Source organism: Urocitellus parryii, chromosome 2, assembly GCF_045843805.1.
Source record: "Urocitellus parryii isolate mUroPar1 chromosome 2, mUroPar1.hap1, whole genome shotgun sequence".
Lineage (NCBI taxonomy): Eukaryota > Metazoa > Chordata > Mammalia > Rodentia > Sciuridae > Urocitellus > Urocitellus parryii.
In genome coordinates, this window is record NC_135532.1 from 189,582,950 (window position 1) to 189,655,038 (window position 72,089).

Consider the following 72,089-nt stretch of genomic DNA (forward strand, 5'->3'; position numbering starts at 1 on the left):
GCAGTGTCTATTGAGAATAGAGGCATTAAGGCTAGCCTTCACTGGATCTTCTAAAAAATAGTTCCTTGAAGAGCAAGAAAGAATTAGCAAGTGAAGAAGACAGGAAGTAGGCTGTTGGATCAGATGTTCTGCACACCTATAAAAAGACATAGTGGTAGAAGATTCTATGGATCCTACGTAGAATGGGAGGTCTTGATTCAGATGACTACATGGTAGTCACAAAGGCAGAGTCCATGATTGGAAGATTAAAAAAAAAAAAGTAATGACAGATTTTATGGAGCTACTATGATTTTTTAAAGGGATAAAAGCTGATTGCTCTGTTTGATTTGCTGTGTTTGGATCATAAAAGAATAAATAAAAATTGCTCAGAATGGATCTATGCATGAGGCCTGAAAATCAGCAAGGAGCCTCTTGCAGAATTCTGGGGAAGAGATACTGAGAAACTCAAGATCATAGCAACAAGAGTCAGGAAAGGAGAGGAGATTGTCAGCTTGTCAGCGTCAATGTAAGATTTGGGATCAACTGGACTCCAAGACTGGAGGTAGGGACTCTGAGGAGAAGAAAGGAGTGTGTGAAGATTCTAAGTTGTCTACTGGTATAGTTGATCACTGATGTTTCAATATCTGGGATAGACATGAAAGCAGGATCAATTTGGGGTGTGGGGAGAGCAGTGCTATCATGACCAAAGTCCTTATGGAGCACCTGTGTAGAGTGGTCTAGAAAGAATCCAAATAGATGAGTCTGGGGTATAACCAAGGAGAGTAAATTTGGGAAAATACAGTAATAAACAGTTGAAGTAAATTTGTATTTATTTTATTGATAAAAATGCTACAAAAAGCATAATTTAAAAGTCTAACAGTGTAAGTCTCTGATAAATATATTTTTAATAATCAAGGGATGATAAAATGAATGAATTAATAGGAGATGTTATGGGATAGCAAAAAGTTCCTATTCAATTTTATAGTTTATGTATAATTTATGCCTTTGTGTGTGTGCATTTGTGTGAGAGGATATAAAGATTAACACTATATTAGAACTATACATGTACATTGATATGCTGGGTCTGGCATAACAAAAATACCACACACAGTCTGGGTGATTTAAACAACAAAATTTATTTTCTCTCAGTTCTGGAAGTTACAAATTCAAAATGCTCCTGCAGTGTTGATTTTAAGTTAGGCTTTTCTTCCTGGCTTGTAGAGACAGCTGCCTTGGCACTGACTCTTCATATGGACTTTCTTCTCTGTCAGTGGAGGGGTGGGGGAAGAGAGAGAGCTATCAGTGTGAGGTGTCTTCCTCTTGTAAGCACACCAGTCTGTCCAATAAGTCCCAAAGCCATGACTTCTTAATTGCCTCCTTAAAGGCCTATGTTCAAATACAATCATATTAGGGGCTGGGGTTTCAATTTGTGAATTTTTGGTGAGGGACGCTATTTAGTCCATGACAAAATCAGCTCATTTGACATCCAAATTGACTTTCTTCTGAGAAAGGACAGATCAAAAACAAGAGATCGCTGTGTGTCATAAAAGAGGTGAAGGTCAGAACTAGATTTGCTCATTTATAAAATATGTATAATTCTTTTCTAAAACTGATTATATCGGAAAAACAATTATATTCCTACAAACATTTTTTTTTCCTTCTTTTTGGAGAGGATTTATAAGCCACTTGCAAATCAATACATCTTTAAATAGTAGCTGAATGGGTTTGATCAATTTTTTCCCCCTAGAGCTCTATGGAAACCAGGTGGTAAGAGCCAGAAAAGGTACACATCCCACAGGAATGTCTTACCATGAAGATTAAATTTAAAGCGGAATTGCTTGTAGAAAACCGTGTTACATTCTTGGCATGTGAACACTTGGGATAATGTTAACTTTCACTTCGGGGTATTTTTAATGTTTGGAACTAATCTCAGTTTATTTTGCGCCTGCGAGGTTTTACCTCTTTGTACATTTGACCTCCATTTGGTTCTAGTGTCTGAGTTGATGCGCCCTGTAAAAGCTTCTTGGAATTGCGAAGCTCTGACTCTGGTGTCCAGGTGACAGAGACAGGGTGGGATCCCGTGGAACTCTGAGGGCGCGGAGCCTCTAGCATACCATTCTCCTCCCACCACCATCCCATGCTGGGAGGCGGAGAGGGCTGCAAACTTCGCTCCAATCCGCAGCCAGCCCTCCCCAGGGTCCCCCTGCTGGGCGACCCGCCCTCCGCAGACAGAGTTGAGGGAACTTTGCAAAGCTCGGCGTCAGAGCCTGGGGAGGTGAAGCGTTCCCCCTCCTCCCCAGCCTTCTTCTCTCAGTGCCCCCGCCTCCCGGTCCTCGCCCAGCAGCTAGCGCTGGTGATAGGACGAGCCCCGGGCGTGCATTGTGTATATGCAAACCAGTGTCCCGGCTCCCCAGGGCTACCTAACCCGGGCCAGGTCTGTGGCTGCTGCTGCCTTGGGCATCGCTGCCCTCTCCGGAACCGAGCACTGTCATGCTCCCGTTGCAGGGCGGGCGGCTGCGTCCCGGAGTCGCTATATAAGCGGGGGCAAGGGGGCACCCGGAGGGGTTGAAGATGAAGGTGCCCGCGCATGGGCCGCCGCTGATTGCCAACCCCTCCCGAGCTCGCTCCCGGCGCGGAGCCGGAGGCCGCCGAAGACCCGCCTTCGCCGCAGTAGCAGCTGGAGCAGCCACAGAGGCAGCAGCTGCGGCGGTGGCAGCGGCGCCCCTTGCGCCAGCGCGTAAAGCGGCGGCTGCAACTCGGGGTCCGCCGCTGCCCCTGCTGCCATGAGTTGTGCGGAGGTGATGTATCACCCCCAGCCGTATGGAGCGCCCCAGTATCTGCCCAACCCTGTGGCAGCTGCAACCTGCCCCACAGCCTGCTATCATTCGGCGCCCCAACCTGGCCAGCAGGTGAGTCACCGAGCAGGCAACCTGCCGGGGGCGGGGGCGAGGGGCACCGAGAGTATCGGTCTGGGACTCCTGCGACATCCCGTCCGGCTGGGACGGGTGGCGCAGAGGATGCTCTGGGACCTGCGGAAGCGTCCCTGAGCAGAAAGCTAACAGAAGATAGGAGGAGAGGCTTGGGGAGGGAAGAACAGCCAGGTGGATGGGTGGGATAAGAGGCATTACCTGGCTGGGGGCTTTATTGAGCTGTTGTCACCGGAGCTCAGAGGCTGATCCTCAAAGCCACCCTGACTCTTAGGACTCAGTTCTCTGAAGCTCATCAAGGGCATCTGACTTAGGACTATGTGAGTAAACTTCCTTTAAATCAAATATTTTGTTTCTTTGGAAAGGTAGAGTGTGCCAGCTAGGTTTTTCGGGATTAGGAGAACGAAGTGTGCCACTGAGGTATAAGAGGCTACCTGAACAGTGAGCTCATGACATGAACTTTGTGGGGAATTTTAGGGTGGAACACTGGCCTAATGCAACCTATATTGAATGTTTCTATAACTTAGAGCTTTTCTCTGTGACTGTGACTTAGAGGGCAGGGATGTCAAGATTCTTCATTCATTTTCTAATTCCATCAAAGCACAGAGCCTGTTAACAGTGTTTTGTCTGTTGAAACGTGTGTTCCCCATTCCAGAGGTAATTTTGAGTCCCTGGAAGCTGGGCTTCCACCATGCTAGGCGACTGAATGCGTCCTTAAAGGGGGACTCAGAACCAGGAGATGATCTAGTTTAGAAGGGAGACTAGGGCTGTGTAGAATCAGACACTAGGTGTCCTTGGATATTACTCACTGAACACAACAAGGTTTAATTAGCACTGCATTAAAAAATGCATGTGCGTGTCAAGGGACTGTACCAAAATAGGATCCTCCTCAGATTGTGGGGTTTAGGGTCTTAAATGCAACTAGATATGGTTAGGGGTTAGGGCTTTATCACTGACAGAATTTACTGATTTCCTTGACTTTTGTTTCTTAGGAAACAAATGTTTTATTGTGGCTCTACATACTTGACCCTTCAGTTAATCCGCACCTCGAATTTTTATATTTCTTCTTCTGTCCCTTTCCTGGATTGATAGGTTTCTTTTGAAAGAAACTATGACTTTCTGTTTAAATTTTAGGGGCTGTAAAATTCAACTGATTCTGTAAGGGTACATGCCCCAGATTCATCTGCAACACAGAACCAACTTAACTTGTACCAGATAGGGTGAAAAAGGAAGAAGCCCTACTTTCTTGCTATTATTTATTTATTTGTTTATTTGTACTATACAACAGCTTCAGCATTTCAAGGTGAAATTACTTTTGAAGAAGAGGATGGGGAAACATTTTGTAATTTGTACTGAGGATGAACAGATTAAAACATTTAGTTTAGCTATTTGTTTTTCTTTGGTATAAGCAAAATATCAGTAATAGAGAAACCTATGGGAGTTCAAGTGGGATAAGTGAGGCAAGGAGACCCTGGGTATTTTTAACATCCAGTCTAGAATGAAGCTCTTTTCCTCCATCTCTGAAAACTCTAGAGGACTTCAGTTAACAGTTGGAGTGTAGATAAGCAACAGACTCAAACTTTATTAAATATTCAGAAAGATAGTTCCCCCTCTTAAAAAAATCTGGTGAGCTAGAAGTTGCAAATAAGATCTTTTTCTAGAGTTGTGAAATTAATTCAGTGAACCTCTGTAGAGGGATTAGTATTGTAATACTTTATTTGTGCTAGAAAATGCAATACATTATTAGAAAAATTACAAATTACCAATCATAAAATTAGTTTTCCTTGAGGAATTAATTCATTCTTTTACTAAAAGCTATCAACAAGCTGAAGAATGAACTTAAAAAAAAATCTTTGTAAACCTGAGTTGTCTACATTTATGTTGTACTGTGATCAACTTCTACTGTATTTGAGCTCCTGTAGACATTGCTTAACTAGAAGTTTGGCTGAGTTGATCATAAGAATTGAGTTGAAAGGGGTGCTTGGAATTTTCATGTTGCTTTTACTAAAATGTCTTGTTCAAATCTCTCTCTCTCTCTCTCTCTCTCTCTCTCTCTCTCTCTCTCTCTCTTTTTCTTTTTTTTCCCCCCTATTTGACATTTGACTGGCTAGGGAACTAAAGAGAGACTTGAAAGTATAACTACTGTTCTTTTACTGTCAAGAGTTTATTTTGATGACCTATATTTTCTATTGGAGAAAAGAGTAAATCAGGAAATTCTTATCAGGCTGACAGCATTTTTAGACTATGCGGTGCGTGGGTGAAGTGGGACTAATATTGACTTGGCCCTAATGCAGTCATCCGAGAATACATATTTTGGTTGTTTTTGCATTCCATAAGGTTTTATCATTATTGTCCAAGAAGATTGTTTTCACCGTACATGGGAAGTGACCCCTAATAGCATCTTGCCTGTGAGACAAAAAAATGGGGCTTCAACTCCTAGTGCTCTTGAAAAACTTATTTATTGAGGAAATAAAAAGGAAAGGAATAAAAAGCCTGACAGTGTAATTAAGAAGGTTTAATGGTCATTTATAAAATGCTAGGAGAGAGAACATTAAAGTTTTATATTTTTTTATTCAGTTGTCCTAATGTATCTTTGCACTGATTTCTGCATAGCTCTGAGATGTTTTTGCCTCACACATGCTAGACAAGTAATCTACCACTGAGCTATACCCCTAGTTGTGAAGTCCTTGTAAATTAATATATCAACATGGTTAATTATCATTATAATGAATCTTAAGCATAGGTATGCTTTTTTCTCAATGCATGATCATATACTGAACATTCTTTGTGAACTAACAGAACTTTATTTTCCAAGCAAGTGTATTCTCAGCCTTTCCCCTAACAGCTGATATTTTAAGTTTAGGTTTTTATAGAACATATTATATGTTGTTGGTGAGTGTCTTAAAATATAGAAAGCTGCACACACCTAGGCTGTCCTATAATCTGTTATGGAGGCATATGGTAGGCTACATGAATCAAAGTAATTTGTAAGTGTCTGAAGAGTAAATTAAATCCTATAAATTACATGCTATGCATATATCTTACAGTGAGTTGTACAGTGCCAGGTATTTCTGAGAGATGCTAAGTCACCTATTCCCCATGCCCACCATCTCATCATTGCCTTCACTCATCCATCCTAACATCTCCTCAGGAGAACTCTTGACTCGTGTTTCTTAGCACATGCTCTGGAGGCTGATGACACTGCAGAACGTGTGTGGAAAGGAATGCACTTGTATACCAGCAGTGACAGTAGGAATCAACAGAAAATTTCGAAATATGTGTCAGGAAAAATTGAAGGCAATGATATGAAATCATAGATTCCCTTCATACCCCGTGGACTTCTCATTTAAATGCAGACAGTCTGTTGTCTACCCACCCTACACCATGTTCATAATGTTCACATTAGGAAGATTCTTAAAGGAAAGTTTTCAGAATTAAGTAGTTTATAAGTGAGATGACAAAAGCAGAAAACAATCACCAAATTTCTAATTACGCTCAGAAGTTTTTAACAATCACATTTCCGGCTTTGTGAAAGTCAGAACATATTTACTCTGTGCTTTTCAAGGGTAACAGCTGGGTGAATCTGCATGAGTGCTTTCACTTAAAAGAATTCCCTTGGGAAGCAAAGCTCCAGTTATAAGTTTGTAGAGTTTTTTTTCAAACTCTTTCTCTGGACTCTGCCACCTTGGTTAAGTCATAAAACTGCTCTGAGATTGTTTGTCATGGAAAAACCCTGGAAAAAGTACTTCACCCTCTCCTTTTGCATATGGGAAAATGCATTTTCACAGAGTTGAAATGCCTGGCTAGAGATTTAAAAGCTGATTGGAGAAAAAATCAAGGCCACCAGATCCCCTTGCCTCAGTGTAGCATCTTTCCACCATACCATGTGGTCTCTCAGTCTTTTATATATATATTCTCTCTCTCTCTCTCTCTCTCTCTCTCTCTCTCTCTCTCTCTCTCTCTCTCTTGCACAATAGGCTTATTTTTGTCTTTAGTGCCCCAATCAACTTTTTTTGATAAAGAAGATTAATATGCAGTGGATTTTTGGCCTTGAAGTTTGAGATTCTTTCCAAGTCCTTGGTAGTGTACTTTTTTAAGTTTAGGCATTCCAAAGGCCTTTTGCAAGCATTTGTATTATGCTCATTTTACTATCCATGTTGCATCTTTTATCTATGAGACAGAATATTCATTTAGCAAATGAACATTTATTTATTGAAAAGAAATTACAGGCAGTGGCATTAACAATCAGTTTTAAGTGCCTTGTATTTCATTGCTATTTGAACATAAGTTTATATTCATTAAAAAGAAAGAATACAATTATAACTTAAATAGTTTCAATATACAGTCAACTTATTTAAGGCAGAGGATTTAATTTTCTTGCAACTGTAAGCAAAGACTTAAGTGGATTTATAAGAATTCATACAGGACTCCTTTGAGAAAAAGCAGCCTCTACCATTCCACACTACACAAATTAACTTGACTACAAAGACTTAGATTAATCTGTCCCATGGCTTTGCGTTCCCAGCAACTTCCTAGCCAGAAAAATTCAAAGATAGAGAAAAAGTTAAACTTTCAAATAACTGAATTATTGGCTCTGGCAGTCAACTAGAATGGAGATTACAATAATTATGGAAAGAGGAGGATTGAAATCTATCATGCGGAGTGAGGATATGTTGGCTAACAAGCCAGATACACCCACATGGTGATCCTAGAAATTTAAGTGAAAGATACTTTGACTAAATGCAAGGGAGTCCTACTTCACCTAGCACTTGGTAAAATCTCAAAAAGTTTAAGATGGCAGGGAAGCAAGCCATGGCAAGGGAAATGTGGGTGTTCAGAGCAAGAACCTTGCTCTTCTGCTCAGCATCTCTTCAGGATACTTCAGAAGAGACACTAAGCTGACCCCGCTGAGTAGTGTGTGTATTTCTGTCTTGTATCCATCTATAAAAAGAGAATTTTCAATGAGAGTAAAACAATTATGCATATGATGCCTAGGGCAGATCCTTAAGCAAGTTTATCAATGAGATGAGCATAATTTTAAAGCAGCGTGCTTAACTTGAATCTCATTCTCACAGGTCCTATTTCTAGTTAACCTCTTATTTTTTTTTTATTATCTAAAGGAATACATCAGCTGATAGATAATAATTTAAGGTATCTCCAGAAAAATATTTTAATTCAAGAAACAGAGGCTCTCTAATTGTTGAATTTCAGGCTTGGGCAAAGATAGTGAAGGCAATAATTTTGGGCAAAGCTCTGCCCTGAGCCTTTCAAAATGCACCTCTTTAAACAGCTGTTTTTCTGCTTTAACTACTCATTTAGGAAGACCCTGAGAGTGCTTCGAACCATTAGATCCAAACAGCTGTTGCTAGAACAACTCATAAATGCCATATTTATAGATATTTCAGTGGATACCAGATTTGTGCCAGTAATTTATAAGTGTGGTCTGAACTGGGGTAACTGAACTATTTTTCACTTGTCTCTTAATATTTGTAGAGGAAAAAAAAAATGACCTAAACTCAACAGGTGTCTTTTCTTCTTAAAGAGATACCATTTTAGTATGCCAAATCACTTGTCCTTGGGGACTGGAGTAGGAGGATTCTGAAGACCTCTTCTTTCTTGTTTATATGAAGATAAATATAGGAAGCACCATAACTAATTGCTAGGAGTTGGGCTAGATGACCTTTGTCTAGAAATGAAGTAGTTTTTTTTTCTTTTTTAATGATCTGTAGATTTCTTTTCTTTTTCTTTTTTTCCTTTTTTTTTCCCTAGTGTCCTGCAATATCAGAAGAGGTAGCCAATGTAAAAAACATCTAAGTGTGAATCTGTCTAGAGCTCCAGTGTGTTGCTTATTATGATAGCTTTGGATGAGATCGCTGAGATGAAATCAAGTCAAAATTCCTTAGTTTCTAAAGGGCCAGAAGGCTCAGTGGCTTGCTCAGACTCATGGAACTAGTTTTGGTCAAATCCTCTTTGTCATTTCAGCCTCCTTTGAAACTAGAGAAAAATTCATAGTTTACTTCTCTACTTTTTTTTTTTATTGTTGAATATTAGCTCCTTGGAGAAATAACACAATTCACTATGTAGTTAAACCAGGAGGCCCACTTTATATACTATCATCCTTACTATCTCTTTCAACCACCATGAGCAATTTCAGTTTAGGCAACAGCTACACCTTTCATCTTTGTATCTCCAGACCTCTGCGCAATAACTGACACAAAATAGGAATCAATGGACGATTAGGTGAATTAATGAATAATAGATAATTTGTTTAAAAATCATACACTAAGTCTAGACAAAGGATTATAAAAAGCATACCAGAAATTTATGCATGGAAACTGTTGTTTCATTCAAAGTAGTTGGTTTGAGAAAAAACACATACCCTAATGATGTGATCATTGCTTAAAACATTTTGGGAATGCAAATTTTGAAATTGCTTCTAAGCCTGTGGCACATTTTTTTGAACATCATAAAAATGGAAAAGTTTTCATCTTTGGAGGGGGTAGGTTGGAGTTTTGATAATAACCAGAATCATTTAGAGGCACAGTGCTCAAAAGTAGTTTGTTGTGCTAAGTAATAGCATTTCAGATTAAGAAAAATAAATAAAAAACAGAGGATCTTGAGGTGATTGTTTCTTATAAGTTGACTCTTCTCACATTTCCAAAATAGGATTTCCAGAAAAATTGTAGGCCAGTGGATTATGTGTCTGATTCCCAAGGAGACAGTACATTTTTAGACACTACATTTCATCCAGACATGCATATATTTAAGAGCATTGCATTACTTAATAACTATATCCCTTATATGTTTATAATGTAATTTTTAATGCTATAAATAACATTAGACTATCCTAATTGCCATGCAATGTCATATTGACCGTGGAGTTATGTTTGTTTATTCCATCAAAATAAGTTATGTTATTGAGACTCACCTTCTCCAGTCTGTTTTCCTAGCGCAGGATTTGTATTAATACAGAAATAGGTTCTAATCCCATGTCTGCCTCTTATTACTTGGGTGATCCTGGCTAAATTAGCCAGATTTTGCATATGTAAATTGGGAATTCTGGGAAAGTATTTCTGCATGTGAGAGAGAGAGTAAATGAAATAAAATGTATAAAAGGTCTATGGCATGTTTCTACTAACCTAACCCAACCTTGCATTTCCTGATCCATTCACCTCCATACAGGTGAAGATCTCAAAGCTCAAGTCTCTCTGAGATATTTTTAAAACTCTGTTATTAAAGTAAATTTAAAAAAAAATGATGAAAGAGCAATGAGCTTCACAGTTTTGAAACATTTACTAAAAGCCAATGGTTCTTTCTAAAAGCACTGCTCATGTTTTTGAACCACCCCCCCCCCAAATCCTTGCATTTAAAGAAGATAGCTAGTAGAAGAAATTTTTAAAAAATAAGAAAGGAAGAAAAAGAAAAAGCTATTTCTAAATATCCAATGATTGCAGTGATTCATTAAAATACTTTTGTTTCCTTAGGAAAAAAAGTTTCCACATATGCACAGTAATCATTTGGCATTTTGCAGGCTTAAGCCTTGGGGAGTTAGTGGTATTTGGCTCCTGACATGGAAGTCTTTCTCTTGTCAGACAAATCCTTTCCCCTGCACATTCCTGCTGCAGTTTGTTTCTGTTGCGCTTAATGGCAGGCATTGAGGTGGTGGCTAAGGCTTGCACTGCCTGGGCCAACTCTCCTTCACTCTCCTGCTTTACACCTTTGTGAGTTAGCATTCACTGTGTGTCAGTTAACCCATTCATTGCCTCACCTAACTCCAAAGTAATATTACCTGGGGAAATAAATATTGTCATTACTAGGCAGTGACAGTGAGACATATATGTGCATTAGGTGAAGTGATTGTAGTCTTTAAGGCCACCTTTGACAGCTTCTTGATTTCTTTTAACAATTCTTCAGAGGCTTATAAGGGAATTATGAATACTTATGAGATTGAGTTTTTATTAGGAAGTGATTGTGTATTTGGGGAATAATATAAGTGGATTACATTTCTAATTTGATTTTGGAAGTTTAGGTTCTGTGATTATTAGATTCCATATCAATATTTTAAATTTCATATGATTTTCAAAAAAGAATGTAACTCTAGGGAAATTTCATTCCAAAAAATAAACATTGGTGAATACAGAGTATGGCAAAAGCATACACTAGTAGTATGGTGGATTAAAAAAAAAAAAAAGCAAATAATTGATTTATAATCACCAAAGCACAGATATAAGAAAGTAGTTAAGCTCAAGAGTCTATAAAGAAGAAAATTAGCGTCGTGTGAATGTCAGCATATGAGTTCATTTCTATTTCAATTTTGTTTTTGTGTTCTTTATGCTCACAATTAATGTTGAAAAATTTATACTAATTCAGATTTAGCATTTCAGGTAGTTATCAGGTCATTTGGATACTTTGAAATTTTTCTTTTAAACAGTGATGTTAACTGTGAGGCTATAAGTATGTGAGTTTTGGAGATATAAGTATTTAAATTGGTTCTGTATATTTTATAAAAATTTAATCCACTTTATTGAAAAAAGTGCAGGTGGGAATGATAAATATTCTTAAATACTGCTTATTGATAGGAACATCATAGGCTCCTTTTTTTTAGAACCACAGATAATTGCAATATCAAAATGAAGTATTTTGACATGCATATTTATAAGAATATAAACAGAGATATTACATGTGTGTGAAATATAAAGGATATAGAGAATCAATGCATGAATGGGCAGAAGAATGATTTCTAAAAACTAGACTGACAGCTGTTTTGATACAAGGGCAGATTTTGCTTACTTTTCGCCCATGTGTATTGAAAAGTATATTCGTTCAAGCATTAATTTATTTGTACTCAGTCATTCAATAACTGAGAGAAAAACCCCCACAAAACTAGTGCAGCATTTGGAAAATTATGTAATCTTAAATAGATTGAAAAATCTGTATCTCGAATTCAACAGCCATCAATTACAAATTAAAATATTGTATGATTGCTGTTATTGATCACAATATTTTACATATGTATCAGGATATGCAGTTTTCAAAATTTTTTTCAGTATATATAACTTTAAATTTATTTTACTTAAGAATTAATTGTTGCTAAGTGAGGATAAAATAAACTCTTGCCTTTATTTGGATAATTAACACAGCCAAGGCTATTTTACTTGAAGAATAAATATTAGAATTAAACAAGTGAAACTGTTATATGCATAGCCTGATTCTCACAAATTGTGCTGAGAATCAGTTTCATAGATTAGAATGAACACTATGGACAGTGAGTGAAGCTGCTCTGTAGATTAGTTTTAATATCCCTTCCATAAAAATGCAGTGCTTCTTTCTAGTATGCCAGACTCTTCAAGAAAATGTGTGTGCATATCCTTCAACAAAGCATGCTTTGAATAAGTATATATATATATATACACACAAGGAAACAGCACTGTGGTTTGACTAATTGATCACAATATCTGTTTAATTTTTTAATGGAATTTGAAACTAACTTTAGAGCTGATTTAGTTTAACCCCCTCCTTTTATATATAATCTATGTTATTATGTTGTTTTTATCATTCAAGTAAAATTAAACAGGCTTAAATCTGTGAAAAAATAGATTATAAGAAATATATTAGGCAGTCTTTGCAATTACCTATTCATTATCTATTCATTAATAAATGATACCATAATAACACAAAGTTTAAATAAAAAAGCAACACATATATTGTGTAAATAAGAGCCCCAACCTAATAACCACACCTCACAATGTGTTTAAACATTCAGGGTCCACCTCACCAAAGAACATCATTTATAGTTTGGTGCTATGGATTTTGAATCTAGTAATTACATCAGAAAAATAGAATCTAGGTTTACGTGTTTTGGTAACATTTGCAGAACTAATGAGTAGTATTTTGCAATGATTTAGTTTAGTTTTGTCTATTCACACTCATTTTCTAGCATGTGTGTGTTTTTGTTGTTGTTGTTGTTGTTTGTTTGTTTTTTTTTTCCTGAAATAAGAAAAATGATATGAGAAGGGATGGGGTTTTACAAATAAACAGATGATATAGAAAGCTTATTTGGTCACTGAAATAATGCATTTTATAAGCTTTAACAATACAGTGTATATTTATTTCATATTGAAGTAGTTGATGATACAAATAATACATGCTCAGTGAAAAAATATGTGGAAATATCAAAATGCAAGAATAAAAAAATAAACTACAGCTTACTGTTCAAAGAAACAATACCAAATACAACATCTTGGTGACTTTTCTTCCACCCTAGATATTCCTCTCCTGTTCCCTGTAATGCATATGCATGCACATCTCTCCCCATGGATGTTTTATTATGCATTTTGCCTCCATCACTAACATGCTCTGTGATTTTTGAGAAGTCACTTAACTTCTCTATGCCTTAATATCTTTTCTCTAAGATACAGATACTAATAATAACCATGTAATAGAATTGTCAAGATTAAATGAGGAACTAAACACAAGGTTTTTAGAAGAGTATCTGGCTTAATATGTATTAATTGTTATTGGTGTTATGATCATATATTTCAAAATATTTTTAAATTATAAGGCTTTTCTCATTTTTATTTGGAAAGTTAGTCCTTTCCAGCATTTTGTATTCTTTTCAGTAAGCCACAATAAAATCTTTTTTTTCTCTCTATGTAATGGTGGTAAGTGGAACATCTGAAAAATATGTTCCATGCAAAATGGATCTTCACACAGACTTATTTTGTCATTTTAGTTTGATTTTTGAGAAATGAGTTCAGCACATCTGCCAAATCCTTTTATAAGATGCTACATTCCTGTTTTTATTTTAGTTTATTTCGTTTATGAAAAGCTCTTTTCTTTTCCATCGTGCCCTGAGTAAGTTAGATCTCCTATCCGCTGTTCTTCCCTGTTTTAAACTATAATGCTACTGTAGATTACATCTTTAAAAGTCAATCAAAAGTGGGAAGAAAAAATAGAAGAAATCTGTCACTTTAAAAAAAATTATTATCTTTTGTAGTACAACTAAATTAAAGAAAGACAAACAAAAAATGAAATTCTGACACTGAAAATATACAATTTGAAAAAGGCTTTTTTTTTTTTTCCCCTTTAACTGATTTGGAATAGTAGATTTTTTTTTAGTGTGGGAAGGAGGCAATTGGTTTGAGGAGGGAAAAGATGGAATAAAGCAGATGAAGAAGAATCAATTTGCAAACATATGTTAATATTTAGATTCTTTTTTTTTAAAGTGAAAAGTTAACTGGTTAATGCTTTTTTACAAATGGTCTTTGATACTGTGTTTTGTTTATTCCATCCCAGAAGAAGTTAGCGGTATACAGCAAGATGCAGGACTCTCTGGAAGTCACCCTTCCCAGCAAACAAGAGGAGGAGGAGGAGGAGGAGGATGAGGAGGAGGAGGAGGAGAAAGACCAGCCTGCCGAGATGGAGTACCTTAACTCTCGCTGTGTCCTTTTCACTTATTTCCAGGGAGACATTGGGTCAGTAGTGGATGAACACTTCTCAAGAGCTTTGGGCCAAGCCAGCACCTTCCATCCAGAATCTGCCATTTCAAAAAGCAAGATGGGGCTAACCCCCCTATGGCGAGGTAAGAATTCAAAAGCAGATGCTCTCCAGGGCACTGTCTCTGTTTCGCAACTGCCTGTACCAGGTTCCAGCTGGAGACTTGCCTCTGGAGGACGGATATCACTTGCTTTTTAATTTTTAAGGACAGCAAGGAATTTCTTTCAGACAAACAGCTGGATCAGTTTTGTCACATGTGGAATGCAGGGTTGGAAAGGATGCAGTCACACCCCTTAAATTCCTCATGGAAAGTAGCAATGCAACCGGCCTGAGTTTATAGTGGCCGAATCAAAAAGCAAAGCACCATTCCTGAAGCCCCGATGGCCCAATTTTGGATCTCTAAATAATAGGCGTGCCGGAATCTCTTCTAAAAAAGCTAGTTATTGCCCATTCCTGTAGGTGTTTCGTGGTGACATAGTGGAGATTTGAGTCCGACCCAGGGACACAGTCTGTGTTCTCTCCATAGCTTGCTTTTCAGCCGATTTTGGATTAACTCTTTAAAGTGTACAACTAGGCATTGTTGGCAGCATTTCTATGATATAAAGTGATGTTTCACCATAATAAAGAAAACGCTGCAGATTGAGCATCTTCTTATTTTCTTCTATACTGGAGGACACAGAGATTTATTTGAATCTGATTTCTAACAAAAAAAAAATCACTGGGTGACATTTTCATGGTAATTACAAGGTTAGAAAAAAATAATGCATCATTCCAATGATAGCTTCAGAGAAATGTGGTACAGATGTTTCTTACAAATTCACCTGGTTATGAGAAGTGCTTATAAAATGGATCTCAAAGTTCCCGATCAGAACCCTGAACATCACAGGGAGCTTGTTAGAAATGTAAATTATCCACCCCATCCCCTAATCTACTAAATCAGAAACTCTGGGATAATGTCCACTTGTGTTCAGCCAATATGCCCAGTGATTGAGAGGCAAACTCAAATTTGGTAATCATTGATTTAGTGTTGTTGGAGACAAATCAAAGACCACTTGTATCAAGTCTATTGAAGCATAGTAGTTTCTGGAAGAAGACATGGGGAATCACATTTTAACAAGTGTCTTGAGTGATTCCCATAATAAGGACAGGCTGGCCATCTTCGAGCAGGTCAAGTGAGAGGGAACTAATATCCTTCTCAATGTCAGAGGAATGGTTTTGCTCTATTACAGCCAGAGAACTGGCCTGGAATTGCTGAGCCTGATCTGTAGATCTGTAGATACAGGGCTTTTCTCCCTTCCCTTCTTCCACCTTTTTAATTCTTGCCCATTCTTCCTCCTTCCCTCCCCCCTTTTCTTCTACCCTTCTTCTTTCACTCTCCTTGCTTTCCTTCCATCCCTCTCTTCTTTCCTTCCTCTCACCTTTTCCTCTTTCCCTCCTTCTTTTCCCCTTTTTCCTCCTTTTTTTTTTTCTAGCAAATATAAACTATTCTGTCATGACCATAGGGGAAGGTGGATTACACTCAGATAACAAGATTCAGTAGAAGTGAATTGGGAAACATCCTGCTTATTTGATTAGTAAATACTATGGATTTCTTACAGGAACTAAAACAGTCCTTGGAAAACCTAAAATACTTATGATGTCAATCAATGTCTTATTTGATAGCACATGGTAAATAATTTTTAGAGGGTGAAAATAAGAATGTTTCTGTGAATCAGATTCTTTAGTAAACAATATGATGCATCAATAAGAAATCTTATCAGATTAATTAGTTCCAGGAGAATAATTATTGCAATATCTTCTACTTTAAGTTTATTGGCATATAAAGCCCAGTAATCATTTAAACTCAAAAACAAAAGGGCACCAAATTGTCTAGAGCAATTGTCTATAGTATCATAGCCAGAAACGTTTTAAAGGGGTTGTTGTATTATGTGCAAAAACTCTATAATATTTTCATGACTCATTGGAAATATTTAGAGAAAACTTCTGATCAAGTGGCACATTTTAGTATACAAAGGGTGAATAATGGTAATATTTTAATACCATAATTAGAATTTTCTTGGCATAATCTTCAATTCAGTCTTCAAATCTATCTCCAGTTTCATTCATTGACTTATTCAACAACTATTTATCAAGCTCCTAGCATATCTAGTTGATGTTCTTGGTACTGGGACTATATGAGACAGCCTGAAGCTACACACTTGTGGAGCTTATGTTTCAGTGGTAGCAACAGGTAATCAAGAAAAAATGTCATGCAACGTCTTACTTTACTGCAGGCCATAATGGAAGCTCTGTCTGAAACAGTTACATTTGGACAGAGACCTGAAAGAAATAAGGATTGATCATGTGACTATTTAGGGGGAAATAATTCTACAAAAAAGGAACTGCTAGTGCAAAGACTCAGAAGATTGACCCTAGCATGGGCAATGAGAAGCAAAAGTCTTTGTATATGTGGAGAGAAGGGAAAAGTGGTAGTGTCGAGCATATATTTTAGAGCTTTTTAATCTCTTTCCCACTAGGTTTATGAATATCACACCTAGTTATCTCACATCATTTTTCCCGATGCTCAAGATAATGCATTTCTATGAGGAAACTCCAAAATAAATATAAATTAAATAACTGAATGACTGAATTAAAGGAACCAAATTTATACTGTGTTCTCAGGATTTGTATGAAACCTTTGGATACACTTTTCTTATTTATAAGATAAGGCGGTGAATTAAGTAATTGTGAAAATATTTTGTTCTGTAAAATTCTTTGATTTCAGATGCACGATTTACTTTCCATTTGTGAACAGAAGTTTACCTTGGTTGTTTCTAGTTCTGAATTAGTCAATTTTAAATAAACATAAAAAAGCTGGGTAGGATTCATAGGAGAGCCCCAAAATGTAATCGAAGATACAGAAAATTAAAGAGAAGATAAAATAAAATGAGATTCACATATATGATGGAGATAGTTCATGACATTTTTTTTTTCAGTAGTTGAGACTGAACCCAGGAGTGCTCTGCTAGTGAGCTACATCCCCAGACCTTTTTTATTTTGAGACAGGTTCTTTCTGAGTTGCCCAGGCTGGCCTCAAGCTTCTGATCCTTGTACCTCAGCCTCCTGAGTAGCGGGCATTGTAGCGTGTGCCAGCAAGAATTTAATATTAATTGAGAAAACTATACAAAGTTGAAAAATGCAGTCTTTGGAGCTTATTTATTTTGGAGTCAAGTCCAAACCTTATTAGTTTCTGGTTGTAATGTGATCTTGGATTAATAACTTAAAATCTCTCTGAGATCAACTTCCTCAATTGTAATATGTGTTTATTGATAGTCAAGTCCTAGGGTTATTGTAAAGATTTTGTGATAATGTATATGAGTAATTCAGCACAGAGCTTGAATCAAGGCATTCAATGAAAGTCAGATGACATTTCTCTTTTCCTTAAGTAAGTTTCCACTCATTTGGTAAGTAGAAAACCAATCTTGAGTTTTTATCCAGAAGTATTGTTTTCTGAAAGTTTATATTTCTGGCACAAAGCAGAGTGTTTTGGACATAATAGGTGCTAAAGGCTATTGATCATGTTAGTAGTAGTGACTATGACACTTTACAAAGGAGCTGCTGACCAGCTCTATTAAAGGGTCTAGTTTATATCATGGAGTTATTGCAATGCTTCAGATATGCTACAGTGCTGCAACTGAATTATGTCTGACTACAAAAGATATTTCCATATTAGATGAAAAAAGTCAGGTGACAATCAAACAACAGCTATAGTTTGAATGTATATCTTCTAATGAAGATAGGAGAGTACTTTATGTGTTTTGTACTTAAACTGATTAGAGAAAATATTTATACATTATTTCACAAATCATCTCATCAATTAATTCCAATCTCACTATACTTTTTATCAGAAATTAATTAGAGATTTTCAGTTAAGAAAACATAATGATCTGATTGTAACCTTATCCCCATCCAAATAAAAACATCGGCTTTGAATATATCTGTGCGTTAATTTTCACACACACACACACACACACAGAGAGAGAGAGAGAGAGAGAGAGAGAGAGAGAGAGAGAGAGATTGTGTGTAGAAATGAGTAACAAATCAAATAATGGCAGATAGGTCACATATTTAAAACTATGCTGAATGGAAAACTTATTGGTGTTTTGTTCTCCTTTTCTTGTAGTTGCAAAGCAACTATCTTTTGGTTAGTTGAGCTACATAGGGTGTGCTTGGGGCAACTCAGTTTTGGAAAAAAGGACGAGGAAGGCATATCTCAGGAACAGTCTGGCTGGAAGGACAGAGTTGAGCAGAATGTCCAGGAGGCTCTGGAGGTTGTTGCTTTCAGGAAGTTGAGGAGGAACACGTGAGAAGGAAGCAAGGCTTGACTTACCTCATTCTTCTGCCCCCAAGGATATGGGCATCTGATGTCACTCTTTAAAACTCTCATTGTAGAGTCACGGGGCCCATTTTGAGTAACTGTGCAACAAAGTAACTAGAGGGCAATCTTTGAACATGATGGTAATGCATAATTCCTGAATGACAGAAAATGTTGAAACATGTTTCATTTCACCTCTGACCTGACAGTTTGTGTACATGAGAAGCTGAACAGGAGAGTGGCACTTGGATTTTATCAGTATCCCTTTAGGTTAAAAATGATTGATTGAGCTGATTTTTTTTTCTTTACTGAGATTAAGCTGATAAATATTATCATTTAACACTGATGTGTTTAATCAATATTTATTCTAAGAATGTGTTTTCTGGAGATTATTAAGATGACTTAAGATAGAGGTCCTACAGCATTTCATTATCTCATTTTGTCTTTTAATATTGTTTTCAAAATTAAGTAATATTTTTTAAATTCTTTAAATTATAATTTCAATTTTCTCTTCAATTTTTTATCATTAGTATTTTGCTTTCTTTTAAGAAACAATTTGGGTTACTGTAAAGAGCATCACAGCTATTAAACTGGAGGAAATACTGTAAGAAACTCCTTAGATTTTGTAAGATACATTTCTGGTTGGAATCAGATAGATTTACTTAGTATGCTTTGGGTTGGTTGCACTGAACAAAAATATATCAATTTCATCATTTTCTTTTTTTGTTTAGAAATAAACTATGGTGTGTGTGTGTGTGTGTGTGTGTGTGTGTGTGTGTGTGAGAGAGAGAGAGAGAGAGAGAGAGAGAGAGAGAGAGAGAGGTGGGGTGGGGATTCTTTAATCCCAAATGCAAAGTGAACCAAATTATCTTTTGGCTTTTCATATGTGTTAGGCTATCAGTGTTAACATCATTCAAAAATTGTTTAATATCACCCAAATATTGAATAATATTGAATCCAAAGTCACCAGAGAGTGTTAATATCATGCAGTTTTGAATTGTCTCCACTAACCTGAAAAGTAATATGGCACAGAAATAGCTCGTGCTGTTTTTCATATGCTTTTTCATCCAACAAATGTGGCTGTGATTAAGTACTTGTAAGCAAAGAGTCATGTAATGAAAAAAATTTACATACATATGAAATAAGCACAATGATTCTCCAGCATGAAACAAAGCATATCATCTGTTTCTTTGTGTCAAGATTTTTTTTTTCTTTAAAAAAGATAGCAAATAGTGATTCTGAAGTGCATTTTTTTTTCATACACATATTTTCCATTCAATATTGTTTCACTTACTTGTAAAATGCAACAGTGTTTTTGAAAAAGGCTGCATAGATCTTTGTAAACTTTATATTGATCTCAGGAGATATACTGATTGGGAATATATTAAGTTGCTTTTAATTTTTTTTTCCTCCCTGGACATTTTAGTACTTTGTTTAATCTTTAAGGAGTGTATTTGTAAATGTCTTCTTTCAATAATAATGAGTACACTAATCACAACCTGATACTTCATAAATAAGAATAATATTTTGGTAGGGAATTAGTTCATTATTCACATTTGTGTATGTATATCCAAAATGTTTAGGCATGTATAAAATAAGATTTGTTCCATGTCCATATAAATGAGAATAAACAAAAGGAAAGCAACCAGAGAAACAGTCTACACTCTGTAATTTTGAATTTTGATAGGCTACTTTATTCAAGGGAACTCTATCTGTGGCACATATTTGTAAGCTGGAGTGTGGATTCTGGCACACCAAGAGATAAAGCTTGAGAGTAGAATGATTTGGTCCTAAAGATAGGAATTGCTACAGCAAAATGACAGATTGATGGTGGCAAAAGCTTCACTATGTAATTTAGAGGATATCTATAAATTCCCTGTGTAGATTTTAAATACTAGTGGCTTTCATTGTAGATGTGACAAAAATATTCTACAAATGGCCATCCCTTAAGGCAAATTGTATTTTCTTCTCATAATTTATATAACTGTCCTTTGTTTCATCAGCAACATTTTTTGGGGGGGGTACTGGGTATTGAATTCAGGGGCACTTGACCACTGAGCCCCAGCCCTATTTTGTCTTTTTTTTTTTTTTTTTTTAAGAGAAACAGGTTCTCACTGAGTTGCTTAACGCCTCACTTTTGCTGAGGCTGACTTCAAACTCATGATCCTTCTGCCTCAGCCTCCCCAGCCACTGGAATTACAGGCATGCAACACTGCACCTGCCTTCATTAGCAGCATTTTTCATAATTGGAAACAATTATTAAATGAAGTATATTTGCCGCAATGCCAGTGAGTTTGATTTTTATGTGGGATCTTTTGAATAGATTGTGACAAACCACAGTCATTCCATTAGGTTTCCTGGAAAGATGGGAAGACTTGACAATTGTGCAGCATCATCCTTTGCCTTTTGAAGAACAAAAGTTTCCTCAAAGCTTTCAAAACCGTCATGGTGCTATGATGGATATGCTTGACAATGAGACTCTAAATGGCTGTTTATTCACAGGATAAATGGAGGCACATGATGGCTGCAGGGAAGAGAGTAGAAGTGCTTGCACTGCTGGTGCCAGTGTCTTCAGGGAAGTTGGAGAAAATGCTTGAACATGATGGTGATAGCCAAATTATACTCACCTCATGATATACAGAGTGGTTAATTCAAGTTATTTCCCTGAAGCAGGAAAAAAAAAGTTCTGTAAATTAATGAAGTGAGACCATGAACACATTATACTTTGGATACTTTTAATTTTCAGAGTACTTTGATATCCTTTCTTCAGTGGAATGATCTAGAAGGTTCTCTTATGTGGAACCCAGTATGAAAATACTATCTTTTTATACATGCATAACTCATATTTTTGGCAATCTGTATCAGTAGTTAGGAATAATTCATAGAACACTCATCTGGGTCCTTCATATTTCTGTAGTATCTTTCTTTTTTTCAAATTCTGCCTATTGATTTCATTTTCCCTTCAGTATTGCTATTACAACTGCTACTGTGTGCATGTGTATGTGATAAGTGGTCTTTGTTCATGTGCTTTTTCATTGTCTTAAAATGCTTTGTCCTACCTCTTCACAAAACTAGCTTCCTCTCAACCTTTCAATGTAGACTTGGTTTCCACTTTATTAGATTGGTTCGGTGTTCTTTCTCTTGGCTTCCTCTTGTGAGAATGCCTGCCATGTCTTTTTGCTTATGCATTTTGACTTATTGTCCTCCTCCAAATGGTGATTGAAAATGACATTTGTCTAGTCATTCCTGACCCCTTTATGTTTGGCATACACTAGGTTAGGTCATTCAGAAATAGGTCATGACAGTTGAGCCACTGGATTGATGCAGAGTTAGAGGAAGAGTCCCCCTCTTCCATTTCTGTGTGGTGTTCTTTGATATTATTTTCTCTTTCAAACACCTCCTTACACCCATGAACTCTACTTAGAGTTTTCAACAAATTCCAGATGTTCAGGTTGTAGTTATAATTATCTCTTTTTGCAGCATATTATGAAGCATGCCAGCCGTTGATTCTTAAGACAAATGTCTTGGGCTGGGGATATAGCTCAGTTGGTAGAGTGCTTGACTCACATGCACAAGACCCTGGGTTCAAACCCTAGCACTACAAATAAAATAATAAAATAAAGACAGATATCTTAGCTTCAAAGCCCAGCTTTGTGCTTGCCATTGTAAATCTTTGGTTTCTCTGCCTCCATTCCTTCATCTCTAAAATGTCCATAATAAATAACAGTCTCATGGGACTAGAGTGAGGATCTTATGGCATCCATGCAAAGCTCTTGACCTAGTGTTGGGTATTTGGTTACTCTCATTAAATGTTAACCATTATTATCACAATTGAAAGACTCCCAGTTCTGCACAGGGGGTAAAAAGAGGTTGGAAGACACTCCCCCGCCCCCCACACACTTTTTTTTGAAATATTAGTTTAGATGTTGATGGACCTTTATTTTATTCATTTATTTACCTGAGGTGCTGAGAATTGATCCCAACACTGAAGGGAAAATTGATTCACACATGCTACCACTGAGCCAAAACCCCAGGTCCAGGAATATACTTTTCTTAAAGGAAAATTAGAGAGCACAGTAAAATGTAGGCATACTTACATGTGTTACTTTTTGAGTTGGAATGTTTGGTTTGAGTGAAAAATATATTTGTGTTTAAAAGAAGTTGGTCAAAATGATTATTTCCAATCCATACACGACTCATCTATGGCACAAGTTTTCTTTACAGGAAGAGTGTAGCCATGACCTGTGCTCAGGCCTAAAGGCACCAAACCTCCCAAGAGGAAATGAAGCTTTTCAATCCCCAAACTGCAAGCCTCAGCACAGACTGCCACAGCACAAACTAAGAAAGCAAATGCTGGGGGTGAAGGTGGTATTCAGCACTTTGAATCCTGCCCATTGTCTTGGCATGGGAGCCCACAGGCTAACATTTTATATCAGTTCACCCCTGTGTGGGGAGAGGAAGAGTGCATGCTGATTCACCTGCTTGTGAAACATTATCGGACAAGTAAAGGCAAGTCTATCCCAGAATTGAATCTTATGTAAATAATGTGTTTTCTGTCTTCTCAGACAGCTCAGCTCTCTCAAGCCCGCGGAGTAGTTTTCCAACTTCCTTTTGGACCAGCTCCTACCAGCCCCCACCTGCACCCTGTTTGGGGGGAGTTCATCCTGACTTCCAGGTCACTGCACCCCCTGGCACCTTTACTGCTGCAGAGCCCAGCCCCTGGCCAGGACACGGCCTGCATCAGACTGGCCCAGCCCCTCCCCCGCCCGTGTCTGAGTCCTGGCATTATCCCTTGGCATCTCAGGTGAGCCCATCCTACAGCCACATGCATGACGTGTACATGCGGCACCACCACCCCCATGCCCACATGCACCACCGTCACCACCACCATCACCACCACCACCACCACCCTGCTGCTGGCTCTGCCCTGGATCCCTCATATGGGCCCCTGCTGATGCCGTCAGTGAGAGCGGCCAGGATTCCTGCTCCCCAGTGTGACATCACAAAGACAGATCCGACTACAGTCACCACTGCTACCTCAGCGTGGGCCGGAGCCTTTCATGGAACAGTGGACATAGTGCCAAGTGTGGGGTTTGACACAGGTGAGCTGGTAGATTTCCTCCTTTTCATACAAAGAAGAATAAGTTAAGGCATTTAAAAAGATGGATTATTTAAAAAAATTTTTTTGAAACATTTTTTTCCAATGTACAGTGAAGCTTTGATGATATGTTTGTAGAACCTAACCATTTTGCAATAATTCCTACATTCCTGCAGAAACTGGTATGACGAGCTTATGAAATCCAGCCTGAGAAAGATCTCATAAATTTTCTCCCGTCTCTTCGGCTAGTGATTGGTTCCTTTGCACTGCAATCTCTGGTACCTTAGGTTTATAGGGACTGGAACATATTCTTTAAATCTTATCTGTGCTCTATTCTGTGTAATGCCCAATAGAATTCATGATTAATTTGTCAGGCCCTTCCCCACTCTCATTTCAGTAACACAGACTTAATTTGACTACTATAAAATCTACAAATTCAACAGATTCAGAAAAATATGGCAAGGAAGGATTTCTTCCTCTAGCATTCATCTCCTCTCTAGCTTTGAAGGTCATGGTGTTAAATGTTTGAGCTTGTTTTTTTTTGGACTAGATGCATGATATTAATAGTATTCCTAGTTCTGAGTTCATGAAATCACAGGCACCAGACTAAAAATATTAAAAAATTAAGAATTGAACAAAAATCAAGTTATCAATTCTATCCCCAGAGTCAACATTCCAAAGTCACCCATCTCCACCTCCAATCACAACTTCCTTCCCTGGAACACTTTGTGATGTCCTAGAACTTTCTTTCCACCAGCTCAAAGAGATTTTTTTTTCCCCTTCTTTAGCTTTTCAACAGTGGGAGGGATCTTTAATCCTGTGCTGTCTCACGACAGAAAACTCTCCAGAGTGGGAAATACCCAGCCTCAGGCTGCATTCACTCTGGTATGAGTAGAACTTTCTTATTTTGGTCAGAGGCCTGTCTCTGAGCTTTTTGATGTTGGTCAGTGCCCTGCCTCACCCATTTCAGCTTCTCATCCACTCTCAGGGATCAAGCTTATTCTCTAAAAACACTATCAAGGAGCTGGGTTCTCCTTCTTAGACAAGAGTGGGTTGTGGGGCTGGCTGTCACAGGCTGCTCTTCTTCTATTGCCACACACTAACAGAATGAGGATGACTCTTGAGTTGTTGATGCCTGGAGCCAGATATTGTTGGAGTCCCAGGTTAGCAGCCACTGTCATGGACAATGGCCCTGATAATTTGCTCTGTGTTCTAATTCTGCCATCTTTTGCTTACTTTTGTACTGGTGTATTTTGATGTGAGTCTGATTCACTAATTGTTCAGAATTCAAACTTGAAATAGTCTTGTCAGGATGAAATGCCCTGTTCTCACCTTCTGGAAATGGACAAGAATGGATTTTTTGTTCTCTGAAAAGTTTTGAGAGGATCTGTGTATATCCAGGCTTGGGAAACCCATTTGCCTAAATAAAATTGTCCTGTGTCCAAGCTGAGGTTTGAATCTGGATGTGTCCTTCTCTAATGGAGTGCTGGAAAAGCAGCTCCCTGTGTGCATAGATAAAATTCGGTAACTAAGACTCATAATAGTTCATAGCGAGGAATGAAGGCTTTCCTAACTCGATGCATATATTGTTGCGCTTTGTCAGTGTGGACTTGGGGTCATGATCATGATCTATCCCTATCCCATGAGTTTTGAGTCAACTGAGAAAACAAAGGTATCAAGCAGTTGAAAATGGCATTATTGGCATAGTCATTAAGGAGGTAGACTTGTATCCTAGATTAGGTTAACTGCTACAACTGGACTTTTTACTACCTTCAGCCAAATTTACATTTTGGGAGATGCAGTCCCAGGGAAAATCTGAACCTCAGAGATTCCCATAAACATCTTTATCACAGTTCAGAACCCCATTACTGGGAAAAGAGACTGATGAATGCTCATACTTTTCTCTAAAAAATAATAATTTGAGGCATGAATCTTGTGTGTTTACCCTACAAAGGGCGCTAGCAGGAGGAACTTCATGGGGCTCTCTGTGTGGGGTTGGCCCAAAATGAGAAGGCTCTAAGCCACATGTAGTCATTTTCTTCACCTAAATTCAGACATAAAGTCAACTATCACATGAATTAGAAAGGGACTGTTTTCCACAGGAAATTTTATGGGGTAGTGTTATTTGTGCATCACCTTTGTGAGTTGAGATAAGACTTGGACCGAGAAAGTCTTGCTTGTTGAATTAAGGTCAGTACAGACCTGACTTCACAGAGAACTCTGCAGATGGATGGCCCCCCATCATTGTCGTTGAGCCTAGGACATCTGCCTTTCCTATTTCTGCATTCACCAGTTATTGCTTGTGATCTGCCTCTGGTAGAAGGCCATAATAAAGTTGTCTTCATTGAGCTGAAGGCAGTTCCCAAAGAATCAACTCTTAAGTCATGGACTACCAACAGGAGGAGAATGAATGCCTCAGTCACAAAAGGCACACCACAGTATTCACTATAGAAGGACAACAACCAGATATAGTAGCTTTTCTTTCACTCTTACAACTACTTGTAAGAGATCATAAGTTTCCATGTAAAAGATACAAGCTTGGAAAGGATAAGGTAGCTGAGAAGAGTGAGGGACAGTTTCCTCTATGTGATTGCATCACACTGACCTGACTCTGCAGCTCAGGACTCAGCATCAATGTTGGAGGGCTACTGAACAGCCAAAGAAGAAAGCTTTATTCAGGTGAGAAAGTCATAACGCTTCTCAAAGTCTAGATATCTAGACCAACAAAATATAGGTAGTGTTAGAGAGTAAATAAATTAATTCAACTTTTTTAGGGTAGTTTGTTAAATGACATGGTGTTTTTCTTAGCCATGGTGTTTCCATAGAGAAGTGGTCTTACTCATTTTAGGCTGCTACAAAAAAATGACATAATCTTGGTGACTAATACTATATAATATCATTATATAGCATTAAAAACAAGAGATTTTTTTCCCCCCAGTTTTGGAGACTACTGAGTCCCAGATCAAAGCACAGTGGCTGAGCCGGTGTCCAGTGGGGACCTGTTTCCTAGTTCATAGATGACCATTGTTTTGCTATGATTTCATATGGTTGGTGGTAGGGGCAAATGAGCACCCTAGGACCTCTTTTAAAAGGCACTATTCCCGTTCATGAGGGCTCCATTCTTATGACCTGGTCACCACGTTAAAGTCCCACATTCTAATACCACTACTTTGGCAGGTTAGGATTTCAATGAAAGAATTTGTGGGGGGAACATAAACTTTCCGTTCATTGCAAATGATTTAATAACTGTGGGTATATTTTTATTTTGCAGACATTTAAAGAAAATAAGGAAATCTGAAAGGTTCAACATAATATAGCATGAAATGATAAAAGAAAGTTTTGTAGTAACATGTACAGTTTGGTGCAAATGTGAAATTTTTTCTGTACAGGACCAGATAATAGTTTGTTTTGCTGGATCATGTAGTCTCTGTCACCACTACTCAGCTCTGCTCAAACTGTCACAGCCCAAATTTAAATGATATGTACTCTGTTTTAGTCAGCTTTGTTGTCACTGTGGCCAAAAGACCTGACAAGAACAACATAGAGGAGGGAAAGTTTATTTGAGGCTCATGGTTTCAGTGGCCTTGGTCCATAGACAACCTCCTTCATATCTCTGGGCCCAAAGTAAGGCAAGACATCAAGGCAGAATGACTCTGGATAAAAGTAACTCAGGATCTGGAAAGCAGGATGAAGAAACACATACACATACACATACAGACACACACACACACACACACACACACACACACAGAAGGTGGGGGGGAGATCTCTTCATGGATAAAATATAAACCCCAAAGGCACATGCCCAGTGACGTACCTCTTCTAGCCAACCACATACTACCTACCTACACTTAACAGCCAGTTAATGCACATCAATGGATTAATCTCTCCATTAGTTCAAAGTTCTCATAATCTAATCATTTCTCTTCTGAATCTTCTTGCATTGTCCCACACATGATCTCTTGGTGACACCAAACTATAGCATACTTCCTCAGTGAAAATTATTTAGAATTATATTCTCCCAACTGTTAATGGTAGTTACTCCTGGTAGGTTAGCACGTGACCTGAGTTTTAAAGTCAGACAGTCCGATTTCATAAACTCAGCTTAGGCATTTACAAAACAAAATAAGCAGACTCTGAGCAAATTGTTTAACCCCCTCCCAGTGCCTCAGGTTTCTTATGCATTAAAGATGCCTAATATACCATCATTTTGAGTGTTAAGTGTATCATTTCAGTGAAACATTTACAAATGCTCTAGCATATAAGAGATAGTCTCTAAATTCTAGTTACATAAGAAAAGGTAAACAGACTCACTGTTTTTAAGTTTAAACAATTATTATATTGATGTACCTCACAATTAATGAATACAGTTCAGTAGCTTTAAGTCTATTCACCATATTGTGTAACCCTTTTCAATATAATTCCAGAACATTCAATAACCTCAGCAAGATCCTGTGTACTCATTAGGAATCACTCCTTATTCTATCCTATCCTATCAACCTACTATCCGATCCTATCAACCACTAGTCAATTTGCTGCCTCTATGGATTTTTGTATTCTGGTCATTGTATATAAATAGGCTCATATATTATCTAACCTTAGGTGTCTCCATTTGCTTAATGAAATCTTTTCCAATTTCATCCATATTGTAGTATATATCATACTTTTTTCCTTTTTTAATGGGTGGATTTATTGTATGAATATACCATATTTTGTTTATCCATGAATTAGTTGGTGAACATTTGCTTTGTTTCTAATTTTTGACTAATATGAATAATGCTGCTATGAACACTCATGATGAGTATATGTACATGTTCTCAAATCTCTTAAATGTATATCTTGTGGGATTGAGAGACTCTCACTTTTCATTTTATGTTTCTGTATTTCTGGAACTTTATTTTTTAAAAAATAATTTATCATATCTATAATTAATTTAAATTTCCTTTATAAATTTAGAAGTTTCATTTTTAAAAATTAGTTACAGCATTTCATAATAATAGAGCTCTGTAGTGTGGTAAGTAAAATTCTTCCATAAGAATTAAGTGAAATGTTGCATCATTTCTGAAGAACTGAACTACAATGAGTTCAGTCAAGTTCTCTGGCACACAAAATGTAAAGGCCTCCTTACTGTCAGGGTTGTGTGTATGCACACCTCCTTAGAATTTGTATCCAAGGAGCCTTCTCCCCTTCACCTTGTACTGGCACTATCTCACTTATTACTCTCTTGTTGAACAGGTATTACAGTTACCTTGAGATAATCAGTGTGTTGATATGATATCTGCCCTTCTTGGGAAAATATATCTTTGCCAAAATGCTGTTATCACAAATCTTCTATTATTCTTTCTCCCCTTTCCTTTAGCAATCTCAAAACCAGGTTCTGTGACCTCCATAGAAGCACTGATTCTAGCATGTGGGCTTAGTTGAAAAAAAGCTGTTGGACTCACTTAGCTTAATTTTTCTTCATAGTAAAAGCCATTGCTTTCAACTTTCATAAGTTTCCACTCCCATTAAGCAGTTATGAAGTGGTTTAGTTTCAGGGTAGGTGGGACTGGAGATAATATCTAGAATGGTAAAGTGAAGGGAGGACTAATTTCAAGCAACCTCTGGATATTAAATGAGCCTGTGTGCATCAGAAAGAAGAGAGTTAAGTGTGGGAGGGTTTGTGGTTGTGTATAATATATTATCAGACATGCATATGAATGCAAGAAAATGCATCTTCTTATTCACAGATTTTTTGGGTGATGACATTAATTAAATTTTGATCTAGTAATCCTCTTTCACTGGTCATAACCATTTACTTCATTTCATTGAAATGCTGTCATTCCTATTTCCTGTTATTGTCCATAATTTACCTTATGTAAGACATACAATCTTGCATTTCCCAGCCAGTTTGAATTAATTTTTCAAGTAGAATTTTGTCAATGAGTTTTTTTTTACTAAAATACAAAGTTGACTATATTTATAACTTCCACTTCATTCTCTGTATTTAAACTTACCCAAAGTAGAAGGAGTCATGTTTTGTGATGTGACTTCTTCTCTGTAAACACAAGCTGCTTGTGGCTTGAGAATGGTATTCATCTGTAGATTCACAGATTTATTTTTCTTTGTAGACCTCCTGTTATTTTAGCTAAAATTTTGTTATGAATTTATTCTTTTTTACTTTGATAAATAGCACAATAATGCAACATTTTATATATAGAGATATATATTTTATATATATTTATCTATCTATCTATCTATATATATATATATTACAGTTTAGGTCCACATATTTTTTTTGAGATACATTTAGGTAAACTAAAATTAAAACAGAAAACAACATTTTTTATTATAACATAGATCATGAAATGTGGAGCTAAAAAGGAATAGAACACACTAATGTTATTCTGACTTTTCCAAAAACCTACCTGAGCTTTGTAATGTTTTGAACAACCAGTAAAAAAAAATAAAAGGAAAAAAAAAAAAGAGTATTAGTCATAGATGTGTATAATTAGCCCCCGAGTAGTAGGTTCTGTGAGGGAATCATTATATGAGACTGTTCCAAACTATGGTGTTAGCTAGATAATAAGTATTATCTGGTTGATTTCTCACTGACAAGATATGTTCAAATATTAAGTAAAATCAAGATTATGTATCACAGGAAATTGGTTTTGGTCAGGCAGAGAAAAACAGAACTACAACAGTTATCAGATCTACAAATTACTTGTGAAATTCAGATAATGAAATTTTTCTTTCTTTTTTTTTTAGAGAGAGTGAGAGAGGAGAGAGAGAGAGAGAGAGAGAGAGAGAGAGAGAGAGAATTTTTAATATTTATTTTTTAGTTCTCAGTGGACACAACATCTTTGTTGGTATGTGGTGCTGAGGATCGAACCTGGGCCGCATGCACGCTAGGCAAGCGCGCTACCCCTTGAGCCACATCCCCAGCCCCTATGAAGTTTTTCTTAAGTTCAGAAAAGTATTTCTAGTACTGTGTCAGATGTTGAAGAATGAACTAGATTATTTCTGAAGAGAAATGAATGTCAATGGGCCTAATTCTTTGGCCTATGAATGGAATTTCTCTGTTAGGAAGTCTGCTAAAAATTGTATGAGGAGAACCTACATTTTGATATTAGATAGGGAATACTGGGCATCACTGGGGGAGTTAGAAATAGAAGAATGTCTTTATCTATTCATTTCTTTTGATGGACACTTTGTGTCTGATAAAATCATTAAAGTGAAATCACATTAAGTAGATTTCTGAAAACTTATGGAGTAAAATACATTTAAAAACAAACCCTGGTTTACTCTGAATCTTGCAATGTGAACATCTATCAGAAGGACCATGTTTACAAATGACAAAATTATAATGGAATTTAAGTGGGAATTATTATTGCTCAAAATAGATACATAGTAGGGCTCGGGTGTAGCTCAGTGATACAGCATGTGCTTACCATGTGTGAGGCTCTGGGTTCAATACTCAGTACTAAAGCAAAATTCAAGAAAAGTTTTTTTAAAAGTTACTATAGAACATATAGTGTTTCGTTTGTAATAGGTTAAACTCCTTCACTGGTTAAGATCAGTGCTATAAGAATGCTTTGCAATGAAATCCATTAGTAGAAACATAAATATATTTGATTTATTAAACACAGGAAACAGTAAAGCAGGACAAGAAACGGCTGATATACAACAGCAGTAAATGGAGAATGGTTTCTCGGCATAAAAGACCAGTAGATGTCTAGTTTGACATTGCTTTTTCATCCATCCTGTGAATTGTTATCTCTAGATAATATTCTGAGAGCCATGCTTTTTTTGTAGCTGGTCTGATGCTAACAAACCTGGATCAAAAAGACTGTCATTGAAAGTTCTCAAAATAACCTTGCTCTAAACTCTTCCAAAAGCTTTAAAAAATATTACCAATTTTGTAATTTAATTGGAGTATTAAAAGGTTTAAAATTATGGAGCTTCATATCCAATCACTGCTAGGAGATAGTTTCTCTTTTTAAACATTTTCATTTATAAGGAAGGACTAAAGAAAATCATGAGTTACTTAAGATGCTAGAATATTCATTAGTATCACTATGCTCCAATTCCAAGCTTTATCTTGAAAGAGAGATGTAGTAAGTTTGGAGAGGAATTATCAGAGATCCACAATAATAATTTAGAGGGTACTCTAGGTAATATTAAAATATCATGGCCCTATGATCCTTTTAACTCTAGGGAATAGAAGGCATCAAAGTAACAAATATTATGTAGATGCTTCATTAAAATAATTTCTCCTTTTCACTTCACCTCTTCCTATGGAACATATATTAGACCCCCATGGCTAATACATTTGTAAAAGGTGGCTGAATTGTAAACAAACATCTATTCTTACTCTTGACAATATTATTAACTTTTATCAGTGATTAGGAAATTATGAAATCTTATTTATTGTATATTCAGAAGTTATTTCTGAATATTTGATTTCAGCAGATAGAAAAATTAAACATCGTATCCATACAGAATCCAGTGTTAGACAGTATTTCTCAATGGCAGTAATGCTGTTCAGTAAATACTTACAGAATTTTGAATACCTACATTGAATGTGTTATTTCAGTAAGGAAAGATAAAGTGTCACAAAGCAATAGTCGCAAATTAAAAAAAAAATATATATATATATATTTATATATATATATATATGAGGCAGACATTTGTGAACTAATGGAAATACTTTCTTTGGACCTTTGTAATTGTTAAGTTTTTCTTGTGTGTGTGTTTTGGTAAGGGTTGTGTGGTAATCAACAACTGATTGCTTCACCCTTTCTACAAAGCTACCCCTGCCTATATATCATAAACCTATTTTCACTGAGGGAAAAAAAAAAAAAAACAACTATCACACATATGATAAAATATTTACACACTCTTGAATGGTGTTAGTTGACTAGGGCACATGTCCAGGATGACAATTTCATGACCAGAAGAGTAATGGAAACCATGTTTGAGAAGCATGCAAAATGCCAGGAGATCCCAGCCAGATAGTGAGATGTGCAAGAAAAGCAACTGGGTGGTGAATCAGAGGGGAGAAATGCATTCCAGAGCCCTGCTGTCAGTTTCAAGTATCCATGGCTGGATTTTGCTGGACTTTAATGAAATTCCCCTGTTCTCCCAGAGCCATGTAGACATCATGCCTGTGCTCTTCCCTGGGCCTCTCGCCATAGAATAGTGTGATAATGTCATGATGCCCAATCCATGGGAATTTGCCTAAGATCCTTATCTTGCTTGATAGGACAAGTTCAGAAGCCTTCTGAGAGCATTATGAATGTTTTAGGATGAATTTGTATAGTAATGGAAATAATTGTGAGTGTATAAATTTGAATCCTTGTATAATATATCTCGGTTAAGGGAAAATTCTATTTTCCATATATATTGTTGGTAGGAAATTAAAGAGTTGTAACCTTTAAAAAGTAGCCTGGAAAATGGAATTAACATCAAAAGTACTCATAAGCTTTGGCTCCACATTTTAATCCCGGAGTCTTCTACACATAAATGCGAGCATTTAAGGATGTTTGAATAAAAAAAATGTTTAGTAATAATGTTCATAATAAGACTAGATAAGACTAGAATTCAGTGACTGTCACCAAGAGGAGAATCTATAAGTGAATTATGTTCCATGTGGAATTGCTGACTGGAAAAAATTGTAGGAAAACATATATATACATATACACACACATATATATGTATATGTATATATATGTATGTATATGCATATGCATATGTATATATGTATGTATATGTATAAGAACATATATACATATATTATATATATATACATATACATATATTTATGTATATATATGCTTTCCTTAAACATATATATATATATATATGCTTTCCTGCTTTTATATATATACATATATGTGTAAATATATATGTATACACATATATTTACATATAAAAATATATACACACACACATACATACATACATACATATATATCTCCTTTCTTTTTTTTCTTTAAAATCCAGAATGTGTTGGTCTGTGTAATGTGTTCATGTACATGTAATTTAATGAAAGCAGAGAAAAGTAGTTTGTGAAATCATGTTTACTTTTGGGGTTGCAATATTGGGCTCACTAATAAGAGTTTGAGGAGAATGAAAGAAGGGGAGTCCAGAAAGAAGGAAAAAAATTATATAAGTACATCTGTGAGATATATATATATATATATATATATATATATATATATATATATATTTTTTTTTTTTTTTTAATCTGAGCCGGGCCTCATGCATGACTGACAAGCACTCTACCACTGAGCTCTATACCCTCATTCGTCTCCAAGAAAGAGGTGAACAAGGAGGAATAGTAAAGAGAAAGAGATTAATTTCTCCCCAATCACTTAGTGAATCTTAAAAAAATAATGGTCAATGCAGTGATTTTTAGTTTTTACAGAGATGTAGCAATGTGTGTCCAGATATATGCACAGGAAAAAAAAGCAAAAAGATTCTGGGACCCATACCACCACTTCATAGCTGTATCATGTTGAGCAAGTCTCATAACCTCTTAGCTCCTCCTTTTCCCTGGATTCAAAACAGAAATTATACTTTCTGACATGACCCAGCTAAAAGATTGCAATAAACCCATACACATGGTTGTGTTTTCCAGATGTTGACAAGTAAAACAAATGAAAGTTCTTGTGATTTTTGATTAAATATGGTGCATTTTAAACAGAAAAAAAGAAAATTACACTGGAGGTGTGAAGCATCAGAAATAATTTATATGCAAGCTTTAAATACATTTTTTTGTGTTTTGATTGCATCTAACTTAGTTTTTGTTCTTGACTATAAGTTGTGATATTTGTTGAAGCCAAATTTCACAGTAGTGGTATTCACTGGTTGGCTATACAGTGAATACTGGGTGCTTTTTTTTTTTTTTTTTTTTTTTTTTTTTTACTGGTTAGGCACATAGTGGTAAAGTGTGGTAGCAAATGAAAAATAAAACATGTTTACATACATAATACATATATATGATAACAATTACCATTTTATGTATCTACAAGACATTTTTAAACATATTTCTATCTTTTTAGAGCACTCTGTCACATGGAATGAGAGGGGAATAAAAAAAAGACACCATCCCATTGTGCCTATGTATTGTCAAGGCATTCATCCTTTCACTCAGATGGATCAGAAAGAAATTTTAGGTGCAGAAAAGAAAGTCAGACTAGAAATGAGACTCCACAAGACTCCATTAATACCTGTTAATTTTTCAAAGTTGTGAAAGATTTAGTGCATCTTCTATTTTTGCATTAATTTTGATTAATGCTAATGTGAATGAGATTCAAAACATGTTTACTGTATCAGTTGCTGTGTAAATTGGATAGAAACTCTTGCTTTCTTAATTGCTTTCTCAAAAACAGTGAAATTAAGCAATACTATTATCTTTTAACTGTTTTCTTTAAAATTTATTTTTATTAAGTAATTATATAAACTTATGGGACACAGTATAATATATAAAAATGTATATAAAAGATTTATTGGTGAATAGGGTAATTAGCATTTTCATCTTATCATTTAATTATGTTTAGAGCCTTCTTGACAGATTTCTTAAAGGAGTTGTCATTCCCTAGCTATGTTGGAAGTTGGGGCCTTTTAAAATGATACCACGGCTGATTCTTTGTGTGTGGCGAGGGGCAGCTGTAGAGGTTTAAAACGCTCTTAGATAGTTTTGGTATGACCCTTAAAGGTGGAAAACCACACAAACCATTGGAATGTCTGTTTTCAGGAGTCAGGGTCTTTCTGTACCAGCAAATCATCTTTTCACTAGTGCTCTGCTATTTTTTCCCATCTCATATAGAGAATCTTCCAAAAGAACAGCTTGAATGAAGAGCTCTGTTTCAGAATTTGTTCCCAATTTTGCATCAGTTTTCAAATAGGCTGCAAAGATTATATACAAGAATTCCACATGGCCTGAAAAACTTACAGATATTCTTTATTCTCTTTCAGGCCACCTAACATTTCTCTTATTATTCTAGTTATCAACAATATAGGGTTTCACAAACAGTTGTCTGTAGCCAACATGTTCCAAATTCCTTGGCAAAAAGATGACCAAAAAAAAAAAAAAAAAGGTCTTGCAAAGACTGATGAGAGGCAAAATATGCCATTAGATCCAGCTTGATATACTGGAGAATTAAATTCATAAATTTTGTTTGACCACAGGCATGTGTTCTAATGCTTATTTTCATGCTGGCTTTGCTCGTGCTATATCAGGTGATGCTTAGCTTATTCATAATCATTGAAGTCCAATTCATGTTTGCTAGGATTGAACAAACTCTTCTGGAAATTGTCAGAGAGTAATCTTGTGTTCATGTCACACAGAAATGAGAAAAAAAATTAACCATGTCAGAGCAGGAATTGAGATATAAAACATATCTCATTCTTACTGAATTTTTTTACAATAAACTTTGTTTTAATAAAGAGATTGGTTTTTTCCTTTTATTGATAATGGGGATTGAACTCAGGGCCACTCTTCCCTGAGCTACATCTCCAGTCCTTTGCATTTTTTAAATTTTAAGTCATGGTCTTTCTAGATTGCCAAGGCTAGTCTCGAACTAGTGATTCTCCTGTCTTAGCTTCCTGAGTCACTGGGATTAGAGAAAGTGATTATTTAAACCAAATGCACATTTAAAAGATGTTTGTATTCCAGCAGTTCTTAAGTAATTTTTAAAATTGTGAAGTTTTAAATATTTGATACTCCTAGATACTGTGTTTCCTGTGTGGTTATTTTATCCCTAATGATATTTTTGTGGATCCTGATTAGCTTTTCCTCTGGTTGGATTATCTATTTTCTGAATCGTAAAGCTGTCACTGCATAACCTAGAAACCTCTTTAAAGATGCATGTTTGGCTGCATTTGTTATCCAACAGATGTCTGAATAGTTAGAATCTCTTGAGAGTATTATAACTTGTGGTTTCAGTTACAATAAGTGATCCAAACTTTTTTTTTTTGGTCTTGCTCCTCTCTGTTCTGGGAGAAAGTCTGTAGAAGAAATTACAAAGAGTATTCTATTTCACTCTTTCCCATTCCCTTCTTTCTTCATTCTTTGTCTTCAAAGTTTCTTTGTATCTGCTTTTGAAGTTGAGGTCACTGAATTGGTAAATAGTTGCATTCCATATTGTGTCTCATGATCCTCAGACTCTATCACCTAAGAGGTTATGAATCAAATTTGAGCCTGGTAAATTGCCACAATGATCAAAAACCACCTCACTCTGTGATTTACATTTTATGTTTGTCCACAAGTTCAGTTTTCAAGTGACTTCTTCAGGTTGGTAACTCCGTATCATGGTGCCTTAAATACTCGCCAGTTTACCTTCCAGCTGCACATTTTAACATGGGCGAGTCTGAGGAAGCAGCTGATACTTAAAGGCGAAGTCTAGAGATTTTGTGCTGAGAAGGGCTCATGGTTTGAAGGAAGGAAGGTTCTGAGAGGAGAGACAGATGGCAGAGGATTGCTGTCTAGATCTAGGAAAACAAGAGCTAGTGGAAAACACCTGGGCAGTGAAGAGCTTGTCACCTGTAATGCTTGCCTTAGGTATGCAGGTGCCCCACTTACAAAGACACTGTAAATTATGGCCTACTGGTAACATCAAGTTTGCTGGAGTTTACATTTCTACTCCTTTTTTGAATTTGAGTTTAAAGACATTTTGACAAGTTCAGACAGTTTTCACCTGATTGTTTCTGACAGTGCTACTACATGGAGATATTTAGTGGATTTTAAATGTGCCTCGAGAAAATCTCTCTATAGATAGAAAAATGTCTTTCTGCTGGAAAGTTATGCAATCACAACTGGGAGTCTTTTATTAATATTTTGGTGTGCAAGAGTTATAATCATAAGAAAGTCATTATCATTAAAATGTCTAATAAATAAATTTTATCTTTGATCTGGTCCAAGAGGAATACATCTTATTTTTGATGATTTTAAAAGGAATTATTGTCCATCATTTACATATTAAATATGAAGATAGATTATTAAAAAGGCAAAAATATTTGTAATACATGAGAAAAAATTTTTCACATACCTAATATACAAAAAAATTTTTTTTACACACTTAGCAGCCAGTGAACAAATTGCTTTTTAAAAAGCCCCCCAAAATTAGCCAAAAATAAAGTACAGGGAAGAAACATAATGTCTTATCTTCACTAATTGTGAACGAAATCCAAGTGGAAACAATTAGATATTTTATATAAATCATAAGTAGTAGCAAAAATGTAGAAATATAGGTACAAACACACATTGAGCTTGTATTTAAACTGATTGCCCTGAGACTCAGACGCAAATGCAGTTGTAGGATCATTTACAAATATATAGATTAAAAGGTCGAATGTTTTCCCTAATATGCAGAACATAATCTAAAATGGTGGATGGGGTATATAGAAGAAAGATCAGTGGAGTAGATCAGGGTACTGAAGGGAAGGGAGGAAGGATGGGATAGAGACACAATGGAATGAATATGACCTAACTTTCCTATGTACATATATGAATATACCACAGTGAATCTCTCCATCATATACATTCACAGGACACTAATAAAAAGAACTATAAATTAATAACAGATCAGTAGATTTTAGGAAGGGGAACAGAAGGGAAGGAGGAGAGAGGAAGAGGAAGTAATGGGGACTGAATTAGAGCAAATTATATTCCATGCCTTTATAATCGTGTTAAAATGAATACTAATGTTATGTATAACTAAGAATACTAATGTTATGTGTAACTAAGAAGAACCAATAAACAAGTATGTATGCTTGGATTCAGCAATGATACAAATATATTCTACAGAATTTATAACTACTAAAATATTCACATAAGTGATAAATGTGTGTGTGTGTGTATATATATATATATATATATATATATATATATATACACATACACACTTGTATATGTGTATATGGGTGTATTCAAATGATGTATTGCTATGGAAAATTGAGTAATGACATACTGTGGAGTAAATACTGTGACACTTTCAGAAGGATAGGGTGAGCTGTGCATACTGAAATGTGATGGTTTTCCAAGATAATATTGCTGGTGAAATAAGCTGCAGCACAGTATAAATGGTGGTGTGTGTACATAGATCCAATATATACTCAGCATGTTGTCTGATGACAAGAGGATATTACGTAGAGTTTTTCTTTTATAAATACTATTTATATTGAACTTTTAAACTAGAATTTTATGATGTTTTAAGATTCAAAAAACAAAGATGTTTTAAAGACATTTAAAGGATATTTCCATGGTGGATGAACCTGATCTGTTTTGACAGTCACCTACAATAAAATCATAGTTGCAAAAGTGGACAACTTTTTTTATTCTATATTTTTTGCCTGTAGGTTGATAGTAGGGTGCTATGTTCACATAGGTCTTAATTAGAAATTCTCAGTTTGAACTTAAACTGATTGTCCTCAGGCTCAGACACAAATGCAGTTGTAGGATCACTTACAAAGATATTTTAATAAAGTGATAGAAAATAGCATGACTGTTTCTTGCATGTCTTTGTGTTCATTTGTCACTGTGTCAATATGAGCTATCAGGTTGCTGGTGAAGGTTGGCTGTCTTAATGCAGTATCCAACACAGTGTTGTATTTATTTAAGTTTGCACTAAGTATGACTTACCTTTACTAAAGCATGGGTAAAGTAGGGGATTCATTTTGCTAAAATACAGGAAAAGAATTACCGTCTTATCATTCTAATGGTAAGCATTCTTTTCTAAGTGACATATAAACTTGTAATATCTACAACCTGAAAGTTGATATTTATTCATTTAAATGCTTTCTTCACTTTTAGGTCATGGAATGTTTTACACACACTCCCAGAGTTTATGTTCCTATTTCTCTTCTATTTTTATCAACAGTGTGTTTCCCATTTTATGGTTACTTCTTTTATCTCCAGCAATAAAAATAATTGGAAGCACATTCAATGTAAAGAGCTGTGGTCAAGTGTGTTGTCAAGTGATTATGCTTCCTTAGAAGTAGAACATGTTTCTCTAGTGGAATGTGACTCTGACAATCAAGATAGTCCCCACAACCCAGCTGTGCAGAGGTGCAACTTTTTCAGTTACCTAATTGATTGTTTCTATGTAATTGCAGAAAATTTCGCTTCATTTATTCTGATTATTATTGGTCCAATCTGGTGATATCTCCATTGCTCTCCATTCAAAAACAGCTCCCATTTACAGCTGACACCTCTTCTCAAATTATTTCTTTGCGCTTTCCCTGTGGTTGCCCCTGTATTTCTAGGAAGTTATTAGATTGAAAAACTTGTCAACTAATAGATTGCTGTTTACTTCTGGGTGTGGTCATTTCATTTCTGTTCTGATCCTGTTTCTTGATCTACCTCCTGAAGTATGGTCTGATTCTCTGTGCACTCTCTGTACTGTGTCTCCCCCTATTAAACTTGGTGGTGAGTTCAGTTTCCTTGTGTTTGTGATCATTCAAAATGCTCGTCTGATGTGGTCTGAGCCCTTTCTTATGCTTTAGGGTACTTATGGAAACCATCAGCAAAGCCCACCATCATTCCCTCTGTGCCAGTTTCTGTACCCTTCTTGATTTGGGGTACGTGAAAACTTTAGGATGTATTCACAAAACTCTAGGAATTGGAAACTGAAGAGCAGGAAGTTTCCAAGCTTTTCATACTTAGACACAATCTGTTGCTATTCTCTATCCTTATTCCTATAGCCTTTTGCAAATCTGTGAAGATGCACCCTCCTCAAATCATAAAGAACTTATGATTTTTCCTGTTCCCAATAATGGTAACTTGTTATTTGTCATCAATTTTATAATCTGGACGCTTGTGTCTCCTCCTAAATTCACATGTTAATATTCGGTCCCTTATGGCTATGGTATTAGACCTTTGGGAGGTGAGTGGGCTTCCGGGAAACAGCCCTCAGAAATGGGATCAGTGTCCTTATAAAGAGGCCTCTGAGAAACTCCAAACCCTTTCTAGCTTGTTGAGGACACACTGAGAAAATGCCTTCTTTGAATCAGAGAGTCCTCTACCAGATGTTGTGTCTCTAGTTGCCTCAGATCTTAGATTTCCCAGACTCCAGAATTAAGATGAATAAATTTCTGTTGTTTATAAGCTACTTAGTTTATGTATAGTGATTTGTTTTAGCAGCATGAACAGACTAACACTCAGATTTTCTAAATTTTGAAAGGAAATCAAAAATTTTTTTTTATTGTTGGTCTTCCAAAACGTTACATAGTTCTTAATACATCGTATTTCACAGTTTGATTCAAGTGGGTTATGAACTCCCAATTTTACCCCGTATACAGATTGCTGTATCACATCAGTTACCCTTCCATTGATTGACAAATTGCCTTTCTAGTGTCTGATGTATTCTGCTGTCTGTCCTATTCTCTACTATCCCCCCTCCCCTCCCCTCCCCTCCCCTCCCCTCCCCTCCCCTCCCCTCCCCTCCCCTCCCCTCCCCTTTTCTCTCTCTACCCCTTCTACTGTAAATCATTTCTTCCATTTGCATTGTCTTGTCTTACCCCTCCTTTCCTCTTATATGTCATTTTGTATAACCCTGAGGATCACCTTCCATTTCCATGCGATTTCCCTTCTCACTTCCTTTCCTTCCCTCCTCTCAACCCTGTTAATGTAAATCTTCTTCTCAAGCTCTTCGTCCCTACCCTGTCCTTGTTTCCTCCCCTTATATCAAAGGAGTCATTTGGTATTTGTTTTTTAAAGATTGACTAGCTTCACTTAGCATAAGGAAATCAAATTTTGAACCTCTTCTTTGACCAAGATTTCTCTCTTGTCCCTAATTTTCCCAAGTATCTTTTCTTGTGTCTACTTTTTTCTTCCTTTCCTTCTCTGTTGGTCAGGTGGTAGTGCTGGTGGTATTAGAGTTGAAGTGAGGACATGCATCTATAAGCTTTCATTATCTCTCAGGCTTTTCTGTAAACTGAACTTCAGACTCAGGCTCTGAAGCCAACAATTTGATGTCTTTGTTCCCTAGTTTATTACTGACAAATACCTCAGGAGTCAAATAAATGACCACTCTGTTTTAAAAATTCACAATGGTGAAGTCTGGTGTTGGTAGTGGGAAGAGTGGTCACATTAAAGAAAAACACATAGAAAAACACATCCGTTGATAATGGCATATCCCATTATATCACTGAAGAGACCTTTATCTGAAGCATAATGCATTACTGTGTATCGTTTATTGAATCTTGGGAAAAAAGTCACATGTTTAGCTGTTGCAAAATCACTGAGACCTATTTTGTTAATTCCTATATCAATTCTACTAAACGAGGGTGTTTCTAAACAGTGCAAAAGAAATTAAAAAAGAAAACAGCAACAACAAAAAAAAAAAACAAACTGACTTTTCCTTGAATTGATTCTGAAGAAGTTTCTTACTTGAAGAGTGGAGAGGATTAGGGCAATGCCACAGCCCACAGCCAACATATACATATAGGTGAGCATATATGTTGTGATTAGGGCTGCTGACACTGACATCAAACACCTCTTTTAAAATTCTCCCTTCCCACCTAATAGTTGCATAACTTCTCTTAGTTTCAAAATTCTCATAGACAAAGTGAATATTATCCCAGCATGGTTGGGAACATTGAAAGAGACATTTCATGTAAAGCAATTAGTACAGCACCAGGCATATTCAGGCCCTAAGAAAGTGTCCGCTAACATCATTTTTATGTTGTTTATTTTCTCTTCTACATATCTCACAGGCTAAAACCAATAAAATTAAAACTGAATTACCATAAAAGAAAGTAAGCATAGTTGATTTCAAGTAGCTAGTAGTCTCAGGAAGTGGTGTGAACTCATTCCATGGAGGCTTGAGTTAAGAAGTAAAGAGGCAGCAAAATCCTAAATAGGAGCAAAACTGGTGGAAGACTGGATTCCGTTGTGGCAAGAACATTTGGGAAATCCCAAATATATATGGACCACACAAAGATCATGGTTAAACAGTTTTGTCCCCTCCTTTCTCGGGAATGCTAAATGTACTGGCTAACCATTAAATATCTTGATCTACCCTTTGTGATTGTCTTTTAACTAGAAAAATTATAAACCCTGCTTATCTGTTGCAACTTAGAAGGGTCTTTTGTTGGAGGTTGCTCATTTTCTTGTGCATTACTCATGCCTGTTTTGAAATTAAGAAATGAATTCCTGGTAATTAAAGCAAAGTTTTGATTTATATCTCACCACAAAAGAAACGGAACTCCAAGTATCTATTAGATATGTAGTATCTTTGGGGCCACAGATGAATTGATTATTAAAGGGGTTTACATTGCAGTATTGCAGAGATGTGGAAACAAAAACCAAAGAGATGAATTTATAATGAGAGGATGCCTTCTGTTATTCTGGTTGGAAAATTCGGGGCTATCTTAAGTAATCCAATACTTGTGTATGGCAAAAAACTAATGCAATTTTGAAGGAGTCATATGTCTTTGCAAAGCAAACCAGGGATAGCCTTTATTTAAAAAGAAAAAAAGATAGCCAAACCACTTGATGATTACAATAATATTCATGACTTGCAGTGCTGACATCCTATAGATTGATGTAGTCTTCAAGTGTGGAAACACTGAGTCATATAGAAGATGAGACGTTTTAATAATGAAAAAAATATTTATGTAGTCAGCAGATTGTCAGTAAAGGTGGTTTAGATTATAAGAGTCACCCAACAGAGACTATGTCAGGTTGCAAATTATTCTAACCACAGAATCATTTGAAAATGAGTAAAGCAAACTTCGAGTGACTTGATACAACCCAGATCCTTTTATTTCTTCTTCTCCTCCCTTTTTCTTTCATCCCCCTCTCTCTCCTTTTGAAATTGGAAAAGAAAAGTATTGATTATGCATCTAAACATAATGCCAGTATGCCTAAGGGAAAAAAGACCGTATCTTTTTTCTTTTTTTCTTTTTTTGCATTTGGGATGTGTTGCCTTTTCTTTTCCTAGTGCACTAATTCGAAATAGAATATAGACAGACTTGAAATTCTCTGTGTTGTCTCTTGATCTCATCTTTGCTGTTCCATTTTGTCTGACATCTGAAGGCTTGCATTCAATGACTAATTGTGTCTGGTTTTGACTTATTTGATAAAATTCTTCTATAAATTGAGATACAAGGAATATTTTAGTAAAAGGCAAAAGATTTATACCATCTGAAGAGAAACCAGAGTAAATTGGAGAATATCATGCTAAGCAAAATAAGCCAATCCCACAAAACTAAAGGCCGAATGTTTTCTCTAATATGCGTATGCTAATTCACAATAAGGTAGGGGCACTAGGGAAAAATAGTGTTATCTTAGATTAGGTAGAGGGAAGTGATGAGAGGGAAGGGGAGGAGATGTAGGGCTAGGAAAAATAGTAAAATGAAACAGACATTAATACTGTGTGTATATATGTGACTACATGATCAATATGATTCTGCAACATGTACACTCCAAAAAATGAGAAATTATATCCCATCTATGTATGATATATCAAAGTGCATACTGTCATGTATAACTAATTAAAACAAATATAAAAAATTAAAGAATAAATATTTTAGTAATAATAAACCCTTAAAACCATACTGGGTCATTTAACTCTTTAATTTTTTATGTACACCTAGATTTATAACAGTTTTGTGTTAAGAGTCAGGAGAATATCCTGAGACCCTCACACCCACATATCTGCAGTCAAATTCCATTCCTCCCCACTTGTTTCTAAGGCTTCCATTTATATTTTGATGTTTGATTCTAAAGGATTTAAGAGTATGTTTGGGGTCTTCACTCTTCCAAAAAATATGCTTTAGATAGAAAAATAAGGGGAATTGAAAAGGTGATGGATATGTTAACTAATTTGACTGTGGTAGTTATTTCACAGTATATAGGTACATCAAAGCCTTGTGCTACATGCATGCCTTAAATATATACATCTATACTTGTCAATTATACTTCAATAAAGCTGGAAAGAAAAATGCAGAACAAAATCTAAATGACTTCAAGTGGATATAAGCTAGGGATGCTATGCTAATTGCTCCTATCAGATATCAGTCAACTGCATTAAACTTACATCAGACTCATATTTTCTGGTTTTATTCTTTGATAAACTTTCCAATTTGAGCTATAAGTTGAAATGAAACTATGTTCTCATATCTTCCTTTAGATACTGTTTTATGTTTTTCCACTGACAATTCTAAACTCCATTTTAGCCACAATTTATTTATTTTGAGACTAGGAATTGAATCAAGGGTACTTAAACACTGAGCTACATCCCCAGTCCTTTTTTTTTTTTTGTAATTTTTATTTAGAGAGAGGCTCTGGCTGAGTTGCTAAGAGCCTTATTAAGTTGCTGAGGCTGACTTTGAACTTGAGATCCTCCTACCTCAGCCTCCCAAGTTGCTGGGATTACAAAATCTGTGCCATTGCTTTTAGTATAAATTCATATAAATCTGGCTTTTAGCTATAATTTATACTAATTTCATTGTGGAACATATTTCAAAACAATATAATTTGTTTATCATTTTAGTCCTGAAGTATCTTTTTTTTGATAGTGACTAAACTATTAAAATATTGCTAAATATACCCGAAAGTTTGGCTATCATTTTTTTCTTCAAAATATCAGTTCCTTTTGAAATTACAAATAAAATTATTGTTTATATTTTTGGATATATTATTCACTCAATATCAGGAGAAAAACCATAGCTAATATATCTGTATATATATTTTATAATATATATTACTACACAAATGACACTTATATAGAATTTTTGTCACATATTGTGTTGGTACGCCTTTTGAAAATTGTGAATAGAAGCCCAGGATTTTCTTAGAGACTAGGTTGTCCTGAGGTCATTTCTCACAGCTGCCTGTATTCTTTTTGGCTTTTATATCCAATGCATTGCAGGTTGTGCACATTTTTGAGTACAGTGTGTATTCATATCCACATTCTTCTTTTCTAGGTTTGCAACATCAAGACAAGAGCAAGGAATCACCCTGGTACTGAAGCATCCAGTGTTAGCAAGTCAGGCTGCAGCCTGAATCCAAAGGCCCACTGGAGAAAGATGCCATTGGGATTTTCCATTCCGCAATGGGACACAAGAAACGTGGAAGGAGAAGCGGAAGTGGCAGGCAGTTTACCTTGGTTTTGAACCTTTTCTGGAGAAAGCAGAGTGGGTCCTAGTCATTGAAGAAAAGCAGTTTTAATTTTTCCCTCATCTGAGCCTTTGTCAACTGTGCAACTCTTCCTTACTTTCTTGCTTTTACCAGTACTTGGGATAGTTTTTGTGTCATTTTTTTTTTCCAACTGGCCACCTTGTCAGGAAAAGATGAACCACAAATGAAAATGTTCATTCTTTCAGGAATACAATTTTGTAGTTCTGTGTGCATCTATTTTTGTAGAAATACAGAAAGTTTGGTTTAGCATTGATGGGCTATTTTGGGGGGATGTATTTTTTTTTTAATATTGTAACAATTGTTGAGTTCTGTTTAAAGAACTTGATCTCAGAGAAGCACTGGCAAAAATGTTTAAATGCTTATCTTTCAAATGTGTGTGATATGTTCCTGTCTGTGCTTTCTAGGTTACCTCAAGTGTTCAGTATTTTCTCCTTTCAACAAAAGTAGCTATATCACAGCCAAACCAATGCAGTATTGTTTTTACATTAAATGTCAGTGAAGATTTAATTCCATGCTAGCTCACTTAGTTTTGAGTGATATATATAACTTTGAAAGGGAGATTTTTTTTTTTTTTTGGTCAGGGGGTGGAGCACACTAAAGAAAGAGTATTTCATTACTTTGATTTCTCCCAAAGAGTCCTTAGAAGTTGACTAAGAAGAAAGTTTGCATAAACTTTCAGTTAGATGGAAAGTTTACTTATAGTACACTCCTCTTTTTAGTCCATCCAACTTTGATAAATCAAACCAGAGTTTTAATACAACTACTTATACTGGGATAAAATATATTTAACCATGAGATCTGTACATGCCAATGACTTATTTTCTGTGTTTCTTATTACTCATTAGTGGCAATTTCAAAAGTTATTTTTAAGTGCTTTTGAAAGAATAATATCAAGAAAGATACTAGACATATCACAAAGCCCTGTCTATTTCTGATCATGCCACTCATCATTGCAAATTGAAAAAAAAAATCTATAAAGTAATATTTTCAATAGCATTGTGCAAGCCATTTTTTGTTATTGTTCAAATTTAGTTTTACTTGCTTCAATCCTTTTAAAAATTTAGGGCAAAATATAATTTATATTGGGATTATTTATGTTTATACCACAGTTACTGAAATTGGGCTAAAATTTTTAAATTTGAGGATACAATTTGATGTGGCCCTCAGGATCTAACTAAGATTTTAAAGTAAAAATTATCATTATGACACTATTAGGGAAAGATTAGGATTAAGAAGTTGGCAGCTATTGATAATGTAAGGAATTTAAAGGCAAACTTGTCTCCTCTTTTCAACTGCTTTCAGGGCTTCATATAAAAAGTCAATGTAATATAGGTGTTTTCATTTGATAAAAAGTTTCTCAAGTTTCTCCTATCTCTCTCTACCAACAAGAAATCAGATTTTCAGTGAAGTGATACTAGCATCTTTAGTTGCATATATAATATGTGTGAATAAACATTGACAAGACAACATGCTTAGGTAGACAGAATTCTCATATGTAATTTTCAGATATTATCTTGGCTATGTTTTGTGCATTAGTCTTCTTTCCTGATGCATTCTTTGACTTGTAAACCTGTATACTCTTTTGTATTCTCATCACTCCATATTTTGCTTCTCCTCAACAATATACACAGTTTTACCAATGTGAAGTCCAAACTTGAGGAAACTTCCACTCACTTATAATATAAACTTCACTTTCCAGGGAAGTGGCTTGATTAAACTATGTACATTTTGACCTATAATTTGATTTGATGCAATTTTTTTTGTAATCTGCCAAATATGTGGAGCACACAGTTTGATGAATCTGTACAATTTATTTTGTCTTGAGTTCTCTTGAGTTTTCAAAAACAAGCATTCCGTAGTTCCCATGGGATGACTCACTGGGGATTATTTATTTACCTCCTCTTCCCTAGGAATCTATTAACTTCCTTTGCAATTTCTCTTAGAACAGTGTCATACTTGAACTCATTCAGATCATTCAATTGGATTTTCTCAATTAAGAAGGGGGAAAAAAAGCATTAACTATTTGCTTCTTTCCTTTGTCTCCATTGAATTGAATTGAAAGAGTAACAACTGGCTTCATCCTGATTTTAGACTTTGTTCTATCTCTCTCTGTTAACTATGGACAAAACATTTCTTGGCTGTGGCGACCTGAGAAAATGAAGAACCCCAATTCTTTTTTACATAGGAAAATTTCCATCAATAAGCTATCTCATTGAGAACAGGCTCAGGTATTGTTAGAACACTGCCACCAAAGGAGTGGATCAAATTTGAGTAGAAAGAGGCAGAGCCTACTTACAAATTCTCTTAATTGTTTGGCATCCCTTAGTCCTGCCATGTCACCATTACTACCAGAAGTTATAAAACGGGATGGTTTGTAATTTAGCACAATAATCTGAATTTCCTTTACATTTAAAATGCTATCATTTTCTAGGTCTGTTTTTCTCGCATCAAAATGCTACAGTTGAATTTATAGGTTTCTAAATTACTTTACTGAAGGCTATCAGTGGTCTTCCTAACTTGACTTAGACCCTTGAATCTTTTACAAAGGATGCTCCACTGCAACTATCTAAAACTCCTAAGAAGTAAATACTGGAAAATCTTCTCATTTATTCTCAATCTAATCTGTGCTTCCACCACTAAATTGCCAGGAGCTAAGAAACAACATAATGTTGGCAAGTTAGGATCCTAACAAGAGATGTGATGCTTCATTGTTAATTTGAAAAGAGACTGTGTAAACTTTTTAAAAACTAGCATGTTTTCTTAGATCAGCCACCCTCTCTTCATTGTCTGCTCTAATTTTTCTCTTACTCTTTGATCATAAGTTTATTTACATTATGCTAGACAAAAATGGCCAAGATTGTTCAAAAAATGTACAAAATGAGAATTAGTGAATTGCAAATAATTAAGGCATTGATTTCTTTGATTTTATAACATTTGAAAAGAACTCTAGAAACTATTACAAATAATACCCTTAAGGTGGTCATTATTTATTATGCCAATAATGTTTGCCCATTTTTATTCTGAGATTTGCAGAATATGTGACAGAGTCTAGTCTTTGATTTTCTGTCTGGCTTGACATTTTAAGAAGCTACATTCTATTCCTCAGTGTCCTTTTATTAAATAGTATTTGCTGAATTAAGCCACTGGGAGCAGTGGCATTTTGTGGTGGAAAAGGAAAGTACACATGTTTGAGTTTTGAGTGGGAGATGAGTAGGGAACAGAATAAGTTAATGGAAGAAAGTTTGGATATTAGGCCGTTCACATTATGTGCTCAACAAATGACAGCTACCAAAAAATGTCCATGACTTGAGTAATTAAGTCATTAAATTGACCTTCCAAATGTCCCTTATCTTTACTTTCCATATGCATTTCTGTGGCAACCAAATAGATACATGACTGCTTTTCTGAAGGCCCAACTTGGAGTTTTCTCACATATTTCAAAATGTAATTCATCTAGGGTCCCTATGTATTGCTATCTCCAAAATTAAGAGGATAGTGACATTAAATCATCAAAGTTTATGTTTTTCAGTTATATTTTGAGTTTACCTGGCACCTGGAATAAGAACGTGTCATCTGAAGTTATCCAAGTTTTTTTTCTTTTTTTTTTTTAATTTGCCTTGGAGGAAAAGTTGCAAAATATGGTGGAAAATATATCCCCCCATGAACTCATGAAAAGGAGGGGGAAAACAACCCTTTACAATCTCAGTCAGCAAATTTACTCTACTTGAGAAAAAAAGAAACAACTTTATTGGAAGCAGATGTTGACACTGTGTCAGTTATTGAAGATGGAAAGAGTTCACTCGAACCATTGCAGTTACAAAGGGTATTGATGGCAGTTAGAATCCCTGTGATTCCTTCGCAGCTGACAGGACAGTAGAAACTATGGGACCAAAATGAAATCAGCCTGCCAATTTTAATGGACAGGACCATAAAGACTCAGATTTTTTTCCTCCCAGCAGGATAAAAGATATATATATATATATCTTTCAGAAAATATAAGACTTGTTTGAGAGAGAAATTATAGTTTACTCTCTAGAAACATTGAAAGGCTTGAGAGCTCTTTCAATCCATTATCAAGGCATTAAAAATGTGGTTAAAATGTTTTAAGAAAAATTAGGATCACGTTTTGATCCAAAATTTATGTTGAAAATGAATATATAAGCTATAAAAGAGTTGGATGACTCTTGTGATGGGGATATAAGTGGCATCTGCAAGGAAACCTCAATCTCAACAGCTTCAAAAGGTTAATGTTTTGGTTATGTGGTCGTAGAAAGCGGTCAAAGAACAGATTTTTTTTAGAAGTTTGCATTAAGAGTTTTCTTTTAGTGGTTCGGGGGATTTAAAACCTTTAGAGTAGCCATTATTGCTAAATGTCTTAATTTTCTTATTTCCGTTGTGCTTTTTTTGTTTGCTTGAAAACTATTTTTATGATTTCAAATAATCAAACTAATATTCACTTGAAATCTCAGATTAATTTGATTTAATAAATTTATGTAAATCTCTTAAAATTCCATGAAATTCTAATACATTTAAGTATCATTCACCAATTCCTTTGTCTAAGGACACCTTCTAGAAAAAGGCAAGTCATCACCAATTATCTTCCTTTTTAACAATTTCTGGACTACTAAATTTAGGTCTAAGAATAATTTTTTTAGAATACAAGACTCTTTAGTTAGTTGTTTGGTATATGCATAAGATGTGAAGTTTTCTATTGATCTCTTTATACTAATAGAGTTGTACATTTTCTATGTTGCAGCTAGAGCAACAGTTAATGGTTATTTACACACTTGATTTAATTTCTTAGGCTATGTACAATCTTGAATATTCTATCTGATTTTAAAATATTCCATTCAGTTTTTTTTCAGGATATACAATATAGGGAAATGTTTTCATGTGAATTATTTGTATAATTTTAAAGTGCATATATTTAAAGGGGAAATATGGAGTAAATTTGGTATTGCATAAACATAGGTAAAGTCAAATTTTTCATAGAGGAAAAAATACACAGTATGCTACACTTTATTTTATTCACTTGATTAGGTAATCTGAAAACTCATAACAAAAATATTATCTTATGGCATTGAAATACATTCAAATCCAGATTTGTTAGTTTTGTCAGAAATTATCCTACCTTAATTATACCTGATTTCAGAGAGGAAAATTAACTAATATTAGTTATGCTGTCATTCTTAATTAACAAAAATATGTAATTCATAAAACTTTTGGCTTTATAAAATAATTATGAAATCATATGTTTTGTTTCTTTGTGGGAAGTTGGGGAAGAGACTTTTTCATTTCTATTTGCTCTTTAAATGCAGGACTCGTACCTATGTGTCAATGATATAAAATGATGGAAATTTTTGTAATGAAAAAGATGTCATTATCTTCAATTTGTTCAATAAATAATTTAATGTGAATTTAAAGTTTATATTTTAATGTAGTTTTAATGTTGATTTGATCTGAATTTCTTAAGAATTGGCTAAATTCTTTTTTTGTTTCCTTCATTTTTAAACAACTTATAAATATCTTTCAAAATTGTGTCATAGGCTTTCAAATTATGAGGTTATTATTTACAGCCAAGACACTTATATGTTGCAGTGTAGAGTGGTATAGAAAACAAATGTTTATAATGAAAGGGGAAGTGGGATGGCTTATGCAAATTATTTAACAGCAGGAATCAAGATTTGTTTTTAAACAGTGCTTCTGAGGTATTCATTTGATCCTTGGAGGGATATATGTGTGTATATATATATTTATATATAATATATATGTGTATATATATATATATATATATATATATATATAGTTGTTGTTTGTTTGTTTTTCAGTTGTTGACACAGACATGCTATAAGTAGTATGAAAAGACAAACTGACAAAAATTTTTCTATGACTCATTGACATTGAATAAGTGCCACAGAAGAATTCTAAGACCTTGTATTTTTAATGAAAAAATATGTGGATGTGGGCCCTATATGGGGCTCCTCTATTTTCTTATTAAGTGAATCTTTAAAGTGAAAATGCAAAAGTCTGGAAATCAGTATTTAAATAAGTATACCCTCCAGTATCCCAGTGAAATAATTTGCATGGCCATCTTTACTGTCTGTCATATAAGGCTTGACTAGCATATGAGGTTCTTATAGCTTTTTTATAAATTTACTAAAAATATTTAAGTTGTCTTAAAACAAGTTTATTATTTTACAATTTGGTGAGTCGAACATTGGCCAAAGTGTTGTTTTGGTGGGCTACAGAGAGCAGGCAGTTTTCTGTCTTGATTCTCCTGGAGAGTTTCCAGATTCTAGAATCCTTAGCACAAGGAAGGCCCTCTTCTCCTGCTTCAAAGCCTCACTCTCACCCTCCCTTCTGCCTCCTGCTTAGGTATTTAAGGATCTGTGAGACTATGTTGGCTTCTCCTGTACCATTCAGAGCAATCATCCCACCTCCCAGCCCCTTTTCCTTGTAAGACAACATATTCACAAGTTCTGAAGATTGGGATGTCAATATCATTGGGGTCACTATTACCGTTATTGAACTGAAAGAATTTTGTTTTTTATCAGCTCTATAAACAGGAGGATTTAATGTTTCACTGCAACTAGCAAGGCACAATGTTTGCAGGGGCATTCATGTTCATCTTCATTCACTTGAAAAACTGTATATAAAGGAACTCCTGTTGCATTTTTCAAAAGTTTCAAGTAGTTATTATGGTGATTTGGAATCCAAGGGGTTATGTGGTATTTATGTAAGACAGGCACTTGGGGTTGAAAAGCTGGTCATCTACTGCAGATTCTTCCTAGCTGAAGTGTGTTTTCTCTGGGGACAACCAACTATAACTCAATTGTTTTGCTTCCTTTTTTGGGAACATATGCCCATCCTGTGATGTCCTAAGTCTCCAAGCATCTCATTTGACCTGCCCATACACATTTGACTCAATAGCAACAGATGACCACATTGACGTGGTAAAGCTTTAACACTTCTGTTCAGATTGAATCATTCCATCTGTTATCAGTTAAACAGTGGAAAAACTGTGACAACAAAGTGAACATGTAATGTGCAAATTAAGTATCCACACTATGCAATGTTACTAATCAATAAAAGAGAAGCAAATTTTTGTTAGAAACAACATTCAAACACAATTGTTTTACTTTCCATACCAAGTTTGGCTATAGCTGAATGAAGAACACCAGCATTGATCTTTGCTTTGCACTTGTACAGAGACTATTTGTAGAGAGCCAAATATAGCAACAGAGGATTTAAGATCTTGCCAAAAAATACAAAATCTGTTTCCCTTTAAGCGTGATACTCTATCCTTTTCTTGTGGATCTTGCTAAAAGGAAAATATAGTTTTAAAGTACCCCATTCCTTGTGTTGAAAGTTCACTAGTCTTTTTCAAATGAGCTTATGTGTGGTTTTGTAGTGGTTGACGTTTCCAAAAGTAAACAGCTACATGAGAAATCTACTCAGTATTATAATTTTTCTTACCAAATGAAATATCTCTAATGGTGGAAGTATTACTTAATTTGTGGTAATCATTGTACAATTAATATATATTAAATTATCATGTATACCTTGAATATACAGTTTATTTGCTAAATATACCTCATTAAAGCTAGGGAAAAATATTTGTAACTCAAAGAGGAGAGTTAAGAGCAACTAAGAAAATCCCATTTTGGCAGATTCAGGAGGAATCAAGGATCACTGGATAATATTCTATGTTTCATTTTAAATTGAACCACAATTCCATTTTTTTTTAAATTAGCTTTAACTAACAAGGTGCCTTCGTTCCTTGTACAACATGGGTGCTTTGTTTTAAGAGTTGATGAGTAGATGGACTAGTCCACATTTCTCTATAATGTAGCTAATGACAATGACTGTTCTCAGCTTCAGATATATGTATATGTCTAAGCAGTTTGAAAACAGTTTTGCAAACTTCACCAAGAAAATAGCTTTCTACAATAACATCTTTACCAGACATCTCCTTGGGGGGAGTTTAAACAAACACAAGGCTGTTTGGAAATACTTGGTATATGCAAATATGCAAAATATGTTGCACAGTGCTAACAGCTGTAGGGTGTACTCCCTCATCCCTGAGCAGAATATTTTGGTGGCAGTGGTGGTTATTTTTTCCATCTTTGCTGTTCAAATCCCCCGCTGCCCCCCTCGTCTCCACCCACTCACTCCTCCACAATCTCCTCCAAAGGCAGGGATTTTCCTCCCACCCGTTGCATCTATGCTATTTCCAAGAGAATGGTTTCACTAGATTCCCACTGGGAAAGGTGGGTGGTGGCTTGAAGGAACATTTATGAGTTATAAGATGTTGTAAAGACTGTGCATCAGGGGAACTTGCTTGGACTCGCTTTTGACACCAGCCTCATACACAGACCAGACAGTTAGAAGGCCAGATTCCATTAATGCTTGTTATTGCAAGGGGCAGGAAAGTCCTGTTGTGAGTGGCCTTCCAGCGATGATGATCCTAGAGATCATGGAATAATCATTTTCAGGGTGTTATCAGATTCTGTAACATTAAGGCACAGATTAACTTGTGAAAATAAATATGAGCCTTTCTCCTCAGAGCAATGAAAGTAAGGGAGCATTCAAAAGATGTTAAAATTGAAAGTGTCTTCTTACAGGATTTAAACAGGCTGAATGAAGATTTAAAGAACAGGTGACAAATGTGAAGAGAAAAAGCCCAGATCCTAGGAACAGACACCATGGTAATTTATTGATATCATTTATTCCCATGGTGCCTCAGTGTCTTTATCTGTCAATGCAAACCAAATAAAATAGGAAGTCTTAACTGCTTTTGAAAGACTGAAAGTACTGTGCAGATTCAAAGAAATGAGAACCAATATTTATCATGAGTGTTACATGAATTTATCTTAAATCTCATGAGTAGCAGTATGTAGATAGCATTATTTGAAAAATTATTAGCAATATAAATGATAGAGACTCAAGTTTTAACAGTGCTACTTAGAACACATACATTCTTGGATAATTTTCTTAATTTCTTTAAATCTTAGAGTGGTCATTTGTAAAATAAAGGCATTAAAGGTAATACTTCATATAAAGTTGTTGGAGGGACTAATCAGAGCATGTAACCTGGTTATCACTAAGCAAAAGCTAGTGCTTCTGTTTTAATCTTGTTTTTCAGTCATTGAGAAAGTCACTAGTTAAGGACTCCCTAAGGGCACCCAACTGCAAGTGATTGAGCCCCAGAGTTTAAACCCAAGTTCAGTCTAAGAATCTCAAGAGCATCACACCATCCCAATGGTTTTTGTTATTGTTGCACCTAAATGGGCAAATTTTAATAATCTCAACAAACTAAAATAAATAGCAGGAACTATTAAAAATGGCCAGAAAGAATAGGATAGTTTGAGAGAGTTAGAAAGAATAATGTGACTTTCATGAACCAAATAAACCTATGACAAGCTTTGGAACTGTGGAATACTATTTTCAATTTGGGGATGCAGAATCAATTCCTTCAACATATTCTTCTAGTCTGAATGACTGTGGCTCTTTTTCTACGGAGGTTAACTTCAAATCTCATTAAAATAGTGAATAATGGGTTGAAAGAGTCACAGCCTCTTTGATTTACATGTTATTTTTCATCTAAATTGTCAATTACTGATTTGTTTAAGTGATGAGCTCTTGTTTAATCTTCTAAAAAATCAAACTTTATTTTAATCCTAATTTTATTTTTTATAATAAAGAAAATATTTTTAAGCATCTTCATTTATCACACCTTAAATATGAGTTGGGGCAAGATTGGAAGTGATAGAATAAATCATTTAAAAATTTATTATTTCAACTTCCAGTTTCTCTGTTGCAAAGCTGAGGTTGAAGGAAAATTGTTTAAATCTTACCCTCTACTTACCAGTAGTTTGACATGGGAAAATTAATTGAAACATATAGAAAGACATATATCTCAGGATCAATATATTAATGGGATATATTAATGGGATAATGTGTAAATGGTTGTTGAATACTAGACGTCCTAGGAGCTTAGAATTTCACAAATCCATTTGTTAATTGGTTGATATTGACCTCGATTTATTAAGTATCCATAGCCTGGAACTTTACAAGTCAAGTTCCTGAACCCTCAACAAACCTTTCCAAGGTGAGTTTTCCTTCCTTCATATTATGAAGCAGAAAACTGAGTTGCAGAGATTTTAAATAACTTTTCTAAAGTAGAGTCAACATTGAATTCTCAGTCTGCATAATTTCTGTGCTCATGTCTCCATCTTCTTAACAGTTAATTTTGATTGTCTTCCATTTGCTCACATTCACATATTAAATTATGTAAAGCAAAAGCATAAACATTCTACTCTAGGTATTTGGAAGACTGGCTTTAAAACTGCTTATACAACAACTTGCTGTATCCCTGAATTGAATTGCAGGTGATCTAAATAAAAAACTAAGAACATGATAAGTACTTTGAAAATATATCTCGACTTCTGCATCAGAAATCAGATTGCTACAAATTTATGAGAGGGAAATAATCAGGCTTTCTTCTTCCTCCAAATCCCATGATAATAGAGCAGAAGTAATCTCTATATCTCTGGAATATGTGTGTGTATGTGTGTGTAACCTTTTCTTTCCTCCATGTTTAAACTTTCTACAGGTTCAACTGTATATGCAAGCAATACTAATGCAAGTAAAGACAGGTAGTGATTTCAATCCCTAGGGGGTAATGGTTTAGAGTTATGTATATTTAATCATTTTCCTTTGACAATTTAGATGGTAGGTATAGAATCTGTACTGACTACTTGAATTATGTTAGACCACCTCCTATTTAGTCAATGTACATTTATCAAAACAATACTTAGAAATGCCAGCTTTGTAACAGAAATATTCTTAGATGGTATGACAGCTCCTTGCTTTCTGCTGTACTGTAGGCCTGAGTCCTCTGAACTTTTCCAGATTTCCTCACTTCATTACCTATTCTCTTTGACTTGTCAACAGAATTCAGTATCTCTGTTGTTGATTTATTTATAATTGCACTTCTTTTAACATTTTTTACCTGCTTTTAATTTTGTTTGAATAGGTCTTTTCGGTCTCAGTCCTGGTAAGTTTTGGCTTCTGGAGTGAACGAAGCACACTCCAGTGAGGCCTTCTATCCCTCAAAAACTTACAGAACTTACTTATGGAAATTTCATCACCTAGGGGCAGATCCAGGATTGGTGGGGGTTGGAATTGAGAAATTTGAGAGCAAGGTGAGTGAGTCCTGAGTTTTGTATGAAAGCAAATGCTTAGAAACCACAACTGATACATTTTGAAAAGCTAATACCAAATTTTCAGAAAAATAATAAAATTTTTTGATTGTATTAATTTGCTGTTAAAGACACATGGATGATAGAGCATAGTACTTCTCTAAAATCTAGTTTAATCTTCTGTACCTTTCAAACTCATTTCTTTTTTGCTGCCCTCTTATGTTTGCTAAAAGGATATTCATAGAACATGTTCATAGAGTGATATTGTCTCAGGCCCACTTGTAGCAGCAGGAAGGTGTTAAAAAGTGTTAAAGAATCCTTAGCAGCCATTCAAACACTGAAGAGTGATTACTTTATTACACAAGGGTGCCTCCCTGAGCATCATGAGTATACGCATAAATCCAAAATCAGCTTTCCCTTAGGTTTAAGCCTATTGTCTCACAAGAGGAATACATGATAAAAGAGACGACTGAGTGAAACAGTATTCATAAACCACAGGGATTTAAAAAGCTTGTTAAAAAATTCACCAGGCACAGTGGCACACACATATAATTCCAGCACTTCAGGATTCTGAGGCAGGAGGATTGCAAGTTCAAAGCCAGTCTCAGAAATTTAGCCAGACCCTAAGCAAATTAGTGAGACTCTATCTCAAAATGAAACTATAAAAAAGAGCTAGGAATGTGGCTCAGTGATTAAGCATCCCTGGGTTCAATCCCCAGTACAAAAAAAGATATGTAAATTTCCAAATGATCTCTAAGATCTGTTCCCAAGGCCTGTCTGGGAAGGTCCAGTGAAGGCAAGGGCCCCTGAAGCTTTGGTCTCACTAGGTTTAAAGAAAATCTGCTTATGTACATGCTACTACAAACATGTCCCTCATGTTTGTAAAGGAAGTTCTACAAGCAACAGCTTTGGATTGTGGCTTTGCATTTTTAATTTCTGGTTTCAATTTGTTGGAGTATATCAAACTTCAAATTCACAGATGATAAGAGAATTATAAACTGAATAGCTAAGATTTAAAAAGAATTCAGGTTAAAGGAAGGACTCAGAAGGGAAAGCTAAAATGTTTTGGAAGGAATTTTGCACAGACAAACAAGGAAAAAACAGTAAGATGATTCTGAACTGAAGAATTTATGTGCAAATAACCTGAAGCTAAGTACAGGGAGGAATGAGTTGCCTCTTGGGGTAAAACAATCTTGTTTTACTTAAGAATAAAATGATATGGTATTCCCAACTATATGTGACGGTGAGTTGGAACTATTTTTTAAATATTTTTACTAGCTATTGATGGATCTTTATTTATTTGTTTGTATGTGTTTGTATGAGAATCAAACCCAGTGCCTCACACATGCTAGGCAAGTACTCTACCACTGAGCCACAACCCAGCCCTGGAACTATTATCATATACTTAAGGCAATGAAATCTTACTGAGTGATGAAGAATTACTGAAGGAATGCACACTAGATCACTTAAAAAATGTATTCCTGACCTACTTGTGTCATTAACAACACGTGTGTTCTGGGGAAAAAATTACTGAATTTCCTTGTTGTGTTTCCTCATCAATAAAATAGGGAAAATAAAACTAGATCATTTCTAGGGCTTTTTTATGATTCTAAAATTTATGTCATTGTATATCTCTTGTCTATAATTATAATACCATACACTGTTTAGACATCAGAATTAATATTTTCCTGGAGCTAGAATAGTTTGGAAAGTATAATCTAATTGGAAAAGATTATTTGACAACTTCTTTAGATGTTAATGGAAGTCCAAGTTATAAAAATTCAATAATGACAATGTTGTGCAAAGTGGAACAAAGAAAAATTCCAAAGAATCTCTTTGCAACAAATGCCATTGGTATTTATGTAATACAAAGAAGAAGAAAAAAATAATAAGCAAGAAAGACATAATTCCCTTAAGGAATTGACATCCTGGAATTTGTATTTTTAACACAGTTTATCCTTCAAGGAGCCAATATTCAAACCTGTGTGTAATTTAGATTTTGCTCATCCCATGTGTCCCACATGCTGGTTCAAATTACTCAATGATGGAAAATAGAAACATAGTGGGGAAAAGCCATTCACAGCATTCCTATTACTAATTATGTGCAGCACAGTAGACAAAGTTACAGATACATCACTGAAGACACAACACTTTATCCAGCCCTGCCACCTACTCACTTAGCTCTGCCTTGTTTTAAACGACAGAATCCTTGTGGTGTGTCCAGCTTAATGTTAACAGTGCATTCTAGCTTCTATAGCTTCCACTAGGAAACTAACAATTGGATAAATTTCAATATTGTTTTTCTGCATTTACTAACTATTTAACTCCCTTGTGCCCAAATGTCATGTAATTATTCATAGTCATTCACACTTTCATCAGGAAGAACAATTTATCATTAAAAAACCCAAACTATTCACCACCTACTTATGATGGTATCTGGAGTGCTAAACAAAACAAGTTAAATGCATCTGGCTCTTGTGCTCTAAAAAACAACCTTAATCTGCATGGTCTGGCCGTCCATGCAGATTGTATTGTGTTTGGATCTCTGTTGGGTTCTATCAATAACCTGGTTGTGTTAATCATATTTAACTTCCTTCATTATTCATAAGTAAATGTCTATTTCTTCTTAAGTACTTCTTCCTCATAAATTGTCCTAAGGCATATTTAATCCAACTTCATTCTTCTGATAACTTTATTTTATAGAGCTAATACATACAGCCCAATGTCCTGCTCACTGGACACAGGGGTGATTGATTTCTCAGTGTGGCCACAGCACTCTATCTACCCTGAGGTGGAAGGAATTGTTCTGCCTCTTGAATAAATTACTCTTCTGCAAAACACATTTGTTTCTTTTCAGGCCCAGGAACTATTTGACCTATATGATCAGGATTGATCCCTTTTTAGACTTTCTAAGTGTTCCAGGTTAAATCAAAGGAATATTGACTTCTGGCATTGAAATGAAAACATTGGGTGAGAGCAGGAGGCAGAGGGAAAGCAAGGGTTTCTCTTCTCCTCCTGCTTTGCTTTGGACAGTACCTCTGGCAGAAGCTGTGTCCTGCACAGACTATGATTTCTCTGTGGTTTCGGCTCCTGCCACATTCTCAACTACCTCTAGGTACCCTGGATTTTGGGTTCCCTTAATATTGTCTCTCCTTTCCCCCTGAGGGTGGTAGTGGCTCCTCGTGTTGCTAATCTCTAGTTTACTTCACCATAGCCTTAGTTCACCTTAGTTCTTCTGCCACTGTGTAACTCATTTTCCACATTGACTTGGCTCTTTAAAAAACTCAGGGTAGTTTTTGTTTACCTGGTTCCAATATGGCAGATAGAATTTTGCCTAAATTGAGTGTTCCCCAAAAAGCAAAGCCTGAAGAAATAATTATGGCATAAAGTTGTTTACATGTTAGAGCACGACAATAAGAATGATCCATTTGTAGATAGAAGGGGGGATTTTAGTCATCTGTGTAATGCTGTAGCTTCACAAACAACTGGACCATTAAGGCTCCAGAAAGGTAAGAATGGCTGTACTCTGCCACTACAGCAACCACGGTGATTAAAAGTTTCACTGAGGTTGAGAAAGTATTTGAGATAGCACAAAAAGACTTCAGGAAAAAAAAAATTTAAAAATCAATTCAAGGATTTCAACCCTCAGCTCAAATCACACAGAAAAATCAGAGAACTTCTTGACAGTTTTTTAAGTAATTTTTTAAAACAAATACATTGTAGACAGTGGTAAAACATGACTGAAGATCAGGACTTAAGTCTTAAACTTTGGAAACTTTGGAAGCAAATTGGTCAGATAACTCAACCAAAGTTCTTATGTTGATATTAGAGGATTATTGAGAAAACAGTGATTCTCAGGGATAAACATGGGGGTGTTCTCAGATAAAGCTGGGAGAACCATGTCTTTGCATGATTCAGGCATACCATCTTTTACTGTCACTACACCCAAAACTAGAGTCAAAATTCAATAACACCAGGGGAGAGTCTGAAGTTATTTTGGAAGGAGACAGCATATAGCATAGGATTACAATAACTTGCCTATGTTTGTCATTTGAAATCTGTAGATCACATACAGGAGTGGATGCTAAGCTTGTTATTCTAAAAAAAAAAGGAGATGGAATATATAAATCAGTTGGTATATTTAGATACAGTATTTAATGTACTAAATACTGTATCTAAATATTATATTTTAAATAGAAATTTCAAGTAGCTAGAAATGGCCCTAATATCTTGCTTGGTTGACTGACCAAACCATGGATTCCATAGCGGGCTATGTGTAATGACATCAAGATGATAGAACTTCCCGAAGTAGTTCTGAGGAAGGAAACTAGCACATTTACAAAGGTGGGAATGTTTGAACAAAATTACATACAACTTGTTTTCTCTCTCTGATAGTGTTTTCTGTAAGTTACAGAAAATAATCTCATGCCTGGGGCATTGAGAAATGCTTTAAGGAAGATAACAATAACCTCAAAACCTTGATGCTAGTAGATTGGAGTTGATGGTGACAGTTGCCACCCTTAAAGTGATCTGCAGTACTCTAACAGGAATTGTTGGAACCCTAGAATGACAGAACCTAGGTGACAATGTTACTGAAGCATCAGAGACAAGGATGGCTCAATTACCATAACTGAAGGTAGACAGAGTCTTGTTATACCTCATGTTTTGCTTTTTAGAGTTCTGGGCCATGGATAATTGATTAATAGGTCTTATGAATAAAACAAATAGGCATCAAAGGCTAATTGATTTATATTATGAGAAATGCATTTAAACTATAGAGTGGTAATTTTATTTGCACCCCTAGCATAATACATCACGGCTTCTCCCCCATGTCTCTCACCAAGCTAGTACATAAACCTGAACTCCTTGTTTGAAGAGACCAAGCCTCTTGAGGAAGGTCCTGCAACACTGTCATGTGTCCAGACTAGAAATATTACTCCAACAGTAGCCTGAAGGAGTTGATGACTAGTTTGCTTGTGACTATGAACTGAACACAGGGAAATACCAGACGATATCTCTCAGCTGAACACAAATCCCTAGGGATCTTCCTCCAAAAATATTCAAAGATGTAGAAGTAACAATTTCAAGGTCCGCCAGAATTAACTTGTAGAAAAGTAGACAGGATTGTGGAGATCGATGGCAAATTGTCTTAAACTTCATTTCACAGTTCACTGCAATTGTAGTTCCAGTTCCAGATATGTACCCTGAATAAGATAAATCAAAGCAGTCTTTAGAGCTTAGTACAGTTAACTTGCTCTTGGTAGGAGCATCAGAGCATTATGTATATATCATATAAATTGTATGGGTACTGCCATACTTTAGAGGTATTTCAACTTTCTTCTCTGTCATACTACAGTCCTCAAGATCTTGATTAGAACATTCCATAGAATATCCCATTGGTCCATGACATTAATGCTAATTGAATCTCCTTAGCAGGGAGTACCAATAATTACTTATAATACTTTGTAAGTCATTTCATCATGTCAGTGAAATTTCTAAGAATATGTAGGAATATTCTCTTTTAGGAGAAACACAAGTTACTACAACTTGAATAATGTGCCTCCCAGAAGAAGAAACAACTTTTGTGAAGCAAAGTTTAGTTTTTACTGAAATACATATTTTAGAAGTGCATTTACCTTCTCTGGTACATTATTGCTTCCAGCATGATTAGAGGTTTCAGTCCATGGATGGTCAACTCCACTGCCCTGGGCCCAAGGTGAGGCAGGGCATCATGGCAGAAGGGCATGGTGGAAGAAAGCAGCTCAGAATAAGGTCAGGAAAAAAAGGCACACTCCCAGTGACCCACCTCATCTAGCCATACCCTACTTGCCCAGAGTTACCACATTGGTGGATTACTCCATTGATTAGGTAACAACTCTCAATTCTCATAATGTAATCAATCATTACACATGGGCATTCTTGCATTGTCTCATGCATGAGTTTTTGGGGACACCAATTATTCAAACAACTGTAATTGTTATAATTTCAGGACCAGAATGTTAGAGGAGCAACTGAGAAGCCACTATGATAATAAGTTTTGGGTGAGGGAACAGTTCATTATGGATGGTCTTAATGAATGTACTAAGATCATGAGCTTTTCTTTTATATGGAGTAGAATAAAAGCAGCTGCTTCAGGAATGTTGGAATGATCCTTACTGCAAGACTGAAAGATAAGAGCAGAAAGTTGAATATACTTTCTTATTTTATAAGTACTCAGATCATGTGAGATGAACTGGGTCTGAATCATTTCTCTGTCCCGAGAACTAACCTCAAGGATCCACACAAAACAGGAATACCTGTAACACCATGCCTGAATACATATTATAAGCCAGTGCTACCATGACTTTGGTGTTCAAATTATTTTCTTTAACCTTCAATAGGACCTTGGGTGGCCAGGTATATTATCTGCTGGATCAATCAAAATTATGTTTGCAAATGGGTCATTTATTGGTTTTATATTGATTTCCACTGTGAAATATGCATGTAACAAAATGCATGCCTTGGAGTCCATTCATATTTATTCTTGTTCTCATTAGCAGCCATCTATTTTCCTTTTGCTTTTGTAATCTCTCTCCATCCCTGATGTTCAGGTTAGGGAGCTCAAAAGAAAAGATGTTAGTTTTCACTCCCAATTCAATGAAACAATTCTCATGTTCCCTAGTGAAACCATTCCTTCCTTCCTAATTAAGGGCCTGTAGCAAAATGGCAATTTTTATTCAAAAGCGTTAAGTATGCATGCACTAAGATCAACATGTATGCATACATAGAGTGTATCCAAGAAAAAAATATGTAGTATTTATTGGCTAAAACTCCAACTAGAAAAGCAGAACAGGCAAATTCTGTCCCCCAAACTCATTATTCCACAGCCCAGGCAGAGTATATATGGCCTGATATACCCTGGTTGCAAATCTACCAGAGGGACCTACCAGGACCAGAATGCTGGAAGAGAGACTGAGAAGCTACTATGACTGTGAATGAGCCTCATGCCTACACACATTAAGTTATCTATAAATTAGCCTAAGGGGAGTTATCAAACACCTATTTTCATGACGAAATAAAAAATATGTAAAGATTGCTGTGCCAAGGAGGGATTTATACAGAATGCTTAGAAATCACATCACTTCTGTCTGGAAAACTTTGGATGCTAGGAATGTACATGTCAATAGAAGGTCTTCTTTCCCTCTGTAGGTGCTTTGTCCTCTTGGAAGAAGCTTCTAAAAGGGAGAAGAAGATGAGCCTATAACACCACGCAGACTTTATCCTTAGTTCCTAGGTACGAGACCAAGAGGGGTCACTTCTGTCAGTCTTTTTTTTTCTGTTGCTATAGACAGGCTAATTTATAAGGAAGAAAGATTGTGTCCCACCAAAACTCTTGCATGAGACAATGCAAGAATGCCCCAAGTGTAATGATTGTGGTTACATTATGAGAATTTAGAGTTGTTACCTAATCAATGGAGTAATCTACCAATGTGGTAACTCTGGGCAAGTAGGGTATGGCTAGATGAGGTAGGTCACTGGGAGTGTATATATTTATAGTTTATATTTATTTCTAGTGAATGGAGGTCTCTCTTTTTTTTCCTGACCATGTTCTGAGCTGCTTTCCTCCACCATGCCTTTCTGCCATGCTGCCCTGCCTCACCTTGGGTTCAGGGCAATGGAGTTGGCCATTCATGGATTGAAACTTCTGAAACCATGAGCCAAAATAAAGTTTTCCTCTTCTATGTTGATCTTAAGTCATAAGGATGAAAAAACTGATTAAAACAGATTAATTTTACTCTTGAATTCTGAAGTCAGGGAGAAAGAAGAGTACAGGGACAACATCTGCTCAGCGTCTGGTAAGTATCTCTTTATTGTATCACAACATGGTGGAAGGCTTCACTTAGTTGGGCAGGGCAAACAAGCCATAAAGAGCTTATTTATATGACAAAGCCACTCCTTCTATACCCATTAAGCCATTTATGGATAAATCCATTTATGAGGGTAGTAGGGCTCTCATGATACAATCACCTTTTAAATTCCTACCTGGTCTCACCTATTAATTCCTCTTAATAGGAATTAAATTTGAAAATGATTTTTGATGGGGATATCAAACCAGAGCATTTTCCAGACATAATTCCCTGACCAGTGTTGTGACTATGAGGAAAAAATGGAACTACATTGTCAATCACTATTTCAAAGCAAGTTCCTCATTCTCTTGACAGTAAATCCAACATTAGACAATGCAGTGTATTTCAGTGGACAATAGGATATAATAGTGGTTGGAGGCTGTATGTAGTTATTTGGAAACATCACTAATTACTCTTATTGAAGGGTATTCATGGTTCTTCACAGTTTTAGACCAGATAAAAAAAGTTAGGCGGAGATAACAATGAACACATCTCAGAGTTCAACACATACACCTTTATTTCATACTTATACTACAGAGCTCAACAGGAGACTCTTTTTCCTTTTAGACCCTCCAGAATCCAGAATAAGAAAGGCTCTGCTTCTTGAAGTTGCAACATCTAGAATACTTTTTCTTTAGTTTCTACTTAAAAAAAAAAAGATTCCATTTGGCAATTGTGAATGTTCCTTCTGCTCACATTTAATCAGCTCAAACTATTCACGTGGCCTTAGTCAGCTGCAAGAAGATGGGGAAATGTGAGCAAGAAGTAAGAAATGTTTTGCTGCCAAAGTCACCAACAATAACAAATTTTTTGAGTACCTTTACATGTGTATATCACTGAGCAAAAGGCTATACACAAAGTGAGATTTAATTCTCATTTGCTCCCAGGAAGGAGGTCTTTAAGCATATTACAATCATCTAATGGCATAGTACAAATACTCCAAAGGATTCCAAAACACAAATATTTATTCACATTTGGAAAATAAACCCCAAATACTAAAACTATTTTAGAATATTCTTCTTATTGATAAAAGACACAGTTATAGGTTTTTCTTTTTAAAAATACTCAGAATATCTGTATTTACATATACAGTATTGTTATTATATATTATTTAAATCAGTTATAGTTTTAAAATGATAAGCCAATGATTTGGAGAGTCTAAAAGACTTATTCAAATCATGCAGCCACAGAATAGTGGAGAATGGGAAAATGGTCTGAGTCTAGCACCCAGAGTTTTTAACCTCTTATAACAGTACTTGGCAGTCCTCAACCTCAGACTCTATTCCAGCTCTGCCAAGGGGTTGGACAATTACTATGAGCCAAGGCAAAAGTCAGGTGCTACAATGGTAGTCTTTTATGATACCTATGTCACTCTCATGCTTCCCGATAAAGCATGGAGAAAATTTTCTTTAGAATAATCCATTTTGATGGTAATTTATCAGATATGTAAATACATGGTTCATTTTTAGACAGGTTTCACCAGGGAAATAATGAGGTAGAGTGTGGGAGTATATAAAATGGTATATATTATATTTTCATATATGGTATTATGACATATTCTATACATATACTTCCCATTCCTCTCTAAATATGTATATTTAATATACATATATACTAGATACCATATACACCTACATTTTATACAGTATCATATCTATCTATCTATCTATATATATATATATCATACCATAACACCAAATATCATACAAAAATGACATATAATATCTTAATGGCATTTTATATAATATATATATATATATATATATATATATATTTTAAGAAACCTATATAATATTTATATTATATCTCCCAGTCTCAGACATTCCATTAAAGCAGCACAAAAGACAAGAACATACTCTATTTATATAAGTATATAATTTTATATAATATCTAACATTACATATATAATATGTAAAATTTCATATACATATAATACATGATATATGAGCATATATTTATATACTACACATATATGTAATATATGATATGTAATATATAATATATAGATATATATTATATGTATACTATATGTAAAGTATATAGCCCTCTATTCAATTACTTTCCACATATATGTGTGTATATAGAGATAAAGAGGTAGATGGTGATATATAAAAAATATTTTATTTTATTTTATTTTGTGATTATGTAACAGATTACCTGAGAATGGATAACTTCTAATGAACAGAAATGTATTGGTCCACCGTTCTGGAGGCTGGAAAGTCCAATATCAGAGTGCTGGCCTCATGCTACACCATAGCATGGCAGAAGGTGGGAGGGGAAGAGACCAGGAAGAGGTCGCCAAACTAATGCTTTTATAATGGCACAAATTACAGTCATGAAGCTGGAATCCTAATGACCAAATCACTTCTTAAAAGTACCACTTTCTAATACTGTTATAATTGCAGTTGATTTTCAACATGAGTTTTTTTTTTTTTTTTGAGAGAGAGAGAGAGAGGGAGAGAATTTTAATATATATATATATATATATATATATATATATATATATATATATTTAGTTTTCGTTTTAGTTTTCGGCGGACACAACATCTTTTATTTGTATGTGGTCCTGAGGATCGAACCCTGGCCGCCCACATACCAGGCGAGCGTGCTACCGCTTAAGCCACATCCCTAGCCCTCAACATGAGTTTTGAAGGGAAGAAATATTCAAACCACAACCAGAGAGGATGTTTGTGTATATATAGAGATATATGGTGCAGGTGCACACACATATACAATCACACACACACACACAAAGACAAATTATATATATATATATATATACATATATATACACATACATATATAGAGTTTATATATGTATATATACATATATATAGAGAGAGCATCTATATATAAGTAGAGATTGTATACACACGACACACACACACATATACACAAAAAAGAGATTTATTGTATGCAACTGGCTCACATAATTGTGGAAGCTGCTATGTCCAATATCTACAGAGTCCATTGGAAACCTGGAGTCCCAGGAAGAGTTACACTGCAATTCAAGTCTAAACGCAGACAGCTGGCAGGATTCCCTTTTCCTTAGGAGATGTCAGTCTTATCATGAGAGCAATTTGCTTTCCTCAAAGTCTACTGATTTAAATGTTCATTGCATCTAAAAAATACCTGAAAAGAACACACAGACTGAAGTTTGAGAAACTATCTGGGCACAGTAACCTAGTCAAGGTGACATATAAAATACATGTATGTTTTGTACCTAAGAACTTAGGATAAAGTCTGATCAGAAAGCTATTGGTAAAATACTTAGAAAATTATTTGAAGGAAGATTTTTCTGCATATTGATATGTTCTTTATTTTTAACAAAACGTCTTTTAGAATAAACAAAAAAAAAACACCCAAATATCTTTCCAGTCTCATTCTACAATTAAATATGTCTAAGCAAATACCCACTATTTAGCCAAAGCTACAGAATTCATACAGAAAACCAATAGCTGACGTTGTTTATTTAACCTGCTGTTCTCCAAATGAACATGCGTTTTCAACATGAGTTCTGAAGGGAATGCAGCTCAGAGCAACTCTATAAGCATTTGCTGAGCACTTGTTGAGAGCCTGGGAGAAGCCTGTTCAGTCCCAAGTCTGCTGTGCCATTCCTCTTGCTTCATGCACAGCCTTACAACATTAATTACCTTTTTACATGTGAAGGAATTGATTCTTCAAGATAAGCTTCCCTGAGCATGATGTTGAGATAAGGAGCATTGTCTTGACTTTGTAGGCTCTACAGAATGGTGGACAAAGCAAGTGCTCTAAAGCATTACCTTGATATATTGAAAATGGAATTTCTTATACTTCAGAGACTTTTACTAGAAATGAAGTTATTACAAAATATGATTTATGTAAGACCAGTGATTTATGTGTGCCTTAGGTGTCAAAAGTGCATACTCTTGATTTTGGTATCAGGAGAACAGGTATTTCCTTCTGCCTCTGTGGCAAACAAAATGAATGACTCAGGGCATGCCAACACTCTGCACCTAGCAAGGAGAAGATTAGAACTAGTGAACTTTAAGACTGCAAAGAACTAAAATTTGTAATTCTTTGAAATATTCTAGGACCCTTTTCACACTTTCATTTCTCCTAAATTAGCTTGATCCTGTTATTTATACTGAGATAATCTCTTCAAAGTACAATGAACATTGAAGTAATATCTTTAAAAGATTTGCAATTCTGCAAAGAAAGGTCTTTCAGGAAAAAATTACTTAATTAATAAAGGAAACCCAGATGGCACATAATAAACAGAAACATTCTGGTGTTGTATCATCCTGTTGTAGTTGAAAGATATTTTGAAAAATAAAAATAAAAGCAGTCCTAATAGTTTTAAAAGAACTGACTCCCTTCAGTATTTAAGGTTGATATTTCCATTATCTATGTCATTATAATTGACAGTTTGAATAAATCTAAATGGAATATTAGCAATCCAGCCTTAAACAGTGTAAGAACATCCATGTCCAGAGTGAGTGTAAAACTCTCAACAGAGTCCACAATTACCAGACTCTCCTGCAAAATCACAGTCCTGTCAATTCTTGAGAAATCTCTAAGCACAATAATTAACTTGGTAGAATACTTTTCGTTTTTGGAAGGGTCAAATTCAAACCATCTGTAGACAGATGGAAGGGAAAGTGGAATTAGGACGGTTACCAAAAACTCTGCAGCTGTCAGGGTGTGTTTGAGGCAGTCCTAATGGTTCATTAGCAACAGGCAATACTACATCCTGTGAGAAAGAAACAGGGACAGGGTGGGGGCTTGGCAGGAGATGGGTGTCCTTCTTGTGGCTGGTCATTTTGGCAATTGTGGTTAAATGACGGCTGGGTTCATCACTACAGAACAATGTTCCCATGGACCTGGACCACAGGTTCTACTCACCATCTTTGTGGTTTTTCCTGGTCATCAAGCCACTTTGTGATTTTCAGTCATTTCATAAAAGAGCCAAGTCAGGCTTCAGACACTGATTTCCCACACCTCCTAGACTCACATTCTTCCTGTTGTGTTCATCACGTGCTGATTCTCCTGCTTGTTTTAACCTCTGAAAGGGAGTAGAAAATAATTGAGTCCAACACACCAGAGGGCTTGAGTGTTTTATGATACACAACAAAGCTGGGTGGAAGCAGAAGCCCTCTGGAGAGACAGCACCCATTTCCTGCTGGATACATCACCTAGACTCTTCTCGGTGTCTACCTTCTCCAGGTGACTATCATTTTGGGGTTTATTTATTTGTATTTTTTTTCTTTGTTTTGTATGAAGAAATGAACATTGGTGTTTGCCTGGTACATCTTTCAGCTTGATAAAATCAAATGGATTCTTGGAACATTAGGTCTCCATTAGAACAGATAAGATAGACAAATAAATATTTGTTCACAACAAGAATACTCATCTAACAGCCACAATTTGTACTGTGTTTTTGTTGACTTGTGGAGGTTTTTTTTCCTCTTTTCCTGTAAACTCTTCGTATGTTTTTCTGGTTAGAAAAATTAGTTCATATTAAAATTCCTTCTCTCTTAATCAAACATGCAATGTACCTTCTCAGCTCCACATAGGTGCTTAATACAACACTACCTATTGTGGATGCTGTGATATCCTTCCATCATTTGTCTCCATCTTGCTTATCTTTTAAAACTATTTAAAGCTATTTTCTACTTTCAACACAGCATTTATTATCTGATGTACTTCTAAGCCAGATGGTATGTAAATCTTGTCCAGGATTATAATATTTCTGTTCTTTTGCAATTTCCCTAAAATGGGTTCTTAACCTCTCAGTGACCAAAAATACATAGACATACATCTCAGTATTTAAACTATCTTTAAGGCACAGAGTAGGAGTTCATGAAATGATGATAATGGTAATAATTTGAGGTCCCATTTGGAATGTTACATTTGGAATAGAAAAACAATTTAAAAATACTTGTGGAGATAATTACATCATATAATATTTTCAAGATGTCAGAGTGAAAATATGTTCAAAGATAAAAGTCCTGTGGGCTTAAGTTTCACCATTTATCATGAGTAAGTAGTATTCAAGCTTGCCTTTGATTTAAGGGCAGAGCCCTTTTTCATCAACAGAGTGGAATTCAATATAGTTCTCAAAGAAAGAGTGAGGAAGTAAATTAACCCTTACAACTTTAAAAATCAAAAGAGTCATTATTGCAAATGTAGGCAGAAGGGCAATGGTAACCTGGCAAAAGGGGTTAAGTAGAGTCTAACTTTCTCCAGGAGTCCACTCAATTGGGTGTGAGTTGGCAATGTTGATGACTGCCCAAGAACATCAGATAAGTACCTTAAATGTCAAAAGATTCATTATCACTAAAATAAATGAATATGAGAGCCATTGGTACCAATACGTAGATACAATGATTAGTCAGCCTTTCATTAATTTCTGGAAGAAAAAGAGATAAGAAACTGTGGATGGCAGTATTTTCTTTTATTGGTACCCTTTTGGGGGCTTAACTTATATTGAGTCTTTAATTTTACATAAACTTAGGAGGTATGTGTTTTGCTGTATCAGAGAGTGTTAAGTTACACCTTCAGAGAGAGAGTGTTAAGTTACACTTTCAAGCAAACCCTAGAGCCAGTGAGCAGAGGAATTGGAATTCAAATGGAGCCTGTGTGGATCCACAGGGCAAACCTACAACCAGTACTGCAGGTGTTATTGGATATCTCAAATAGTTGTGGTTGGTCAAAAGTAAGACAGATTGTAAGATTAGGATTGGCACTCCTGAATAGAACAATTGGCATTTGAGAGTAGTTGATGAAGGCAGGCTCAGAGATTTATCTCTTGTTTGCATAAATTTTGGCACATCTCTTGAGGCCTTGCTTGGTCAACATGCCTGTTCTCTAGTCACTGGCAATTTGGGTGCTGGAAGTCAAAGTTATCGAAGATCAATCCAGGAAGCCACAATTTTGTCCACATCCCTAGTTCTGATATAGTTGTAGCTCTGAGACTGATATGGTGTCTCAATCATGTAAGGTTCCCTTCCCAAGGTAGAGCTAAAAATTAAGGC

At 35.6% G+C, this 72,089-nt stretch overlaps 1 protein-coding gene across 2 annotated transcripts; it reads left to right on the forward strand.

Annotated features, from left to right (window-relative positions):
- The first annotated feature begins 2,749 nt into the window (after positions 1–2,749).
- Vgll3 (vestigial like family member 3) lies at positions 2,750–47,084 on the forward strand. 2 transcript variants are annotated; one of them, XM_026394006.2, is made up of 4 exons: positions 2,750–2,888; positions 14,202–14,487; positions 23,322–23,858; positions 45,770–47,084. In XM_026394006.2, exons 1-4 carry the CDS (start codon positions 2,763–2,765, stop codon positions 45,811–45,813), a joined length of 993 nt encoding a protein of 330 aa, XP_026249791.1. In that variant the 5' UTR covers positions 2,750–2,762; the 3' UTR covers positions 45,814–47,084. The 2 variants fall into 2 exon arrangements, with proteins under 2 accessions (XP_026249791.1, XP_026249792.1); XM_026394007.2 differs by having other exon boundaries at positions 14,370–14,487.
- Positions 47,085–72,089: the final 25,005 nt, after the last annotated feature.

Coding starts and splice junctions, on each gene's coding strand:
- Vgll3 (XM_026394006.2), top strand. CDS start 2,763: ATGAGTTGTGCGGAGGTGATGTATCACCCCCAGCCGTATGGAGCGCCC. Junction 2,889..14,201: donor CGCCCCAACCTGGCCAGCAG/GTGAGTCACCGA, acceptor ATTCCATCCCAG/AAGAAGTTAGCGGTATACAG. Junction 14,488..23,321: donor GCTAACCCCCCTATGGCGAG/GTAAGAATTCAA, acceptor CTGTCTTCTCAG/ACAGCTCAGCTCTCTCAAGC.